This window comes from Bradysia coprophila, chromosome II (assembly GCF_014529535.1).
Source record: "Bradysia coprophila strain Holo2 chromosome II, BU_Bcop_v1, whole genome shotgun sequence".
Classification (NCBI taxonomy): domain Eukaryota; kingdom Metazoa; phylum Arthropoda; class Insecta; order Diptera; family Sciaridae; genus Bradysia; species Bradysia coprophila.
The window spans coordinates 2,490,332-2,548,275 of NC_050735.1; the positions used below are offsets into that span (position 1 = coordinate 2,490,332).

The 57,944-nt window shown below is 36.9% G+C and overlaps 6 protein-coding genes and 1 long non-coding RNA gene across 10 annotated transcripts; 4 read left to right on the forward strand and 3 right to left on the reverse strand.

Annotated features, from left to right (window-relative positions):
- The first annotated feature begins 2,659 nt into the window (after positions 1-2,659).
- Positions 2,660-6,930, forward strand: LOC119085010 (nardilysin-like). The gene is made up of 10 exons (XM_037195229.1): positions 2,660-2,996; positions 3,052-3,213; positions 3,278-3,791; positions 3,865-4,130; positions 4,190-4,310; positions 4,363-4,982; positions 5,051-5,335; positions 5,687-5,906; positions 5,963-6,553; positions 6,615-6,930. Exons 1-10 carry the CDS (start codon positions 2,740-2,742, stop codon positions 6,810-6,812), a joined length of 3,234 nt encoding a protein of 1,077 aa, XP_037051124.1. The 5' UTR covers positions 2,660-2,739; the 3' UTR covers positions 6,813-6,930.
- Positions 6,931-17,003: 10,073 nt separating this feature from the next.
- Positions 17,004-42,519, forward strand: LOC119086040. The gene is made up of 3 exons (XR_005089388.1): positions 17,004-17,170; positions 30,717-30,726; positions 42,509-42,519. It is a non-coding gene; the product is annotated as an uncharacterized LOC119086040 (long non-coding RNA).
- On the reverse strand, positions 25,844-29,970 carry LOC119084936 (nardilysin-like). The gene is made up of 11 exons (XM_037195114.1): positions 29,757-29,970; positions 29,642-29,697; positions 29,243-29,479; positions 28,662-29,175; positions 28,343-28,608; positions 28,163-28,283; positions 27,455-28,071; positions 27,333-27,397; positions 27,045-27,264; positions 26,767-26,986; positions 25,844-26,695 (listed from the first exon to the last, which is right to left on the reverse strand). Exons 1-11 carry the CDS (start codon positions 29,931-29,933, stop codon positions 25,898-25,900), a joined length of 3,291 nt encoding a protein of 1,096 aa, XP_037051009.1. The 5' UTR covers positions 29,934-29,970; the 3' UTR covers positions 25,844-25,897.
- LOC119085984 (transcription initiation factor TFIID subunit 12) lies at positions 31,292-32,406 on the forward strand. Of its 3 annotated transcripts, none has more exons than XM_037196569.1 (4): positions 31,292-31,438; positions 31,767-31,870; positions 31,935-32,127; positions 32,191-32,406. In XM_037196569.1, the coding sequence occupies exons 2-4, from the start codon at positions 31,775-31,777 to the stop codon at positions 32,316-32,318; spliced, it is 417 nt and encodes a 138-aa protein (XP_037052464.1). In that variant the 5' UTR covers positions 31,292-31,438; positions 31,767-31,774; the 3' UTR covers positions 32,319-32,406. The 3 variants fall into 3 exon arrangements, with proteins under 3 accessions (XP_037052464.1, XP_037052447.1, XP_037052457.1); XM_037196552.1 differs by having other exon boundaries at positions 31,314-31,438; positions 31,572-31,870; XM_037196562.1 differs by lacking the exon at positions 31,292-31,438 and having other exon boundaries at positions 31,445-31,870.
- LOC119086003 (peptidyl-prolyl cis-trans isomerase FKBP2) lies at positions 32,310-33,286 on the reverse strand. Its single transcript, XM_037196582.1, has 3 exons — positions 33,012-33,286; positions 32,866-32,946; positions 32,310-32,578 (listed from the first exon to the last, which is right to left on the reverse strand). The coding sequence occupies exons 1-3, from the start codon at positions 33,159-33,161 to the stop codon at positions 32,402-32,404; spliced, it is 408 nt and encodes a 135-aa protein (XP_037052477.1). The 5' UTR covers positions 33,162-33,286; the 3' UTR covers positions 32,310-32,401.
- On the forward strand, positions 34,483-40,552 carry LOC119085975 (ras-related protein Rab-35). Its single transcript, XM_037196542.1, has 5 exons — positions 34,483-34,710; positions 37,981-38,121; positions 38,188-38,221; positions 38,292-38,416; positions 40,076-40,552. The coding sequence occupies exons 1-5, from the start codon at positions 34,659-34,661 to the stop codon at positions 40,324-40,326; spliced, it is 603 nt and encodes a 200-aa protein (XP_037052437.1). The 5' UTR covers positions 34,483-34,658; the 3' UTR covers positions 40,327-40,552.
- Positions 42,520-46,606: 4,087 nt separating the features above from the next.
- LOC119085692 (neurogenic locus notch homolog protein 1-like) lies at positions 46,607-52,688 on the reverse strand. Of its 2 annotated transcripts, none has more exons than XM_037196148.1 (9): positions 52,475-52,688; positions 49,213-49,270; positions 48,290-48,516; positions 48,137-48,218; positions 47,547-47,803; positions 47,256-47,478; positions 47,162-47,190; positions 47,012-47,102; positions 46,607-46,956 (listed from the first exon to the last, which is right to left on the reverse strand). In XM_037196148.1, exons 1-9 carry the CDS (start codon positions 52,475-52,477, stop codon positions 46,727-46,729), a joined length of 1,200 nt encoding a protein of 399 aa, XP_037052043.1. In that variant the 5' UTR covers positions 52,478-52,688; the 3' UTR covers positions 46,607-46,726. The 2 variants fall into 2 exon arrangements, with proteins under 2 accessions (XP_037052043.1, XP_037052037.1); XM_037196142.1 differs by having other exon boundaries at positions 48,985-49,270; positions 52,475-52,685.
- Positions 52,689-57,944: the final 5,256 nt, after the last annotated feature.

Here is a 57,944-nt window from a genome sequence, read left to right on the forward strand (position 1 = left end):
TTCCTCATCAGGTAAATAATGGAAATAGCTTGGGAATACAATGTAAGCATACACCAACTTTTCGTCATCATGGAAGAATTCGGCATACCGAGAAAACATAGCTGCCTTATCAAAGCGACGCTCGCAAAGGCAAAGTCCTGATCCTTGGATTTTTCTCTGGTCCTTAACTGGTCAACGATTCTGTTCAATCTAGAACTATAGAACGTAGTAAGGACTATGTCAATAAACTGGAATGGAACAGTTTTCACGACATCAAAACAGATAGCCGCTCTTGCAGATAATGCAGATCTGATAGAACGTGGAATCTAGGCAGTGAAGGAAAGTTTCGTAGAGATTGGTTGTTGGTTTACTAGTAAACGAAATAAAAACCAAATGTAAGAAGCTGGATTTTAGCAATTCGAAGATGGTATAGCTGAAGATCGCTACCAATGGCGTATTACGTATTATGAAATGCCCAAGTTTTTACGTAATCCAGAACTGTACGCAATGTTGCAATGGGCATTTACGTAATTTGGTGATACAGTTGGATCCATACTTTCGGATTTGGGTATTAGGTCTATTGTGCTCAAGAAACATCCATACATAAGTATTTCAATATTTTCCTTCTTTACCGGCTACGAAATACGTAATACGCCAATTTTTTTCACTGTGCACGACGTGACGCTCATGTAGCTCTTTTAGAAAGTGCAAAGGCGAAAAATTACATTCAGCAAATGAATTCAGTTTGTAATTCGTTTTAATCTGCGTACCAAAATAACTGACGAATTAAGCCTGTCAAAGCGAATTATGTCGAATTCTCCAACATAAATGTTTTCGTTGTTTCTCTCCCTTTTTTTAAATTTAGTAATTCATTCTGCTCAGAAGCGTAACTCCAAAATAAACAAACAAACAAATGCACACACGCTTGTCTCTTCTCGAAAGTTTTTAACAACAGGAAACCCGTACTATCAAATTCAAACAAACAAGCACAAACAACATCATAAATGGCAAAGTTTTCGCTACGGATTCATTTAATTATTCAAAAACTCGATTTTTTTCCTGTAACTTTTTTTTCTGTATACTAATTTTCATCACAACCAACACTTTCCTTCTTTCATTATACTTCCGCACACAGTACGAACAGTACTTAGATGTACATTATTCATTTGAAAACGCAAAAATTGTACAACACAACAGTAAAGTATAATATACAACGACGGCAAAACAAACAAACCGTGAGAAGTTATGAAATTGTTATTTACCAGAAATTACATGACAAAGAAATACCCCAAAATCATCCAAGAGTGATGTTTGATAGACAAAATGTCAAAACTTTATTCAAATAAATTTGATGAAGGGATGGGGTATGAATGTGCGGCTGATATTTGTGAAAGATTAATGGATTTAAACTCCCTTCCATCAATTTTAAGTGCTGTAAATTACATGTATAATATCTATCTGAGGATTTTTCTTATAATACTGTTTAAAGAGACACTTTCTCATCACATTTGCATACACCAAAGACACATTACTAAATTCACACATTATAATAACGGCGGATCTCGACGGAAATGCGACGGAAATCTTAATTGATTTTTTTTAGTAATATTCTTAATTGCTGTGTCTTCAATTAAAAAGCGAAATATTATTTAAATTCTCATGCAGAAATATTTCATCCATCTCGCTGAATGAATTCGGTATATATTCTCAGCCATCATTTTTCTGAATTCAATTACTAAATTTGGTTTACGGTGTGTTGTATAATAATAAAAAAATTGCAAATATTCCGAAAAACCCATTTAAAGCACTTTTTTAATGAATTTACCTTACGGCTTTATATGGCGTTGTGATGTGGCTGTAAGACTGTTTGTATACGTATATAATACGAAATGGGAACGCTGGAGTTAAGTGCTATTAATGAAGTTATCGCTAAAGCTTTTAAAATCTTTATAAATTAATTTCCATCCCATTTTCCGAAGTTTTTTTTAATAATAATTCGAAATATACCTTTGAATGGTGTTGATTATATACCGCATGTGCAAAAAGGTATATTAAAGGTATAGACTATGTAGCAGGAATTATTTTTGCGAAAACATTTCCCAAACATTTTTCCACATTTTCCAACATTCTTCAAAAATTTCCCAAAATTTATTTTTGCTGAAACTGAGGAAAATCTAGGAAAATGTGGGTAAGTTCAAGAAAAAATGGGAAAATGTTTTCCCAATACTGCCGTAATTTGGATAAAAAACAATTTCCAGTGAAAATGACAAAAGAATTTCCAGTAATTCTTTTGTTATTTCATTGGAAATTGTTTTTCTTCCGAAATACGGCAGAATAGTAGTCCCTAGTTATAGTATATTTCAACATACCCAGCGCGTGCACACACATCTTGTGTGTATTGGGGTATTTTGAAAGATATTTTTCTGTAATAGTGAGAGTGTGTTGGTGCATTCCTTCCCAACCGTTACTTTCCTTCTCGACCGTTTACTTTCCCTACCGACCGATTCATATCATAGCTCACCAATACACTCTCACGTATACAGAAAATTGTATTAATATCGCAGCCCTAAAAAGAGAACTCTGAAAATTTAATGAAAATTTGCGGTGATTGCAAATGTAGCATAACAATTGGAATGTTAACAATCTTCACAAATTACACATCTATTACAAAGACCGCGAACACCAAAACAAAACAATCATTATGTAGCAACCCATGTCAATCAGTGGTCTAAGTGCAGTCATCGAAACAAAAATCAGAAAATGTTCTCAAGGTATGGAACGTTGGCGTCCATATTACTCAAACGAGGTCTTGCCGATTCCACATCACTGGTTCTCTCTCGGCATAGCAATGTCTACCCATTTCGGCTATCAAAAAACAAAATTCGTAGAAACTACTGTGCAAGCATAACATCATCAACGGATGTTCAGGCCAACACTAACGAGCAACCTCTATTGAATGAAATATTGGAAGTTCTAGACGAACCGGAAAAAATAGGAAGAGATCATAAGCATTATAGGTATGGGGACGATGGTTTCCTGATGGCATTCTTTTTAACGCAATTATAACTTCAGAGTTCTGAAACTGAAGAACGGATTAACGGCTCTGTTGGTTTCTGATCCGGTATTGTATCCACTTAACAAAGTTGTGGACGGCATGAAAGCAACCGGAGGTCCCAATGAAAGAGAAACGGATGTTGAAAAACTTGGAGCGTGTTCTGTTTGTGTAAACGTTGGGTGAGATATTTGAAAACAAAACTCAAAAATTCAGGGAATATTAAAACGCCACTCCTCCATACAGATCATTTAGTGATCCGCGCGATATACAGGGTATGGCTCATTTCCTGGAGCACATGGTTTTCATGGGCAGCAGCAAATATCCGCACGAGAATGAATTCGATCAGTACGTTAAACGTTGTGCTGGATTTAACAATGCCGAAACGGATTTTGAAGACACTTCGTATTACATTGAAGTGGCCGACAAATGTTTACCCGGTGCACTGGATCGCTTTTCACAGTTTTTCAAAGATCCTCTATTGCTAAAAGAAGCGATGCGGCGGGAAAGACAAGCGGTTGACTCGGAGTTTCTGTTAAAGATGCAGGGTGATGATGTTCGAAAGGAACAAATCCTGGCCTCCATGGGAAATCCGGACCATCCATGCAACACATTCAGTTGGGGAAATTTTCGAACGTTACGAGACAATATATCGGATGATGAATTGCACAAACGTGTCCATGCATTTCACAAGCGGCATTATTCAGCGAATCGTATGTTCGTTTGCATACAAGCTCAATACTCGTTGGATGTTATCCAGGTAGAATGAAAACCGGAAAATTTGCAATTAATTTTTCGATATGCTATTCGAACGTAATTTTATCCATGCATAGGATCTGTTGCTGAAACACTTTAGTGATATACCGAATAACGAATTGCCGGGATGTGACTATTCGGCTTTCTCTCACTTGAATGCTTTCCAAGAATGTTTCTCGAATCAAGTGTATGTTGTGAAGCCGACAGCTAATGTGTCTAAATTGGAAATAACATTTTGTATGGAGCCCCTTGCGCAAGAATACAGAACCAAGCGACATCACTTCGTTGCATACTTACTAGGCTACGAGGGACATGGTAGCCTTATAAGTCACCTACGTAAGAAGTTAGTACAGTGCGATTCGCTAGACGTAGTTTGTTCGACTAACGTTATTATCTAACAAGGAATTGGGCGTTGGAACTGGCCACTGGGCTGGATAGCTCTGGATTTGGATCGAATCAGTTTTTTTCTTTGTTCAAAATTTCGGTTTACCTGACAAGCGATGGAATGAATAACGTCAAAGGGGTAATGCAGAATGCCATTTTCGGTTAACTCCGCTAACTAATTGTCGCATTAGGTCCTTGCAGCTGTATTCGGATACATAAAATATTTAGAAATTGTCGATCCGAAGACTCATGGCGAGGTGCTGTACAGAGAAATACAGAGTATCGAAGCCACGAACTTCAATTTCCGAAAAGAGCCAAGCCCGCTTCAAAACGTTGAAAATTTGGTCTCCAATCTAAAAAACTATCCGCCCAAAGACTTACTGACCGGTCCAAGTTTATTTTTCGAATACGATTACAATGCCATCCAAACGTTCATCGAGAAAATGTACCGATCGAAAAAGAACATCATGATCACCACAAAGAAACCGTTTGAGGGTCGGGAATTTGATCGATTGGAGCGATGGTGCGGAACCCGATATTGTACGTTTGATATTCCTTCCGATTGGGCGGAGACGTGGAAAAATCCACAAATTTTGGACGATTTTAAACTACCCGAGCCCAATACTTACATACCGACGGATTTGTCAATCGTCTACAAACCGGGTGAGTTGACTGTCTCGACACATCCAACGAAAATATTAGAGAACGACGTGTGTGAATTGTGGTTCCGACAAGACGACAGATTTCTCTTACCGAGATCGTATTACTACTTTTATTTTATAAGTCCTATGGCACGAGGTAGCATTGAAAAGTAAGCCTATACCATTTACAGATTGTATCATCCATACCGTTAAATTTAAATGTTGATCGTAAATTTAGCATTGTAATGATGTCGGTGTACTCAATGCTCCTACGATATAAAGTTGTTGAGAGTTTGTATCCGGCTACGGTGGCTGGACTGAGTTATTCTACACTTCCGTCTGAGAAAGGAATTTTTCTAAAATTCAGTGGATACAGCCAGAATTTACATCATTTGGTTAATGCTTTTATTGCGAAAATGCTAACATTTGCTGATGAGATTACCGAAGAAGAATTTAATATGTTGGCGGAGCAGCAGTTGAAGAACTACTTCAACACAATGATCAATACGAAGGCGTACGCAAAGTGAGTGTAATTTATCTTTACATTTACAGCTATGGATAGTTTTAACATCCCCTGAACAAAAAGAAGAAACTGCAGCATTTGAATCATCGGTGCCACAGCAGATTCATATATTATAGAATCTGTTACTTCTTTTGTTTTAAATATTTCCTTGTGTTTGACGCAACATCTTTTCAATAACCCACGAAGGGGTTAGGGCTATGCTAGTTTCGCTATTTATGGTTCTAACTTGGTTCTTTCATTCCCTAAATTCATGGTTAAATCTAGTGCCATCTATGATGTACTAGGAGCGAAACTAGTAGGAATAACAGGCGGCTTACAGTTTCCAGTATGTTAAAAAGAATCTATTTCCAGAGCACTTCGCTTGTCCATCATCGACAACGAATTCTATCCAACTAACGAAAAATACGAAGCGTTGAAAAAACTGACAGTTGGTGACTTCAAACGATATGCAAATCGATTTCTGAAGGAACTGAAGATACAAGCTCTATTCCAAGGAAACCTGAACGAAGATACAGCTCTGACAGTTATGAATGATGTTCTTGATCAATTAAAGCCGCGGCCAGTCGTTAACGTAAGATAAATCAATAAGGAAATGGATTCAGTCAGTCTCAATTTTAAAATCCGTAGGCGTCAGCAATGGTCTTACAAGCACACAAACTGCCGGTGGGTGCACATTATTTTCGTTGTGCGTCATTCAATCCGAATGATGTGAACTCATTGACGTGCAATTTTTACCAAATTGGTCCAATGACCGTGAAAACCCTCAATTTTATCGAATTGCTGATGATGTTAGCTGAAGAACCACTCTTTAACACATTACGTTCGAAAGAGCAACTCGGCTACGATGTATCGTGTGGCTTGCGGGATAACTACGGCATCTTAGGCTATTCGATTATGGTCAATTCGCAGGAGAATAAATTCTCCTCTGAGTACATCGATGAGCGAATCGAAGCGTTCCGGTCTGAGCTGCTGAACATTATTTCGAGAACGACAGATAGTGACTTTCAACAGTATAAGGAGTCGTTGGCGAAAATCAAACTTAACGACGACAATGACATGAAAGATGAGGTGGCTCGACATTGGATTGAAATAATAACCGATGAATATGCGTTCGATCGTGCCATTAGAGATGTTGAGTGCTTGAACACGATCACAAAATCGGATTTTGTTGAATTCTTTCAGAAACATTTCCATCACACAAAGAAATTGTCGATTCAAGTGAGTTAATAAGTTGTATACAGTAGTCACTGTGAGCATTGAATGTGGTCATTAATTGCAGGTTATCGGTGTTAAAGATCCAACAACAAATACCATCACTCATTCTAAAGACCGGTCACCACATGACAAAGAGTTTACATTTAAAATGATTCCCTTGTCCAAACCGTTCAAAGGACACTGCATCCAAAGCATAGCTGAGTTTGTTAAAAATTTAGAACTTTATCCTGTAATACGTACAAATTTCAAGTGTGAAGAGTAATAAAACGTATTCAAATTTCTCAGCGTGTCTTAATGTTAATGCTAAATTGATAAGGGCTTTCAATGATGAAAGTTCTGTCTCAAAATTTATTTTCGAACAAAATCTAGAATTTGATTACGTCCAATTTGGTGAGGTTAACGTAAAGGTGGAGGATTCTATCAGTTTGCATAATTTCGTTGGTATATCTTTCACTAAAAAGCTTTCGATGATGTACATTCAATAATGACTATAAAAGTAGCTATGTCCAGCCTATAACTTTTTTTGCTGTGAAGATTTTCAACTACAAAATCAAAATTTCAGCATGTAAAATCCACTCGGCTTTCGGCTACGCCTCGGATCAACAAAGTTCACACGAAAACTATAGTTTTCATTATTTCATCCATAGTTGTGCAAGGAGAGTTATGTAATTCCAAGTGTCCAAATCCAGAGATCATCTTCAGATATTTATTAGTCATTTACAGGTCCTAATAAACCTGTCTAAACCTTTATCTGGTGTGAGGATTTTTAACAGGAACGATAAAATAGTTATTTGTTTATCGGGATAAAATATGAAATTCCATCAAGATCGCTAGAGATGGAATTTCATATTTCTCCCACGGCTGAACACAAAGTTTTTTATGCGGGCATGTTGTGTTTTGCCGTTTTTTTCGACGAAACGAAAGCAGCGATTCACCATGCTATTTTTGAAAACAAAGTAACAGTTCGAATGAGCAAAGCTCTATTTTCTCCCCACGGGAGAGAAAGTTCTGTGCTGAAGCAAAACACAACGCGCGCATGATAAATCTTTTTCCAAAGCACCTAGCAGGGTAATAGAGGTTTCTACACGTCAAATAGAGTAGTTTTTTGATACCAATAATACCATTAGCAGCCTTAATGGTAATTTCGCAATGACATTATGAAAAAAAAGGTATGGAAATATTCGCATACTTCGATTAAAGTACTACTTCATTTTTTTCTATTACCCTGCTGGGTGCTTTGCTTTTTCACAACGCAGTCTAGAAAATAGTCATTTCCTCCCATGCGCTGAAACTTCAGGAGCCTTTGTTGTGAAAAAATATGTGTTGACATCGGGAAGAAAAGTAGAAAATTTCATTTTCTCTGATGACAAACAACACTCTCGATATGAAATTTCCTACTTTTCTTCACTTGCGAAACAAATAACTATTTCACAATGCAGGCGAGAAAATAGTGATTTTCTCCTCTCCGCTAAGGCCTTTGTTGTGAAAACGTTGTGTGGCAACACTGCACACATTTGTCTCGCGCGCACTAAACGCGCTCATTGTAAACTGTCATTTAGTTTTGACGTTTTCCAGAACGTTCATGATTTGCACATTTGACATTTAGATTGGTATATAAGAACGATTTATGTATCGGAGAGAAGCAGATCCATCTCAGCTCTCATCGAGTTCAGATCTCAATAAATAAATAATTATGGAGGAAACATTTCTTGTTTCATTACTGCTTCCCAATAAATTGGTGACCCCGACGTTCAGCCTTATGCTGCGAACACGTCTTTTTATAACCAATTTCTATTTTAGCATAATCTTAACTGCTAAAATACACAAATGGGTTGTGATATAGTTTCGTTCAACGAGAGGGGAAATCAGGGGAAATCAGATGGCGTTGCGAGTAACTCTATGATAAATTTGAATATTTGTATGGAGGATGTAAGATTTTTCTGAATTTAAAAATTTTGGAGTACGGAAATGGAGGTTTTTGATTTTTCTCGTTATAAATAAAACGTTCTGCATCGTTTAAAAATAGTTCCAGTGAATAATTATTTTTTCTTGAAATTTCATGCGGAACTATTTTTATACGACAGAAAACATTTTAATTTTAACAAGAAAAATCAAAAACTTTGATTTCCGCACTCCAAAACTTTTAGATTCAGAAAAATCTCACATCCTCCATACAAATATTCAAATTTATCATAGAGTTACTCCTAGCGTCATCTGTTAGTCTTTCTACATACATGCAATTTTTGCCAAAAACAAGATGGCGAAAATCACAACCCATTGGTCAACGCGATGTTCACAAAGTTTTTACTCTGAACAAGTCAGGCTTCTGATAAGGTCATAGCATATCGGTGATCACGAGTAGCTTCAAGCAACTCTTCTGACTGCTACCTACTAGCACAGTCATAATAAATCAGAATAATTTCTGCTCTCAACGAGAAAGCACCTTTCTCTTCAGCAACATTCTCAACCAATTCATTTTAACTGGCTTGCAGCCATAAAATTCAGTTGGTCAGACTGACGCTCAGCAAAGTTTACACAGCACGTGAAGGTAGTCACACTGATAGCTCAACGCTGTGATAACAGTAGTGTACTGTTTGCTTTATGGCGTCATCGACTAGGTGAGCCCGTCGCTCAAAACACCTACTCAGGACTACAACCAATTCATTTTTGCTAGCAAATTGGTTAGTCAAATTTTTATAAGATCGTCGAAGTATGAAGACTGCTATAACCGTTAAGCGCAGTCAAATTATTTAATCTCGGAACACAGTTTAGCTCATACGTGAATTAATTGCTACTGTTCACCCGAATTAAATTTAAAGATACTTAATGACACAGACAAGAGAACTTTCGCTCCAACGTCCTAACTACGCATCAACACTTCGTTCGTTGAGCTCTTCAACTCGTTGAATAGTAATTGGACCAGGACTTTGTGTTTTCTATGCACAGTTACGGTTTAAGCCTGTCCTTCTGCATCGCACGAATCCATTGACTATCATCATCACTAGTTTTCTTGTCTCAGCTGGAACTTTTTCGACAAACGACTCGTTTCTCGGTTCCACCTGCGATTTATTTTCTAACTCAGCTCTTTCGTTCTCTTACTCAGACTCGGCTGCGCAGCCCACCTGATAGAACGAAAATTAAAGGTTGAAAGCTTCAATAATGTTTACCAACTAAGGGTTTCACTTTCCCTGCTCAGAACCCTCTGTGTCACGAAAGTAGCCTGGTAGCCGTTACTTTTGGAAGGCTAAGCAATACCTGGTTAAAAGTATATTTGCTTTTCGATGTCAGCTCTCATTATCTATCGAGCATGGGAATCCCTAGCTTCTGCTATATTCCGGTAATTGCAGTAGATATGATCATTTTTGCATCAAGCCAGGCGCTTAAATTCTTGAGCACATCCGTGCGCGGTAACACGACATTTTTTCATCATTGTGCGGATTATGAATGTTTATTCAACGCGTGTCTGTTGTTTATAAGTTCACCCGCTGGTGGTAATCGATGCTGATTCACTAACTTAGCGTAAGCTCAGTTCATCAGTTTTCAACCTCACTCATGGCATCTCGGTCGTCCGATGGTTTTGAAAAACTTAACCTAACGCGTTTTTCCGGAAATTTTTCCTCATCGGCCCTCCGGCTCTCGAGCGTTGCTGCGACAAAGACACGCTTCGCAATTTCTCCGAGTACCTTCAAGTTTCAAGAATTCAGAATTACACTTAGAATTATGACAGCACGGGATTTGACTTTTTCTGTCATCCTTTGACGCTTACAAGTAATTAATTCTCACTTTTCGTGGCGGTCACGTTGCCCTTAAAAGTAATTGACTGACCGTCAACTATCTCTATTAAACTCAATCTTCGTCGGCTATCGTCGATTGATTGTGAGATATGATGTATACAGCTTTGAATGTCCCGCGGCAATTTCGATCGTTCCCCTCACGGAACACGTTGCTAAGCTAGCAATATCTGCCTATTCGGTCTTCAAACCGCTCTTTGCACTCGTCAACGAACGCAAAACTGCCTCTTTCGGTTGATATTCGTATTCCATACGGAATAACTAAAGGTTTCCATTTACGTATTGACATTGTCAAAACCACTTCCCTATTCGGAAAGTTTCAAATGTCTAACACGTACTCGCTTCGTTCAGCGTACTCACACGTTGTACATGTAAGAGTTCTGGTTCCGATTACAAGAAACTAAAACTTGTTCATCGTCAGACCCCGTCAAGCTACCCTCGCTTAAACGGTCAACCAACGCAACCTGCCTCTTACGGTTGATTTATTTTCCAAGCGTTTACAGAGCTATGACTCTGAGCAAATCAATTTTCTAATATGAATTCCATATTACCAACGCAGCGATCGGTGGAGTTAATCAGTTCAAATACAACGACTGTTCACCTATCCACCTATAATCGTGAATCGTTATGCGTTTACGCTTTGATCAAGCGCTTCTAATTGGGTTGGAAGCCTGCAAGCAAGACTGATCACAAGCCATTCATTTTTTGTTTTTAAATCAAAAGCCCTCGATCAAACATTCAGCTTTCTTCACGAAAGAATGTTTCCGGGCAGTTCAAAATCTTTCGCTTTCGAATATGTTCCAGTCGAATATCCGAAGCATCAACGACAAGTTCCCACCGTAGTGAACCCATTGAAAATTATTGGAGCACAACAAGCGAATTGGACAAACATGTACCTACTCTCCGATCCACGTGGCTCACGAATCCAAATGTATCAGCACAGCACATTTCGCACAACGATTTTATATGAAACTTTATATTAATTTGTAAAAACTCTACATTGTGTTTAGCTTAAGATTTTGATTTGTGATTCATTTTTTTGCGAGTTCTTTCTATTTTGTCAAAATCCCTAGTCTTTTCTAAGAGGGGAGTTATGTGGCAACACTGCACACATTTGTCTCGCGCGCACTAAACGCGCTCATTGTAAACTGTCATTTAGTTTTGACGTTTTCCAGAACGTTCATGATTTGTACATTTGACATTTAGATTGGTATATAAGAACGATTTATGTATCGGAGAGAAGCAGATCCATCTCAGCTCTCATCGAGTTCAGATCTCAATAAATAAATAATTATGGAGGAAACATTTCTTGTTTCATTACTGCTTCCCCATAGTTGTTTAACTGGGGAGAAATTTGGAAATTGCATTTTCTCAGGTGAATGGTGTAGTAGAAACATAATTTTCAACTTTTTTCCCTTGTTGAACAAATAACTGTAACTTCATTAGTTTATTCATACGTTTTGCTGTTAAGACGTCATATTAGTCGGTTATTCTCGTTCTAAATCGCTGTCTATATCTAAAGACATAGCCGTTGGTTGAGCTCGTGTTGTTATTTTACATTTTTTGCTACAGTTACACCCAATCAAATTTTTCAAAACCTCTAACTGCCTTGTAATGGTAGTGACGTTGTATGAAAACAGCTGAAGAAAATTTTGTCACAAATTTGGTTGGGGTTAACTGCAGTTTTGCTGAAACTATTTTCACATAAATTACTTCCTGATTTCTATATTCAATTTCATGTAAAAACTACACACTTTCCACATCTTAACACAACTAATTAGACTGCCATTGTTCGTGTAGAAGAAACAAGAATTAATGAATATGTTTGCTTTACTGCAATTTAATGCTTGAAGTGTAATGAACACACAATAAAAGATAAAGTAAAGTACACAATTCAAACTCGAACTTAAACTTAAACAAGACAAACACCGAAAAATACAATTTTCAATTTTCTATTTGCCCGAATTTAAATCGCAGCACTTACATAAATGTTCGTTTTATATGTGACATTATGTCTCGTGTGAGCGATAAAAAGCTTCATGCAAGTTAACATGACAAAATACATTTTTAATGGTTCAATCATAGCACCACTCCTAGCATTCACGTAAAAAATATTTGGATGATATCAGAATGGATCTATTTAGTATAATGACAGAAATGTGTACATACTTAACCTGTTAGAGACGGATGTCATCTGTTATCGAGAACGACAGCAATAATAAACAACGAGCTCTGACTAATGAAGTATTATATAACAAAAATCATGTTCAAAACAAATGAAGTAAAAGATTTCTGAAATTAATTTCTGAAAATCTTCTATCAAATGAAGTGATAGTTTGAATAGTAAAACTGTTATTATGCTTGCCGCCTGTGACAGGTCAACACCACAAGGTCGTATTAAAACACGTTGAAGTTAATTGCGACTTGTCAACTTTCGGCACCCTGGATTTTACTTAAATCGTCGAGGAATGCCTCCAAATAAATTTCTAAAAATCTAGAATTCCGTTTTGGATTTTTAGAAATTTATTTGGAGGCATTCCTCGACGATTTAAGTAAAGTCCAGGGTGCCGAAAGTTGACAAGCCGCAATTAACTTCAACGTGTAAATAGACCTTTGTGGTTAGACCGAGAATACGAAAGACGGAGGTAATGCCATGCCATATACAACCGAATCAGATGTGCAGTGGCACGAAAGTTTGCTATAAACGTCATCTCTCCCTTTCTTTAAAAACACAAAATTGCTTAGAAACCTGGGCCATCTGTTTTATGATAGGCACAACATTTTGTGAAACACAAGTGAATCATATTCAACCATTCAACCAAAAAAAGGTGTCATTAGCATCGAACCATTGTGCTAAGCCGCGCGTCTGAATGGCATTACCTCCGCCCATATATTTACCTTGGTTATCTTGCCTGGTGTTGGGGTACTTGCCACTGAACATTTGCATGTAAATTTTTGACATATCTGATCCAATGATCCATATTATATTTCATTCTCTCCCATCATAACAATCTATAGATCATACTTTCAAACGTAACCTCACTATAGTTACGTTAAATGTTTCGTTCATTCATTCATTTGTATGAGATTTTTTTGTCGTGGATGGAATTTCAACGTATTTGAAGATGATCTATCTTGTATTTCTACTACTTAAAATGATTGAAAATTTACTAAGTGAGCGGAAGTCCAATGGCATTGAAGTTGGTTGTGTAAGGTTTGTACACTAAAGTGAATAGTCAATCAGAAATTTATATGTATAGGCTCTACGTATCATTTGTTAACACAGAAGTCATGCTTCCTTGATGCGAATTAAAACGAATTGACGTCTGACAAATGAGTGTTAATGCTACGAGCAGTGCTATGCTTTAATGCTAACAGCAGTGCTACGGTTTAATGCTAGAAGTAGTGCTATGGTTTAATGGTTCCCACATGCTGCATAAAGTGCAAGAAAAATTTAAAAATGCATATAACGACAGCATTCAATGTGCCAAATGTCTATAATAAAACATCCTTTCTATGTATCTCGTCATGTCTATTTATACGGGACACAATAATAAAAGGTATGCTATACGTTCCGTATGTGTTCCTCGTTGTTCGTTGAAAATTTTGTATCGAAATTGACTACAAGGAAAAATATGATATATGAACGAGCACCGACAATAGAAATTTTTCCGTATTTAAGGAATAGAGGAAAAAATAGAAAAAAAAACTTGTTTATCATAAACATTTTCAGTTTGACACGTAAAGTGCGCTGGATTTGAAATGCAATTAGTGTTATGCATGACGTTGACGTATACGTACGTGATAATAGAATGCAACATTTTATATTACCTTTTTTTGACGATAAGAATGCAATCAAAAACAAGCCCCACGGAATATTACGTTACTGCATTGCATGGGCAATAAATATTTGCAGTTTTGACGTGCGGAAAGTTCGTAGTTCGATCCGATGTCGAGGACCTAACATATCGACACAACAAATTTATAAGGTCAAAAGTAAGGTATTGGCAATGCGTTTTGGCCAGAAAATTTAATAAATTCTAATTTTCGTTAAACAACAGACTCAATTTCCCACTGCAATCATAAAAGTGAAATTTACTTAAAAAAATTGTAATTATTCAGATAATGAATCATTTACGTGTGTTATCGCAAGCAAAATCAATTTTCTTCAAATCAGTATTACAAGAAAATGGAAATTCGAAGTTTGTACCATCTCTTCGATAAGTGTCCTCTTAACTATTCACAGTTCAATCTTAATTCACATCGGAGTACGTAAATCGAACAATTCATACCATTTAGGTGAAATATTGCTAAACATAGCAGGTAATGAGGAATCTAGCAGCTACATAGCAACATCTAGCGGCTGCTTGTAAAAACTTGATTTGATCTATTCAAGAGATCAAGCGATTGCTTTCCAATCTTTTACTTCAATTTTTTGAGCCTGCTTTTTGCTATGGGCATAAGACCGCTTTAGTCAGAGCTTGTCGTTCATTCTTGAAGACGTTATAAATAAAAGATAATAGCAGCTGTGACAGCTGAGCTGTCAGAAACAGGTTAAATATATTTTCTAGATTTTAGGAAAAGGATCAAGAATAGATACCTCAATACCACATCAAAGGGATGAATGCTCCAACGCACTCCAAGTAGAACAGGCACAAGAACAGATTTTTTTAACGGCAAAAATCCTCTTATTTTGGCCACCGCAGTGGTATTATTCCAATATAAAAAACTAAATTTATAAGAAAAATTCTAAATACTGTCACAGTAGTACTGTGTCGAGTAGGCCCCTTATTTCAACGCACTCCAAGAACAGGCACGAGAACAGAATTAAATACTAGGCCTCCACAACGCAGGAGTCCAAAATTCTCATATAAATTCATTTTTTTGTTGGTATAGGCTGTAATACACTGTAAAACAAAATAAGAGGCCAATTGACCGTTAAAAACATAGCTAACGCCGACCCGTACGAAACACCTATTCGTATCAAAAGCCTTTAATGTGAAACTCTTCATTTCTCTTACTTCATTTTCTTCTCTGCTGAAAAACTATTCTTCCTTTTAAATCACTTACATTATCCACTCTTTGCCTTGTTATCATATACAATTAAATTGCCGGAGGCAATATAGACAGCCCCGTACGAAGTCAAATTTCATAAATTCCTATTTAAACAGCTATATACCGCTATATTTACCTATATTTCACTGTAAATAAACATTTCACAGAGGAAATGCTATTCATGCTATTATATAGCTCTATATGCCTGTATATAGCTCAATATAGCTGTATATAGGTATATATAGATGTCCATATATGGAATCCCTGAAACCCCTCACACTTAACACATTATTTCCATGTTAACAGAAACTCTCTAAGCATCATTTTTCCCACTTTATATCACTTTTAATAAAATCCAATATGGCCGCCGGCAGCCATTTTGTTGGGAGACCGGAAATAGTACCGACGCTTTACATTTGTTAATACCTTTCAAACAAAAAAAAATTCATGAAATTCGGTCAAAATTTACTCGAGATATTGACAAAATACTCCACGTTCACTGTACTGCCGAGTAGCCAGATAAGAGCTCACTCCAAGAGACCTAGCTCACGCTCCGGAGAACATAATTTCATAAAAAATTCAAATGTGGCCGACCTACAAGCAAAAACTGCTTGCCGCCCTGTGCCTGTTCCACACCAAGGGGTCTAACTCACGAATCGGTCATCCGATTTCCATAAACTTTTTTTTTGTCGATCGGTATTGTAAATATCTTTCATTCGATGTATCATTTACGAGTATAGCGTTTAAATGTCCGGAGATATCTTCGAAAAACCGTAAAGCACTTATTGGGCCCCAGCTCTGGAGGGGTCGATCCAAAATCACTCATCTTCGAACTAAGTCTGTCTTTTGACATTACCAAACAGGGAAAAAAAGAATTTTCAAAATCGGATGCGTTTTACTCAAGTTATCGTGCAGACAGACAGACGGACGGACGGACGGACGGACAGACGGGCATTTTTTTCTTGCTGATTTGGCATCTCTGGACAACCACAATAGGTTTCCCCTTACTCAGGGAGTCCAATTCGACGTGTTACAAACGTATGCGTAAACCTATAAGACCCCAGTACTTCGTACGGGTCTAAAAATCTGTTCTTGTGTCCTGCTATTGAAGTGCGTTGATGTCGATGCTATGCTGAATTCAATTTACTTGTCAAAAATTACATCACTTTGGCTCTATCTCTATCTCTCAGTCCAATATTCTGTTACAAAATAGTTGTCAACCTTTGTACTATGTTCGTATGAACCACTTATAACCTTTTAATTGTAAAAATGCTTAATTACAGTCAACAACAATTTCGCTTCGTTTAAAGTCTAATGTTCCGGTAATAAAATAGTTGAACCATTTTAAAAACCATCGAACTTTTCTGCAATATTTCCCGTGGAAAAATAGTTGATGCATGAACAAATTTCGACCTTGTATCCAACAATGTAATAAAAGTAATAAATTTAACAATTTCCGAGTTTTCGTTCGGCATCCGACGTTTGATTAAAATAAAAATTTATTGTAAACTGCGATGTTATACGTACGGCACCCATATAAATCTAAAATAACTTTTGAATAATAATTTCATGACAAATTGAATTTTGATTTGGGGACCGTTCGTAACTCACGCTGCAAATTCAAAATGAAACGCACAACGACCAAATCAAAGGCAGCGTTGTGTTTGGTCAACTCGCTTTATTTTCATATAAGAATGCGTTGAAATTTATTTTTTAATTCATTGGTTCATTCATCGATTCATCGAAAATTCAAATTCTGAAGCGTATTTATGGTGTTTTTCCTGAATTTAAGACTTGATTTCGATCACAATTTTCTTATACATTTAACATGGCTTGTCACACTCGACGAGATTCCCTTCACACTTCTAAGTGGACGTCATTCATGGACGCCCCCTTTATGCCATGGCTTTAGGAGACACTTAAACATTTAGTAATTTTATTGTTTTGCTTCATCCCACATTTCTTAAAGTTTTTCCATTATTTTAGGTTATTGTTTTAGTTTAGCTGGTTACGGATTACGAACTATTAAGTGAAGTAAAAATAATGAGAATTTTGACTTCATGAAGGGGATGCAATGTACCTTGAGATCAGACATTACTTTTGAAGATGTAGTATGGAAAAAATGTATATACTTACAGCATTGCTCCTAGGCTAGGAGTCCTAGCATGAACACTGAATTGACAGGTGTCAAATTTGGAGGTTTTAGTGATAAGAGCTACCGCTTAGGATTGTTTGTATTGAATGTTATAACTCGTACAACGAAAACAAGTCGTCTCCGAATATTTTCTATTTTAATGCTAGAAGGAGTGCTGTGATACACTTCTTAAACGATAGAAAATCTCAAATTGCGTCAGAGTTTTTCTCATTTTCTTAAGTTTTCATATACGAGACACTCTACTGTTGTCTAACAAGTAATTCCCTTTTCTCATTGACGATAGTACCCTAGGTTCAACAATAACAGGTTAAGACACAACACACACGAGCGCAACTGGCACCCAAATTTGAAAGGTTCAGTTGATATTTTCTAATAGAAAATTCTCTTCTAAGTACGTGATCGTCGTGGCCATTGATAATTTGGCCACTGCTATCATGATCAACTCAGAGGTGTCTTAGCCTGTTCTATCAAAACCAGGATACAACCAGCATCAAATGAACTCATATTTTCGGCAAACTGCTTCTCTCAGTCCACTCACATATTTCCAGTACAACGTCAATTCAACAACAACAAAATGATCCAAACTATAAGCGTCACAATTGTGTATTAAGTTCCATTGTAATGGGATATAAAAATACTATTGCTGTCATTTTAAGTTATTCACGGTGAAATGGAAACGAAATGAAATGTCATGAACAATAAGAAAGATGTTCTGAAAATTTAGTTTCAAAATTATTGTGTTTTGTTCGGAACGAACAATTACATTGTTGTAAGATACATTTTCATTCTGGAACAAAAACAGAAAAATATTTAGACGGGAGACGGGAGAAAACAACACCCAGGGATGCGTCTTTTTTTCTCTTTTAACAGAGAACGGATATATTTTCTTTTTATCTTCGAAATTCAGCTGTGCTCGCTGTTCTTGTTTATGGACACAATCGATATTAATGACTCAGCAACATAAGTTTTCTTTCTCATCTCATTAGAAATAAATACAATCATCTGCAGCATAAAAACGAAAAAGGAAAATTTATATTTACATTAATCACAGAAACTAAAGTTGAAGTTTATTCAAAGAGAAAAGAATTAAAACCAAAAAAAAAATTCTCTTCATGAACAAAATGCTAAGTACGACAAGAGAGAAAGAAAGAACTTTGTTAACTGGCAATATGAAAATTTAAATTACAATTCGTAATAAATAAAAAAAAGTTTATATCTCTCATAATTAATCTTCTTGCAATGTAATATTTTCTCTCGACTCTTATCTATTGAAAACTTTTTTTTATGGCCGTGTTAGAGGTCTGTGGAGACTCATTCAAAGACAGCATGTAAGTTTATCATTGATCTTTCCGAAATGAATTTCTGGATTAGAATTACTGTAAGTTTAATACGCATTCTCACCCTGCGCATTCAGAATATTATGAAATTACTTGTGGAGTATCCCCGGCTTGCTCGAATTTCGAAGCTTGAGTGGCTAGTGTGAGGTGATCGAAAGCCGAAAACATGCACTTTTCTTACAAAAATTTCTCCAGTTACACGAGCCGTTTAGGGTCGTGTGGGGTGTCATTAGAAAGGTAATTGCATGTACTTTCGGAGCAAATAGGGTCTTGTTGGGTTCAAAATTCATCCAAAGATATGCTCGAAATTGCTCGAGTTACACAAAACATGTATGTGGGGTGTCATTTGAAAGGTAATTGCATGTACTTTCAGAAGAAGTAGAGTTTATGGAAGTTTGGTAGCATTTAAGATTAATTATGGAAATGTTTAAGTGCTTATATTGCATCGTAGATGCTACCAAACATTCGTAAGCTCTACTTCTCCTGAAAGTACATGCAATTACCTTTCAAATAACACCACACACGACCATGTACGTGTACCTCGAGAATTTTTTTAAAAGAAAAGTGCATGTTTTCATAGTAGTTTTTCTGTTGAAAACTTCAACTGCACATATCTCAGTTTGGATGAATTTGCTCCGAAAGTACATGCAATTACATTTCTAATGACACCCCACACGACCTTGTACGGCTCGTGTAACTGGAGACATTTTTTAAGAAAAGTGCATGTTTTTGGTTTTTGATCACCTCACACTAGCCACACAAGCTTCGAAGAATTTTTTTGAAAGCGGTTTTGGCTTCTGGGGTCGAATACCTTATTGGGCACATATAAAAAATTCCAATAGAAAATGCGTCCGATTTCGGTCTTCTGTTTGTCAGAAGAATCCCTCTCAATTTTTGCTCACAAATATCCGTCAACAATAAATTTCCCCAAAAAGTATTTTCACCTGTCAAAAACAAATTTTCCCTAAAAACTATTTTCATACGTGAAATAGTATTTTACATTCTGAGAGCGTCGAAAGTAGTGCTTGAAACATGAAAAGAACGGTTTTCGGCGCATGTAACATGTAAAAGAAATGTTCACGCATTGACGACGCAAACGGACAATAAAAAAACACGTAAAACTACGCATGAAAAAAATTGCACGTGCTCCACAGCTCTTCCTCAGTAGTCAATATGCAGAGAATGCAGAGTTTCAAATCAACAAACATTCAACTCTGAGGGATTCTTTTGAAAAACAGCCTACCGAAATCGGGCGTGTTTTCTAGTGGAACTTTTTATAGGTACCTAGAAAGGACTTCGACCCTAGAAGCCAAAACCACTCTCAAAAAAATTCTTCGAAGCTTTTATGGCTGGTGAAAGGTGATCGAAAGCCGAAAATTTGCGAAAATTCTTACCAAAATTTCTCCAGGTACACGAGCCGTACAGGGTCGTGTTGGGTGTCATTAGAAAGGTAATCACATGTACTATTGAGCCGAATAGAGACTCATTGGTTTTAAAATTAATCCACACTGAAACATGTGCAGTTGAAGTTTTCAACAGAAAACTTGCACTTTTCTTACCAATATTTCTCTAGTTACACGAGCCGTACATGGTGGTGTGGGGTATCATTTAAAAGGTAATTTTATAAGCTTTTAGGCCAAATAGGGTCTTATGGGGTTTGGATGCATATGCGATGAAATATGGGCACTTAAACATTTCAACTTCTCATATTTAATCGTAGATGCTTTCAAACCCCCATAAGACCCTATTTGGCCCAAAAGCACATAAAATTACCTTCCAAATGATACCCCACACCACCATGTACGGCTCGTGTAACTGGAGAAATGTTGGTAAGGAAAGTGCAAGTTTTTGCTTGAAAACTTCAACTGCACATATTTCAGTGTGGATTAATTTTAAAACCAATGAGTCTCTATTCGGCTCAATAGTACATGTGATTACCTTTCTAATGACACCCCACACGACCCTGTACGGCTCGTGTACCCGGAGAAATTTTGGTAAGAAAAGTGCAAGTTTTCGGTTTTGATCACCTTTCACCAGTCACAAAAGCTTCGAAGAATTTTTTTGAAAGTGGTTTTGGGTTCTAGGGTCGAAGTCCTTTCTAGGCACATATAAAAAAGTCCACTGGAAAATGCGTCCGATTTCGGTAGGCTGTTTTTCAAAAGAATCCCTCTCTATATTATAGATTTCTTTGAAACTGGCAAAATATCACAAATTTTAACAGGCTTTCTTGGCTTTCCCAAGTTTTCAAATTGAATATGTTTTTGAGGTAAATGAGAATTTACACGCAGTAATTTACTATTAGTCATGGTCCGTCCGTAGAACAGGGTGGGTATGTTATATTCTAAGAAAATTTGTAACCTGAATTGAGTTACAAACAATTTTTTTTATTTTTTATCGATGAAGAACCTAATTATAAGACACTTTGTCTCGTATCATATGCCAAAAAAAGTTAAAACTTTTTTTTATAAATCATTTTGAAAGTCACTAAAAACACGAAAATTCGAATAGAAATACAGTATGTCATCAAAAATTTTTGTATTTCGATTCGAATTTTCGTGTTTTTAGTGACTTTCAAAATGATTTATAAAAAAAAGTTTTAACTTTTTTTGGCATATGATACGAGACAAAGTGTCTTATAATTAGGTTCTCCATCGATAAAAAAATAAAAAAAAAATTGTTTGTAACTCAATTGACCTGACTTGACGGTCAGTTTTTCATGTATTCAATTTCTGGATGTTGTATTGCTTGAGTTGACAACCAATGAAACCACTTCGTTTACGAGAAATTATTTATCTCGTAAACGAAGTGGTTTCATTGGTTGTCAACTCAAGCAATACAACATCCAGAAATTCACGCCGTAAGTGTGCCTAAAATTTGAATTTTAAATGAACGATTCGATGAAAAAGTGAACCGAAAAATACATTTCAACGCTTCCTTGTATGAAAATAACGCTACGTTAGAAAGACCTCCGCACTTTCCATTTTGAACTTGTACCGCACTTACGGCGTGAATTGATTGTTCCAGAACCAGCAATACAAAATTCCAGTAAATTTCATGTATTGACTAACACTCTAAACAAATAAATTTGTCAAATGTGTAGGCATTACGGTAAATTATGCAAGAAGCTGGATTTGTAGACAAACGTTCCATCATGGCTTTCACTGTGAAAATACGATTTTAAGAATGTCTTGGCAAAAAATAACATTTGAGTTCTAGGAACATTTTCCCTTTTTTATGCGAAAATTAGGAAAAATATTTAACAATCTAGGGAAATGTGGAAAAATTCAAGTAAATAATGGGAAAATGTGATCGCAAAAATAGTCCTTTCGAGCTGCTAAATCTGCGGAAAACTCGAAAGTCGAAAAAAGACTCTCACATTTCTCATTTCTCTGTTTGGTAAAGTTTGGTAAAGTTTGGTAAAGAACTTCTTAGTCTATCATTTCTCACCAATGTGATCAATCAACTTTTTCCTTTTAAACTTAATTTGAGTTCATATAACCTGTCGGGTAACGTATTTCGTTAAAGCCACACACCTAATGCCTACTCGATAATGGACCGTCCACAAATGCTGTCCTCTCTTTGCAAATTTTTAGACTATTGTATGCAGTTTCCCTCCCCCTTCAAAGAGGACAGGACTCTAGTATAACGCATAATAAACTTAGTGTAAAAGCGATGCAAGATTTTGAGAGAGCAAAAGTATGAGATTCTCTAACAAAATCATGCATCCCTTTTGTATTACGTTTTTTTATGCATTGTAGGACAGATTGTAGGAAGAGGATTTATGTACTGTTCCCAACACGGAGATGCTGTTATATGACTATTCGAAATAAACCTATGTAATTTATCGTATAAGTTATGCAGTTCCTATGGTATGGATCGCGGTAGGTCCTTTACATACCACATCTCTAATTAAATCACTGCCTGGTACAATCATTTTTAAATAGCACATCGCCTTTTCAAAACTTTTAATTGAAGGCAACACAAACGTCTATATCAGAAAAGACAATATGTCGCTCGGTAGTGCTGTGTATAATATACACTGTATATAATAAGGAATGTCACATTTTTATTCAAATTGTTAAGTGGATTTGGATTTTTTTCAACCAATTGTTAGTTGGTTTTTTGTTGTTGTACAAAAGTCGGAGTCTATCTCTGCAGACACAATATGTATATTACCCCCTGGAAATATATTTCATCTTATGTTTCACTTCCTTGATTGTTCAAAGAGCTCATACTGTGCTCGTTGAATGCAAATTTATCTTTATTTTGCTGCCAGAAGCCAAAAGTTTTTTTTTTACTCTTTTAATTTTATTTTTTATTTTTGGTTTTTGTTACTTGAAATTTAATGTATGAAAAAAAAATTATGCTGTAAGTTTAACGCAACACAAAATAAACCCTATCAACCTTGTGGAGGCATCACATCCAGAAATAGGAAATAAAAAAAAGCTTTCCGTTTCCGCTTCGACAGAAAGGGATAATAAATTTATTTCTCGAAGATAAATTTATTGTAGTCTCGGTGGCTATAGTTTTAGAAATCAAAGAGTTAAATTTAACATTTTGACATGAATACACCTCCACCGATTAAAGTGATATTGTGTGTGATATAGTGGTGGACTTTAATTGATATGAAGCAGAATAGGCCCAAATGCAGCGTGGATGCACTGTACGTGCATTAGTCCTAGTAGAATCTGCTCACATATCTCAATCTTATCACATGTGAAACTATTCGGGTAAAGATTTCTTCGTTGTTATAGTTCAATATTAGTTAGCGCGTTGGAAATTTTTATTTCATTTTTTCTCCAAAAGTGAATCTCGTTCATATTAGAATATGTAATTTAAAATTAAAATAAAGTAAATGAAGGACTAGATTTATATTTTATGTCTTTTTTGTTGTGCACGCATTGGTGCTGTAAACTCAGTACAAAATTCCAATTTAAAAGTCTAGAATTTCATTTCTTGAAGAAATCATGTGGATTACTTACATACGTCACAACAAGTCCCGAATCAAAAAAAAGTGACGAAATTACTTTTCTGCCATGTACTAATAGAGCGTTGTGTAGAGGATCTAAAGATAAACATTCGCTAGGTCCGAGATATCACCTTTTGAAGGCCTTTGACTGAGGTATTATTTTTGTTATTTTGGAATAATGGTACAGAACATGTAAGATATCTTTACTTGCTGCGTATCTCCTGGGCAACACCTATCCAATGAAATCACCTATCTATGCCCATAACCTGTAGGGGCAGTAAATCACGGACAGAACACCCTTTTTCGACTTTTGGTGGAAGTTCACTAGCCGATAATAAAATATTTAAAGTAAACGACTGTGGTTTTAGACTATTGGGGTCAAGGCTGGGCCTATTTTAAGGAAATTCAATTGCCAAAATTTCTCAAATTTTTCCATCACTTTTCGTCATTTCAAAGAAATAAGAACATTTTTATCAAACAGAAAGTAACGGAAATGCTGATCCAAAATTTATGGTATAGATCGAGACTTAAATTTGTCGACAATGTCAAATAAAATATTAGCTCAACAGTATGCAATGTGTACGGATTTATGTTATATGTACAATTGACGTTGAATTATGAAATAAAAGTTTTCTCGATTGTATAATATTATACTCTTTCTACTTGTTCAGTTCCTCCTCGGTTGTTTGAGTTTATCGTTTTATTTTGTTTAATTCCATTATGTTAAAACCACTGCAAGGATGTGATGAGCAACAATAATAACAAGTGAAACTAAACAAACGTTTAATGTAAACAGAAGCATCAGAAGCATAATGATAATGCTGGTGGTTCAGAGTGCGACAGATCCGTAATTGTGTGAAATTAGTACTGTATTGCAGAAATCAGATCTGAGTGCGACTGCATCTGCCCGTATCAAACAGAAAATAATTTTACGCACAAAAAAGATAAAGTTTGTAGCGGTTCAGTAAGCAACATTGGATTCTATGCACTAGAAGAGACCTTACCAGGGTAAGCCTAGTTTAAGGTTCTGAATCAGATCAGGTTGAGTTAAACCTGAGGTCAGGACAGGTAAGGTTATCAGGTTGCCAGTTCATGTTATCCGAGGTCATCAGAGAAAATCTCGAAATTTTCTACGCGGTTGAGATACAGACTTTGTTAACGTATAAATTGTACGTAAACCGTTATAATTAGACCAAAGACCTATAGAGCCAACGCGTTCTGTCGTACCTTATCGATGGAGATTGGTGTAATTTTGTTAGGTTTGCCTCCTTCATAGGGCTACAATACCTTTATTTTGGACGATGTGTGACGCCTGATATAAACGGCAGCCGTCGTTAGAACTTCTAGAGCTGGCTTCAAAAACAAACGTCGTAGTACAAATGTGTGTTTTGTATCGAGTATAGTGTAAATTAAATTAGTTTTTGGAATTGAAAAGCAGGAACCCTGATCAAAGATCCTTTGTTCCCTACTCCCTGACTTTACTACTTCTATCAGGGAAGTTTCCCCGTTTCCCTGTCATCTAATGATGGTAGAAGTTCATGATACCCGAAGGTCCGAAACTTGAGATTTCTATAGAGTGGACAAGACTTAAGCATATGTATATCGGTTTTAGGTGCCAGACCACAAGAACAGATAGGGTCGATAGGACCGATCTTTTCTGTGGATATGATCGCTAACCTTGCAGTGGTTTTTGATTGCACTAACTTATTTCCGATCTCGTAAGTTTAAGGATATCATTACTCTAGGATTTTGACATAACTGGTCGGAATACCTCGGTATGAATTCCTCCTTGTTAGGTTGTTGATGTTCTTGCTGCAGCCATTGCGCACCCAAAGCTTTCCTAGCTTCCTTAGACAGCCCTAATTTTGGATGTAGTGTAATAAATCGGGCATAGGCTCCCAATATGGTGGTGTTTCGTGTAAGTTTATGATCAATCATTCCAAAATTTAATTTCACTGTCACAAGATAGTCAAATGAAAACGACTCTCCGAATTACAAATTTGCATTTGCAGTTTATTGCATTCTGTCACCGATTTCTACCTAACAATCGAAATTCGTTTTCGTCACCGGATACAATTCCAATTTCTCTACAAACTCGCGAATATTTTGTATCTGCGTTCCCTTGTCGGATTTCGTCAGCGGCACGAAGGTCAAGTGATCGAATCGTTTATCTAACAGAGACATAGGCACATCGTCATCGGTTTGATGAGGTGCATCGTTCAGAGCATCGGATCTACCGACAACCTGAACCGAAAACTTTTTCGTATTTTCCAGCAAATGTTTCTCGTAGAAATCCACAAATTCCGATTTCGTAACACTTTTCAAACACTCCACTTCTTTAATGACCCGATTGAAAGCGTATTCCTCGGTCGTTATTTCCGTCCAATTGCGAGTCACTTCATCGCTCAAATTATTGTCTTCCGTTAATTTGATCTTAACCACGGACTCCTTGTACTGTTCGAATTCACTGTCGCTTGTGTCGCGAATTATATCCAGCAGTGCCAATCTGAATACCTCGATCCGTTCGTCGATAAATTCGGCGGAAAATTTTGTCTCCTGTGAATTAACCACAATTGAGTAGCCCAATATGCCGTGATTGTCGTGCAATGAACAAGATACATCGTAGCCAAGTTGCTCTTTGGAACGTAACGAATCGAATAGCGGCTCCTCCGCTATCATCATCAGCAAATCAATTAAACTGTTGGTTCTAATCGTAATTGGTCCGATTTGATAGAAATTGCTAGTTAAGGTGTTCACGTCACTGGGATTCATAGACGCACAGCGTAGATAATTAGCACCGATTGGCAATTTGTTTGTTCTCAGATCCAAGGATGAGGGCTGCAGGAGTACACACATTGTTAACAAAAAGGGATAATCGCAAATCCAACAAATGAAAGGCGAAACGTTACCTTTTCGATAGGCTCGGGCTGTAAACGACTCAGCACATTATCCATAATATTCCTAGCCGTGTCCAGCGACAAATTCCCTTGGCACAGTCCTTGAAGTTTAATATTTCTAAGAAATTTGGCGGCAAATATTCGAAAATCTTGGAGCGTCAGTGTCTTCAGCGCCTCGTACTTTTCATAAGTGGGATGGAAATCGTTTTCAACCACCGACAAACGAAGATACCTAAAGGGCAACACCCATATTAACGATCATGTCATTCGGTACCGAATCTAGCTCTTACTTGGCAAAACTTTTCGGATTGGTTAGCGTGTTGTAGTAAGTCTTCAACTGCTGTTCCACGAACATAGCGAATTGTTCTTCCGTCACTCCATTGGCGAATGTTGTCAAATTTTTAGTGTACGTCTCAACCAACTGACCGACTGATTGGCTGAATCCACTCACTTTCAGTACTAATCCTTTTTCGGACGCATACGAGGAATAAGAAAGTCCAGCCTCGGTCGCTGGTGGAAAAAAGAGAGAGAAACGATTAGATGTCGTTCGAGAATCTGTTAGATCGGTGATGACCAACCTGGATATAAAATCTCCACAATTTTATGTTTTAACAGCAGCGAATAAAGTGACAGTAAGACGACACTGAAAGAACACATTTTGAGTGAAAACGACCCAATGACCGGTTAACCTATCACTCACTTCTCGATGCTTCCCCTGGCCAGCGGACTTGTGAAATAGAAATAGTAACAAGCGGTGGGTAGAAGAAATTTGTCGTCTTGACGATACCACAATTCGCACAATTCATTTTCCATGATTTTCTCCGGATATTTGGGGACGTTTGACGTTTGTGGATCGTACAAAATTGTCAGATCTTTCGGAATATAGACATTAGACTCGGGCAGTTGAAACTCATCGAAAACTCTCGGATTTCTCCACTTTTCCGACCAATCAATCGGAATGTCGAACGAGCAGTACTGAGTTCCGAACCACGGTTCCGTTTGATCGAAGTCACGTCCCTCGAACGGTGCCTTCGTGGTGATCATAACATTCACTTTGGTTTGATTCAATTTGTCGAGAAAGCAGCGAATAACATTGTAGTCGTACTCGAACAACAGATTGGGCCCGGTGAGCACGTCTTTGGGTGGATAATATTTCAGATTTGCGACCAATGCTTCGACGTTATCGAGGGCTGTCTGTTCGTTTTGAAAGCGGAAATTGTTCGCTTCGATGGTTTGAAGTTCGGTGTACAGCGTTTCCGTTGTTATTGGATCGAGTACGGAGATGAATTTGAGGAATCCAAATACGGCTTCAAGAACCTACAAAATGGAACGATTCTTCAGTCCATGGTGCGTGGAATCCGAATCAATGCCAAGTTTGACTGGCTGAGGTAGTTAGGGAATAACTTACGTCTTTCACATGATCCATTCCACTTTGTGTCAGGTACATTGAGACCGTAAACAGCGAATACAATCCATTTGCTCCGAACCCGCTATCATCCACCCCAGAGATCAGTTGCAATATCCAATTTCTGAAAAAGAAATTCCCCATGAGAACTCACTGCCAAGGAAACCGGTTCACCAGACACACTTTCTTCGCAAATAACTCGAAAGACTGCCCTTCCCTTCATGTCCCAGCAAAAAGGCAATGTAGTCGTGTGCCTTTGTTTTGTACTCCCAAACCAAGGACTCCAAACAGAATGTGATATCCACTTTCGTCACATTGCCAACAGCTTTCACGACAAAAACTTTCTCGGTGAACTTATCTTGGAAGGCATTCAAATGATTCCATTCGCTGAGATCATCTCCTGGCATTTCGTTGTTAGGAATATCGGAAAAATGTTCCACCACCAGGCGCTACAAGAAAATTGTAAATTTTGCGACCGAAAGTTGGATGTGACCGCAATTACCTGGATTTCATCCAATGGCAGACGAGCCTGAATGCACACAAACATTCGATGTGCCGAGTAGTGACGTTTCCGAAATTCATGCACCCTCCGATGCAGATCGTCGTCGGACACATTTTCCTGCAGAGTTTTCTGATTACCCCAAGTGAATATGCTGCATGGGTGATTGGGATTACCAAATGATGACAGCAATTGTTCCCTTCTCACATCGTTTTTATGCATTTTCGACTGAAATTCCGATTCGACGGCTTCCCGTTCGCGTGTCATGCATTCCTTCAACATCAACGGCTCCTTGAGCAAGTTTGCAAAGCGATCCAGTGCGCCATCCAGATAGTTTTCAGCCACTTCGAAATAGAAAAATGTTTCTTCGCAGTCAGTTTCGGCATTATCGAACCCTGCGGACCTTTTTACATACTGATCGAATTCATTTTCGTTGGGATATTTTTTCGATCCCATAAAGATCATGTGTTCTAAGAAATGGGCCAGACCCTGTATATCGCGTGGATCGCTGAAGGAGCTACAAAAGACAAACAATTTCCTTGTGTTGTACTTCTACGGAACTGTGAGTTATACATGTAACGTACCCAACATCTACACAAACACTGCAGGCGGCAAGTTTTTCTTTCGGGCCGCCATTGCCTGTCTCCTCTTCGTCCGAACCAGAATCATCTTCCTCATCGTCCTCCTCCTCATCATCGTCAATTTCATTTTCATCGTCCGCTGCACAAGCTACACTGGTGTCGTTATTACACTTGTTTTCGTTTATTGGCGAAGGATCCGAGATGATAAGTGCTGTGATACCATTGTTCAGCTTCACGATTCTGGAAATGGTTTTCCGAATTCAATTTTCCGGTGGGCAAAAGGATAGGATAAGTACAGCGAAATTTCATTTCGTCCTCAAAACCTTGTTGTCAGTCAAAAGAATTTTTAAACCTTTTTTTCACTAACTGTGCGACAGAGACTGAACGACATTGCCTACTGACCTGTAATCTTTGCGATCTTTCTCTGGCTTGTCCGGTGTTTGCAGAACCTTTAACATCTAAGAATTTGGGTTATTGAGTACAACTTCTTTTAAGGGTAAGTGATTGACGACTTAACCTCGAATTTATCGTTGACACACGATCGATGATGTTTGTTAGCTGGTTGATTTTCTGGTTCATCAGCAATGATTCGCTTCGATGATTTCAATAGATTATTCGACATAACCGTTCTGACAACACATTTAAAAAATGAACTACTGAACACTCTGTGTAGGAACAACGGAGGAAGTGTCATTAGTGGACTGTCATATTATGACATTTCAGTAAACCATGAAAGCCATGAAACAGAACATAGATGACTCTGGCCGAGTTCTAAAAAAAATACTGGAGCCTAGCCAGCCTAGCTTGTAAACACTGGACATTGAAATTCGAATTTTTGTGAAAAATTGAATGATTTTCTTCATCGATTGTGGTCATAGCTATAATTTTTAAACATTTTAGGATGTCCATGTGTTTTTTGGGCGTCAATTAGCATCTATGATTTGATTATAGCAGTACCTGTAAATCTGTTCCAAGGATCTGCCGAAGTGTCTAATGCCATCCGCTAATGTAATAGGAATAAATGGATGTTAGAGTTTGACGTTTATTAAGGATTTTTAGGAATTCATTGTTGTTGAGTGTTATTAATAATAAGAACTTACAGAAATCTATTACTAAAACACCATATACAGCGGACTCGGTATCCAAGTTGTCAAAGCTGTCAAGATACAAAAAACGCAATTTTGTTGCGTTTCCATTGTTTCCATAGAGTTACACTCGAGAGATGGCAAAAATTACATGAACCACCATCTCTCGAGTAGACGGCAATTTTGCGCACAGATTCGATAGCCTCGCTGGATCATAGCAAGGCTGTAAACTTGAGGTCACGCAGATTGCCAATTTATTAGATACACTGCTTATCTACTTACAAGGCTGTAAACTTTGGGAAGGTCACGCAGACCGCCATTTTATAAAATACGCGGGAACATACAAAAAAAAATTCACCACATCATCACGCCGGTGACAATCATCAGAGGAGGTGAATTTTTGTATGAAATCCGCCATGTTATCATCAAGTGTGGTGTGTCACCCACGTATCTGTATCTGCGTGACCTTCCCAAAGTTTACAGTCTTGATCTACTTATACAAACAAATCCACCATAATCGAATTTGTGTGCCGTGGTGAATTTTTTCGTGTGGAAAGTGTGTCACCTTATTTTCATAATCTGTGCGACCTCCTAAAATTTTACAACTTTGATGAGAATCGACACCCAAAAATTACATGGGCACTTGCACTTAGATGAGGTGTGTTTCCTTTGCTCACAATACATATATTTACAATGTTTGTATGCATTTGTATCGATATACAGTAAATTCACCTCAAAGTATGGATACGTACGTAACTGCGAATTTGCATTATCTTCAGTGGTTTATATACTTTGAGTTAGATATGCTTGAAGATATGACATCTCTCGAGTGGAACTTGGTGACGTTACCTCTCCAACAGAGCCTTGCTAAATAAAAATTTAATGAAAAAATATGATCTCAAGCGGGAAATTTCCGTGAAAAAAAAGTGGACGTCGCAAAAGACTAGGTCCAGAACCAAAAGGCAAAATAACAGATAAATAGAAATCAAACCACAGTTCAAAATGTTAAATTATGAGCTTGGCTCTTACCCTGCTTTTAGAACAAACCATCTGTCAAACTGCAATGGCGTCGTTTAGCAAATATTGTTGTCATTGAATTATCGGTTTTCAGTAGGTGAGCAAACAATTTTTCGTAATTATTGCAATTTTCTTCGATTAATTTCAATTCTTTAACATTAACTCTTATGGGATTCATGGTCTTCTTGTATAATTTCTGTTATTTTTTTCTCTGCAAATCTACTTTTTAGGTTTTGTTATAATTTGTTGACATTTTCTTATTATAAAAACCCCCCATTCTTATCCACAATATCCACAAAATATCCCACTTACCGTCCGAATATCTGAAACATTTAAATTTGCACACCACCCATCCACGCACATAATGTCGAATTTCAATCAAACCGATGATCAATATTACAATTCGTCGACAACACCAAATGTAGACCAAGACATGGCATCACCATCACAAAACAGTCCAATGGGTGGCAGTTCGGCCACCGCATCGAGTCAACCGAAAAGCGGATCATCGACAGAAACAAGTGGACAGGTGATTGCGAAGCATTTTGTGCATGTGTGTACCAAAGACTTCACACTGTGCGTTTTTGTTTCAGGTCTTGACTAAGCCTCGCTTACAAGAACTTGTACGTGAAATCGATCCCACCGAGCAATTGGATGAAGAAGTCGAAGAGTTACTGTTGCAAATTGCTGATGATTTTATTGAAAATACTGTGAACGCTGCTTGTCTACTCGCCAAACATAGAAAAGTAACGAAAGTGGAAGTCAAAGATGTGCAATTACATTTGGGTAAGTTCTGTTCGTTCGACCGTTTGTCGGAATGCTCTCTACATTCTATTCTTCTCTGATCAGAACGTAACTGGAACATGTGGATACCAGGCTTTGGTACGGACGAATTACGGCCGTACAAACGAGCTACAGTTACGGAGGCACACAAACAACGACTGGCACTGATACGGAAAGCAATTAAAAAGTATTGAAAATGTAAACTTTTATTGGAAATCGCCACGAAAGGAAAATGTTTCTATCAAAATGAAGTTGAAAATGAAGTTCTCTCCAAAATTTAAAGTTCGTTTTTTCGTTCGATTTTGATCAGTTCCGTTTCGAAAATCAATGTTGCATCGGGTGGAATTTTCGCTCCGGCACCCGATTTTCCATAGCCCAGTTCCGGTGGGATGACTAAACGACGTTTTTCGCCCTCGCACATTCCCAATAGGCCTTGGTCCCATCCTTTGATCACCTGAAGAAATAGAAAAGAAAAATTGTTACCGATGCCTGGATGGGTCGTATTTCGAAAATGAAATGACAACTGATTCGTAACGTTCGAACAATTTCGCTTGCGATCAACCTTTCCGCTTCGCTCTTACGCTTCTCGCAAAGAAATGAATTTAACAGAAAATTGATTTTCCACTGATACATCGCCTCGTACAACGTTTCCACAAGCATCGCGTAAGTCGTCAAAATCAACTGGATATGCAGGATACTCCACCCCTTAAACACTTGACTTATCTATATCATTGCGCTTACCTGCCCGGCACCAACTGTAAATGTTAATGGTTGGCCGCGTGGCAAACTGCTATCAAATTCAGTACCATCCTCGAGAGTACCCTGGAAAATTAAACAAATTCTGATTAGCAGCCACATAAAATGGGTTGAATGTTCACTCAATTAACCGTATAATGTATGTGAACCAGATCGCCTTTTTTCGTTTTATTTGTGCACTCAACCCGTTTTTTAATGCCAATTTTCAATTTTGCTTCGGCATTCACACCGATAAGACAAAGCAGGGCAACGTAGGCACAATAAATTATCGGGATTCGCATTTTAATTAGCTCAGTGTAAGTCTCTCAGAAGTGGAAATAAGTCGACGACAACGATTTTTCGATAAAGTCTTGTGGCTGGATATTATTTGTTTATGGATGGAGGAGAAACGTCAGTCTATGCGTCACACACACACACACTCACACTAGAAAAATATTTTCAGTTTCCATCGTTTCCATAGGAAAATGTTTGCAGAGTTGCCGTTATTACATATCGCGGTATATATGGTATATAGCCACAGACATTATGTCTGCTGCTTCTTGAGAATCTTGTGTGTTTTATATCATACATTTTGCTAGATTTACATCATTTACTTTATTAATTTGACGTCATGTCCGATAACAGATGATGACTAGCCGATTCTCAAAGATCAGCACTTGGTACACAAGTTTCCCAGAGCGAAAAAAAAATAACAGAAAAAGTATTACTCCAGTCGCCTTCGGCTCGTTCCGCAAAACTCACACTTGCCTAAACAAATATTTACTCACTGTTTGTAACATACTATTACATGGTCTCATGATCTGTGTACCAGCTTTAAGAGTCTCAGAAATGATTGCTGACGCTCAAAGAATTCTTTGCTCAAACGATATCATTCATAAATTCATTACCAGCATAGCCCAACTGAACAAACCGTTTACAAAACTCTATACAAAAGAAATTCTCTACAGCAAAGTGACATTCCAGAAATCTGTAGTGTGTACTAGGCGTGCTAGGGTGCGACACGTTGAACGAAGTGCAATAAAACAGATTTTCCTTTTGATTTTGTCACAGCAGAGTAAAATGAGCCAGCAGGATCTCTTGATTTGACTCTGCGGTGGCTTTGGTCCAAAAATCTGTTGCATTAACAATGTTCGTCGATTTATTTGACTAGCTTTACTGTATAGTAGGTAATCAAAATTACAGCTTGCAGACAATATACTCCTCGATTAATAGTATATTACTTCCGAGGTTCCAAGTTGTGTATTTGATAAGTGGGGTGTTACAGCCCGAACCGAAGGGAACGTTTACGTGTTACGGCATGTTTCATTTTCATTGCCTAATCACGCAAAGCATTGTACTTACGAGGTTCCAAGTTGTGTATTTGACAAGTGGGGAATACACAACTTGGAACCTCGGAAGTAATATAAAAATGTCTTTAAACATGATTATTGCAAAATGCTGCTGATTTATTTGGAAACGTAGTACTGAACATTCGACATCAATTATGACATGGCAATCCGCCACCGGTTCAAAACATTGGTAAATGATCAAAAATGTTTTATACCGGTATTGCCCAGTTTGTATATGGAAATCCAACCTAACAAAACCAAACAAAAAGTCGTTCGAAGTGTCACAGATCTGTGTGTGTTAAAATATGTCTACCATCATCACCGTCACATTCGAACGCAAAATGTTTTACCACAATTAAGTGTAACACCATCATGCGATATTCGTGAATTCAATCACATTAATTTTGAGTGAACAATATTGTGTAGCCTAACGTTTGATGCTGTGCGAAAATGAGTCGTGATTACGATCATTTGTTTAAACTGTTAATAATCGGTGATAGTGGTAAGTGAGTGGGCGAGGTTGTAAATTTAAAATTCTGTTTTTTTTTATCTGTCTGTCTTGTCCAATCGGGATTTTGAAAGTGATGATAATGCATCATATAGTTCCAGCTAATTTTTACATTAATTACCATTTCCGACAATCACTAGGAATGTGAATGTTCCAGTGCAATTTTATCAGCATAAACCTGAACGAATGTTACGTGCATTTTGTTCAAGTGATTAAGATTATAAAGTATAAAGCGAACGGTGCACCTAAATTGTATGGATGCAATGTTTCACTTTAAAATTTTACTTTCAAATTAACTTAACAATTCGCCTTAAAACAGTGGATTATGCAAGTTTATTGACACAAGATAAGAGTCAGGTTATTTTTTTCAACGAACAAATATTTGACCTCATGATAATAGGTATATGCTGAACGTGAGTCTGATTATAAGACAAAAATTGTGGTGTTCGCATGTTGCTAATTATCCATAATATATGACTATCCATGCAGTGTCACCTATTGTTGAATCAAAAACATAATTGCAAACAAAACAAAATTGCGTTCACCCGTAAAACATCATGTGTTTCTAGGTCAGCAGTTAATAAAGTGCGATCAAGTGAAATTGAATTCGTTAAAAAGAGTGTGTTTATACGCCTTCCAAAAATTGTTTTTAATGGGACAAATATGCAACTGCGAATTTCCGTGACACAAATGGCTCGTATGAGTGTGACACAAGAGAAGTTATTCCACACTTATGAGTTTTGAATTTGCAATAAATTTGTATTATCAGCACAATCGTACGATATGCCTCTCTTGGTGAACAGTAACTAGAGCAAAAATATAGCCGTGCAAACAAACACCCCCATTTCCTTTGAACCACTTTGGTAGTTAGATCAGCAAAGAGAAGGCAACGTCAGAAGAAAGACTTTCCCCACATCATCAATTGCGTGTCTTTGTTCGGCCCATTTTTTTAAACGATTAAGACAACGTGTAAGCCATGTAAAAGAGATCAACCACAAAATGGTTCTACGATCATTGTTTTCCACAAAACGTCCGCAAGCCGACCGGACGTTGCATATTATCACATTATTCAAACTAATTATTGAAGGTCTCATTTCCCGTTCTGAAAAACATTTTAAAAAAATGTTGAAGGCGCCAACTAAACGGTTTGCAGGCTACAAAGTCAACACTACATAGTGTTGATAATTACTATTAAATTATTTTTTTTTTGCTGTGTGGCACATTCATTTCTCGAGACATGTTCGTTTAACAATTCCAATTTATGTGCCACAGATCAAACAACGTGTGACAGCGATAAACAGACTCTGTTTTGCATTTTTACGATTACAAATTCTGATCATTTCTGTTATGAATCACATCAGATTACCATTTTACGCCGATCGATGCTTGGTCAACCCCTATATTTATGCACTTTACCAACATATCGTTCACTTCCATTCATATATGATAAACATATCTACGATGACTCATGCACAGTAATATCACAGCTAATTGAATTTATTTCATTCACAACTTCATCATTCTCACATTTGGAAGCATTATATGAAAACGATTGTTCTCGTTCGGAAAGAAATTCTTTCAATAGCAAGCCGTTTACATTCATGGATTCATGCTACGATTGTTGAGTGCGAAGAATGTTTTGTTGAAAGCATTAGCACACTGATGTTGTGTGTGAGTGTATGTTGTGTATAATGCATTGACATACACACAGCTTAAAATAGTTTGATTGCCCTATTAAAATCCATAGCTCGATTGAAACTCATGTTGGTTCGTTCGACATTGTGATTCACAATCAGATAAATGAATTAGGTTTTTGCTTTGCTTTCGAATGGTTGTTCCATTTCACCTAGATATGTTTTTGGATAAGGATGTTATCAGCTGCGAATGTCAGACTTGCAGCTCTTATTAAAGAAATAATATTTACTGTCTTGAATTTGAAAAAAATTGATAAATTTGGAATCGTCACCGCCTAATAATGTTTGGGCAAATTTTGCAGGGTTGGACTGGCGGAAGACCGCTTGGGCAATATACTAAAGTAGATAGATAGATAGATAAAAGAGGTGGGTGGAATATAACATGCACCTAAGCCTCAGACGGGCCTGTTGTGCTTCCCCACAGTTACTTAAATTCTCTTAGACTTGTTTATGAATTTAAGGATTTCTGTTGGAGCAATGCTCCAAATTGATTTGTAATTGATTGTATAAGAGCCTAGATGTGATGCTCTTTGTTTGATATACGCTGGGCATGGGCAATGACAGAGATATTAGATCTGTTGAGCGATAAGAGCAACTTAGCGTTTTTGTTGTTTATTTTGATTGAGTTTCTGGCTTGTCGCGCAGTGTTCAAAGAATTCCAAAAACTTTTGAATTTTTGAGCTTTCCAGTTCGACGTTATTCGTTGGAGAGTAGAAAGTGATACTGCGGTCTTTTCGGGACCGGTGAAATGAGTGGCAGAAGCTAGTCTTGCTAGTTCATCTGTTGTTTCGTTACCGGTAATTCTTGAGTGACCAGGGACCCAAGTAAGTGAGACTTGAATGGATTCCGACAGCCTTTGAATGGTGTCGCGACATTCAAGTACTATTGCAGACGAGAATTTATTACCTTTTATAGCTTTAATTGCTCCTTGACTATCTGTGCCTATGATGATAGGTGGAGAGTTTGCGTCAGAATGTTTTAAAATGTATCTACAACACTCAAGTATTACGAAGACCGTAGCATAAATACCCAGTGGAATGGACAGTTCTATTCCCATAGTTGGGCAGAAAATTCCAGAGCCAGTCATGTTATTGCAACGTGAACTGTCCGTAAACCATGATACCTTATCACTTAAACTTAAGTCAGATTTTGACCAGTATTCACGCTCTAGGATTATGCTAAAGTAACTCGTGGCAGCCGAAATTTTTTTTTTTTTTATTAAATCCGGGCCTGCAAATTTGAATACATTGATGTGAACTAATTTTGTGTCTCTGGTCGTTGTTCAATCCTTTCTTTCATTTAAAATTTGAATTCAGTTACAGTCGGAGGCAGTGAAATTTCAGCATGAATTTGCTTCAGATTTTTTCAGCTGATCCACACAAACAACCAAAATAATTGTTTACACGTCTTAATACGGTTTTACCACTGTCACGCCACGCACGTGCGTTTAGTAGCTTCAACCGTATAAACGATTTTGACATTACTTTGACAGTCATGCTGAAATTTCACTGCCTCTGACTGTAAATGATACCTTAGATACGAACTGATTTCCCGTTCATTCCCTTTGTAGGTGTAGGAAAATCCTCACTGCTGATACGATTCTCGGACAACACATTTTCGGGAAATTACATAACGACAATAGGCGTTGACTTCAAAATCCGAACAGTACTCATAAATGGTCAACGAGTTAAATTACAAATTTGGGATACAGGTAACGGTTTTGAGCTTACTCTCTTCCGATGAATTTCCGACTTAATCAAAACCATTCAAATTACAGCTGGTCAGGAGCGATTTAGAACAATTACAAGCACGTAAGTATACTCTGTGCTTAGACATTCAACAAAAATGTACAAAAAATAATCTCTACTACCATCGACACAGGTACTACAGAGGAACACATGGCGTTATAATTGTTTATGATGTTACAAATGGTGAATCATTTGCGAATGTGAAACGCTGGTTGCAAGAAATTGAACATAACTGTGATGTCGTTAATAAAATTTTAGGTAAATTAAATATATGAAGTGGTTTGTGTAGTATATATAAGGCAAAACCATTAGAAAATGTTGAGATTTGATTTGGAAGTGATTTGGGTATAGCACTCGAAATCGTCGATTTGTGTGATGAAGTGGAACGGTGTGTAATTTACGTTTAATGAGTTTTGTAAATATTTTTTCGCTTAAAAATTGATCGTTGGGTGCACGTAGGCAGGGATTTAAGCAACGGCTTTTCAATTGTTCTTACCGCCTCCAGTCACATTTGGCTTAAGTCGAAACTCGTGATCTTCCAAAAATTACCAAATTTGAAAACAGATTTCTTTCGCTAAGAAAGTTCCGTTCGTTTGCACATTGCATATACTCCCGGCCCATTTCTACCGTATTGTTACGAATAACGAATGGCGTGAGCTTTCAAGAGTTGAACGATAATCCAACTCCGGGGAATCATGTTAGGTAACCACGAGAAACGATAGCACTTGGCGCACCAATATCAACTATGATTACTGAGGGCTGGAACGCTGTATCAGACCAGTAAAGGAACAAAATATCTGGGGAAGTGGTACCTTCTTCAAAATACTGAAGAACGACTGAATTTAGATAAGTTATGGATGCTTTCCGTTGGTCAGATAATTCATGTTTCGGGATTTCTAGGACTACCAGTTATGAAACAAAAACGAAATCTAGCCGGAAAAAACTCTCTTTACAACTATTTTTAACCTACTGAAAGGTTAATGTTTAAGAAGGAAAGTTACAGATGAAGCCATCCACAACCTGTCCCATGTTTCGTGATGAATAGCAGCATTTAAAAAATGAAGAATATCGTGAATAGTGTCAGGCCCGTGAGAGCACTTTGAATTCTTCGGAATTCGGTTCACTAGTCACTAGTCACGCAAAATCAACTCAAACGCATTATATTCAAACGTAGGCAACGTATGCAATGGATCGACGTTACTATGATTCGTAGTCTAAAATTGACCTGAGTTAAACCTGTTCCGAGCCCTAGTTATTTCAAAACGGAATTTCGTTCATCAAGTGACAGGTCATGGAATTCGCCAGATGACGATGCGCTGGCTTAAGAATTTACTGTTTGAAAGTGCCTGAAATCTCACTCCCTACTACCTCCTTAGAAATTTTGGACTGGAGTGCCTGGATCTGCTGTCTGTTCAAGTTCCAGGTAACCTGCAAGTTTCATACAAATTTTTAAGGTAACCTGTCACGATCAGATTGAAACAGGCTCAGGTTATGATTCGGAACAGGTCAGGTATCCTGAATGTCAGATCGACATGAGACATGAGAATATTTAAATCTGCACTAGTGAACTGAGCTGACCTGTATTTACTGGATCCTCTGACAATCAATAAAAGATCGGGCAAATCAGGTCAGATTTCCGGTATATCTAGGATTTTTTCCGGTATACCTGATAAATCTGACCTGATTTATCAGAACTTTTACTGATTTTCAGATTTTAGGTAAATTCAGGTAAAAATTGTCAGTTCAAGTTCAGTTCTAATCAGATCCAGAAAATCTGAGCATCAGGTTTCAGATTAGACAATGTCAGGAAAAATGCAGGTTTAAAAGCGAACATTTCGCCAAAGCACTTTCTATGCATTTCCTCTTCTAATTATCGTGATCGAGCAAACATTTAACGAAAACAAATTTTGCTTTCAGTTGGAAATAAAAACGATGACCCAAATCGAAAAGTTGTCATTACGGAGGACGCTCAACGGTTTGCTAAACAAATGGATATTCAATTGTTCGAGACATCAGCCAAAGACAATATTAATGTAGAAGAAATGTTTTTAACAATCACCGAAAAAGTGCTACGACATAAGTTACAACAAAATGCACAGAATTCTGAGCCAAACGATAAAGTTACGTTGAAAAAATCGCACGGGAAGAAGAAATCCAAATGCTGTTGAAATAATGTGTGTCGAGTGGATGCGGATGGATATTATAATAACAATTGGGGTATTATGTGAATGAAATATACATCTCTAATAGGCAGTGCTTATATTTAGTGGCTAAAATAAATTATGTACAGACGAACGGTAATACTTATTATAATACAATACACACACACAGTATGATAATAATCCAACAATGAACAAAGCAAAGAAAATAAAAGAAAAAAATTCTTTTCGTTAATTTTCGTCCTCATTTAATGATTCGTTTGAAGCGCAACTATTTCTTTTTCGGTTTCAATTTTGCTGTGCGGCCACTTCATATCTGATGCTCAAAATTCTTTTTATTTAACTTTTTAGTTCAAAGAAACCGATTTGTAATTCCTCTTGCAGCATTTTTTGTACAGATATAATTCGTTATAGGTGTCGTGATCAATTTCGTTTTGTGTTATCCTTCCGTTTTATTTAAATTTAATTTAATTGATAGGGTGGGCGCACAAGTCTCCGGACATGTACCAATAGTCGGACGCCTATTGTTCTTTCATTGATGAACGTTTTTATTGAACACATACATCCGAATACTGATACATGTCCGGAGACTGGCGGCCCTACAAGCAACTTCTCGATGTACACCACAGTAAAATATCATACGAAATGGTAATTTATGTAACGACAACACACAGGTCTACTTTAACATTTCTGATAAAGTCCGAAACCAAGGTTTGATATGAGGAGGTTACGCCTATAGGTGGGATCGTTATTGGAAAAATCCACTGAATTTTGCTGTAATTTTCATACAAAATTGTAGCTCAATTTCAGTTCGGTTGAAATTTCGTACTGAAATACAGTTTTTTTTTATTTCTTTCTTTTGAAGGTTTTTTCATAGAAGTTTGTCCCATAACTCTATAGAGTTATCAGCTGCTTTAAATAGTTTCTACTACAGTAAAGACTGGCAACACACAAATGGTTTTGCGAATGTAGAGCAAGGCAATGGGCAGTGAACTAACTAACTAACAAGCAAGTCATTCACATTCAATTACGCCCCTTTTAAAGAACATTGCATTTGTTTTCGAATACTTGAAACCGACTCGAAACAATTTTTCGAATATTTCGCAGTTAGTAGAATTTTATTGATGGCAATTTGTGCGGGATTAATGTCCCGAAGAGGTGTTGTTTGACTTGACCTGTAACGAAGGCTCGGAACAGGTCAGGCCAGGCCTGAAACATGAAGCGATCAGATTATCTTAATCTGATTAGAACTGAACTAAAATTGAAAATTTTTACCTGACCTGAAGTACACGTAAATCAGGTCAGATTTCAGGTACATCCGGGATTTTTTCAGGTATACCTGAAATCTGACCTGATTTACGTGAACTTTTACCGATTTTTCCGATTTCATCTAAATAAAGGTCGGGTCAGTTCAGATGCAAATATTCTCAGGACTATCTAAAATTCAGGTTCAAAGCAAGGGATACCTGACTTGTTCCGAGTTCCGAAAACAGGTTCAGATTTTTGTTTAGCGAACCTCATCATGACCTGAAACCTGGAAAATCAAGTTCAGAAAAGCTGGGTACTCGAAACTAAATCAGATTCAGGTGAACCTGAACTTAGACAGAACGATCATATTTGAGTATTAGGTTATGTCTCGACTATCAAACCAAATTGTTAAAAAGTAAACGTTTTGTATTTTAATTGAGCTTCCATTTTTGATTTATTGAAAGACAATTTTTGTAAATTTTATTTGCATTGACTCTTCCAATATTTCTTAATCCATGATAAATCAAAAATTAAAGAATTTTTTTTTATTTTAATTAGCTAGAAAACTAAATTTTTAATTTAGTTTCGTATAATTTCATGGATTCACAATTATTTTTCTCTTGCCATTTGAATAATTTTTACCGCATAAAGGATATAAAGGATATTTTACGACTTTATTTCATAAAAAAAGTGCAAAACCAGAATTTTAGTTTTCAAAGGAAAAGCGAGAAAATAAATGGAACAAATTTTGTTTGTTAACAAATTATATTTTTAAAAATGAAATCAATTGGAAATGTGACTCAGACAATTCCGAGTAATAAATAATATGACAGAACAATACTGCATAAAAGAAAACAACAACAACAAAAACATAATCAAATTTAAAGTAATGAAAATATTTTCTAAGCATTTGTAATAAATAATCAACAAAAAATTACCAAAGAATATTTTTTTTTTACATTATTATCCATCCCGACCTAATCTCGAAACTAACGACTAAGATGTCTAACAAAAACTTGAAGAACAAGGCATCTACTTTCAATTTACTACGACGAGAATCAGTAAATATGATTTTATTGACTATCCCGCAAGGGGGTAATCACTAGTAAATCAGTAAATCAAATAAATCACGGTAAATCACAAAAAATTTTGAAAAATTTTTGAAAATTTTTTAATTGTCACTGGATTACATTTCGAAGTATCGTGGCCGTAAACATATAGGATAAATTTCATGAACTAATACAAATTGAAGTAAATAGATTCAAATTTAGTAGAAACTTCATTTTTGATTTACTTGATTTACTGTGATTTACTGTGATTTACCGTGATTTACCGTGATTTACCGTGATTTACTGAGCTAGTAAATCAGTGATTACCCCTCGCTATCCCGTGAGAAAGTCGACTATTACACTGCTGTTAAGAGCGCTCACCCCTTGGCAATTTTCTAAAAAAACAAGGCATCAGAACAGTCGGAGCGTTTGCTGCGACTTAGCCCCGTACCACCCGTAATCCTATTTCGTCCGCAACCATAATACGTCCGTAGCCGTAATACGCCCGGAACCCTAATACGTCTACAACCCTCTTATGCGTCTGTTACCAAAATGCAAGACAAGTTGGGCATGGTCAAATTTACTGAAAATGTTCATTTTTAAAATTGCGCATAGCGCAATTACGAAAGCCCGTACGAAGTACCTCTCAAATAAAACCAACAATTTACGACATTATTTTAGAAACCCAAAATTTTTTGCCAACTTTCCATTGGGTATTCAATTACCTCTCAAATAAAACAAAAATTAGCAAAATCATATGATATACACTCGATTTATGTGCAAAAAACACTTAGGGCCGAGTAGCGGCCTTAGTCCAAGGGCCCAAATTTAAAACTTTTTTTGCCATAATTCTATTCGGCATTCAATTATCTCTCAAATGAAACAAAAACTAGCAAAATCGGATGAAATTTGCTCGATTTATATGCAAAAAAACACTTAGGGCCGAGTAGCGGCCTTAGTCCAAGGGCCCAAATTTAAAACTTTTTTTGCCACCATTCTATTCGGCATTCAATTATCTCTCAAATGAAACAAAAACTACCAAAATCGTATGAGATTTGCTCGATTTATGTGCAAAAAACACTTAGGGCCGAGTAGCGGCCTAAGTCCAAGGGCCCAAATTTGAAACTTTTTTCGACACGTTCTTTTCGGTAGTCAATTACCTTCCATAAAAAACTAAATCTAGCAAAATCGGATGAGATTTACTCGATTTATGTGCAAAAAACACTTAGGGCCAAATAGCGGCCTTAGTCCAAGGGCCCAAATTTAAAACGTTTTTTGCCACCATTCTATTCGGCATTCAATTATCTCTCAAATGAAACAAAAACTAGCAAAATCGGATGAGATTTGTTCGATCTATGTGCAAAAAACACTTAGGGCCGAGTAGCGGCCTAAGTCCAAGGGCCCAAATTTGAAACTTTTTTCGACAAGTTCTTTTCGGTATTCATTTACCTTCCATAAAAAACTAAATCTAGCAATATCGGATGAGATTTACTCGATTTATGTGCAAAAAACACTTAGGGCCGAGTAACGACCTTTGAGCCCTCCCAACGAGCCCGCGTTACATCTTACCCAAAAACAATGTTCAGAAACTTTGTTCTACTCGTCAATACATTTCATTTGATATATCACAAGCAGCTATTGCGTGCATATATCGGTAGATATCGTCGAAAGACTGAAAAACACCTATAGGGCCCTAGCTCTGGAAGGGCTGACCCTACCATGCCCATTTTCGAACTTGACCTTACTTTTGTCGATACCAATCGGGAAAAAAAAGAATTTTGAAAAAAGGTTGTAATTTACTCAAGCTTAGCTGCTTGTGATATATCAAATGAAAGGTATTGACGAGTAGAACAAAGTTGCTGAACATTGTTTTTGTGTAGGATGCAACGCGAGCTTGTTGGGAGGGCTCAAAGGTCGTTACTCGGCCCTAAGTGTTTTTTGCACATAAATCGAGTAAATCTCATCCGATTTTGCTAGATTTTGTTTTATTTGAGAGATAATTGAATACCGAATAGAATGATGGCAAAAAATGTTTCAAATTTGGGCCCTTGGACTAAGGCCGCTACTCGGCCCTAAGTGTTTTTTGTACATAAATCGAGTAAATCTCATCCGATTTTGCTAGATTTTGTTTTATTTGAGAGATAATTGAATGCCGAATAGAATGATGGCAAAAAAAGTTTCAAGTTTGGGCCCTTGGACTAAGGCCGCTACTCGGCCCTAAGTGTTTTTTGCACATAAATCGAGTAAATCTCATCCGATTTTGCTAGATTTAGTTTTTTATGGAAGGTAATTGAATACCGAAAAGAACGTGGCGAAAAAAGTTTAAAATTTGGGCCCTTGGACTAAGGCCGCTACTCGGCCCTAAGTGTTTTTTGCACATAAATCGAGTAAATCTCATCCGATTTTGCTAGATTTAGTTTTTTATGGAAGGTAATTGAATACCGAAAAGAACGTGGCGAAAAAAGTTTTTAATTTGGGCCCTTGGACTAAGGCCGCTACTCGGCCCTAAGTGTTTTTTGCACATAAATCGAGTAAATCTCATCCGATTTTGCTAGTTTTTGTTTCATTTGAGAGATAATTGAATGCCGAATAGAATGACGGCAAAAAAAGTTTCAAATTTGCGCCCTTGGACTAAGGCCGCTACTCGGCCCTAAGTGCTTTTTGCACATAAATCGAGTAAATCTCAACCGATTTTGCTAGTTTTTGTTTTATTTGAGAGGTAATTGAATACCCAATGGAAAGTTGGCAAAAAATTTTGGGTTTCTAAAATAATGTCGTAAATTGTTGGTTTTATTTGAGAGGTACTTCGTACGGGCTTTCGTAATTGCGCTATGCGCAATTTTAAAAATGAACACTTTCAGTAAATTTGACCATGCCCAACTTGACTTGCATTTTGGTAACAGACGCATTAGAGGGTTGTAGACGTATTAGGGTTCCGGGCGTATTACGGCTACGGACGTATTATGGTTACGGACGAAATAGGATTACGGATCGTACGGGGCTAAGACGCAGCAAACGCTCCGACTGTTCTGATGCCTTGTTTTTATTGCGGATTCGTTATCTATGAACATAGACAAATGCTTTGCCCTTACCGTCTGCTTCCAATTCAACATGTTACAAACGGCATATTAATCTTATAAGCCCCCAGTACTTCGTACGGGGCTAAAGACCATTAAAGCATGCAAAAATGTGTTACTTTTAAGAGAAAAATTGGTTTGTGGCCGACGAAACCGGAGGTTTCTTTGAAGGAAGGATTGAATGAATGACGACGAGAATGAAATAACGGATTTGGTTTTGCAAGCGAATTGTTGAGTTGAATTGGTTTTGTAAGTGAGTTGTTAGATTGGTTGTCTACGTTTTGCTGAGTTGCTTACGTTTTTGCATAGACTTTCTCTACGAGTAACTCTCGCACGTTGCGTCTGGGATTTTTCAAAGCAACACCTCATGTGTCTTTTCTTTTCCATTAAATAATGGAGATTTCTCAGTAAACTTCAAACCACTCGTTCAAACTTGAAGTCTTACAGCTGTATTGTGAACGAATGTGATGGAAACAACTGACGATGGGCACTACACTGTCCTGTGACCACCATCACATTCGGAGGTCGAAACGGCGATTCTCTCTTCACTTAACGTGACTTATGTGGGAAAGGGAAGAGTAACGATACTCTGTTAGAGTCTACTGGATTCTCATTCCGTTTTAATTTTAGCTTTAACTTTGCTAGGCGTTTCAGTTATGTGTTCCCAGAAGCAATTGAAGCGAATGAATGGATTGTCAGGCTGCACATGTCGCCAGCTGCTGGTACCCAGGATGACAGTGGCAACTGAAACGATCCTTAGACCTTTGAGACCATCTAGACCCCCTAAACTCCTGTGCGTCTTTCTGAAGACGACAGGTAAAAAATCCTAATGTTGCTAATGTTGGTAAAGATGTTATTCACGCTCTTGAAAAGCAGATACTTCTTCGAGATATAGAAATAAGTCATAAAAACCATTAAATTTTTTAAAAACTGTTTTATTTGGCTTTCTGTTGTGCGATTAGAAAAATTGCCAATGAAATAAAGAACACTGCAACAAAGGGGTCCATTCGAACCGGTACGCTGGCTTGTAACATATCACTTTCTGTGATATCGAGCTACTGGATACTTTCTCGATTGTCTACATGACACCAACGCATCTCCATCGGTACCATGAGGACATTTACACACGGCCAAATGTCGTCTTGCTTCGCATGTTGCACCGGCGCCACATTGGCCAACACAAGGATTCACGCATTGATAGTTGAGACACGATCGATTGTCACTGCACTCACTATCGGTTTGGCATTCCCCGCGGGCGCAATAACCTAACAAAGCGTTCATTAGGCTCGTGATTGGTATAAGGTTCAAAATGATTATTACTTAATGGATTTCCTGTGTATCCAGCGAAGCATGTGCAAACAGGTCTTTCACGACCAGTGTTGTCATGGCCTGGTACACATTGTGCATTTGTCTAAAAAATGGGGAAAAAGTTAACTTTTATGTCGATAATGTACTCACTGCCGTAGTTACCCCACAAGGATTTGGTTCGCACAGATCGGCTGCCAAAAAAAAATGGAAATGAAATTTAACAGATTGTTCAGCTATGAAATGAACTAGAGGTTACCTTTCGTAAATGGTCTACAACTGATGAATGGATCGCCTGTCATGTCTCGTGGACAGCTACACACTGGTGTTAAACCTCGTAAATTACAATCAGCCCCAACACCACATGCTCCATCGCAAGTATTTTTACAAACTCCGTAGAAACAAGCCGGTCGATTTGAGGGACAATCAACATCTCCGTAACATTCCGGTCGACACTCCGTATACGCGCTGCCAATATATCCCTAAAAAAAAAGTTTATTGAAATAGTAACTCTCGTTGAATCGATTCCAATCTTCTTCTTCGAACATACTTTTGGACATTCGCATACAGCACGATGATTAGTAGTTCGAACACATGTAGCTCCATCTCCACACTGTGAACAAGACGATTGGCATCTAAAGTCTTTACAGAATTCTTGCGATCCACATTCACCGTCGCTTTCACATTCGTGACGACATCCACTTAATGGACTTCCCGTGTATCCGGGTAAACAGGAGCAGGTCGGTACACCATTTTGAGCTGAACATTTTGTATTTTGGCCGCAAGGTGAAGGATGGCACAATTCCTCTGGAAGATCAATAACATAAACAATAGAATTGTTAATTTATAGCGCGACGTCGCGTTTCGCGAGATTAACATTTTCGTTGTTCTCATTGTTTTCAATTCTAAATTTACAATAATTTACTGTTGTTCAAGGCAACACCATTTCGGGTGGGCGAATCGATCAAGATCAATGTTAAATGTAATTACATATGGACATTAGCTATTCAAATCGGATGCATAACAATTGATTCAAATTCTTGCGATGTGGGCCGGTGTTCTCATTAGAATTATAGTTTTAGAATACCAACTAAGGTATTCAATTATAACACAATCTATAATTAATGTCGTTTTGTTTACCTGGGTCTGCGCGACGGCAATACGAAAATGGATCGCCTTTATAACCACCGGGGCAACTACAAACTGCGACATGATTTCTCACCTAAAATCAAAAGTTTTTTTTTTAAATTTAAACCCTCCATGACAATACTGTTTTGAACACGGTATAAATACCTCACAATTAGCATTAGTGCCACATGTACCAGCACAGGGATTTACACAACTGCCCGATCGACAAGCCATGTCTCCTCTACATTCCGAATGATCTAAACATTCGGCCCGACGACAATAAGTCGTCGGATTTCCTGAATGGCCTGATGGACAAGAGCACACTGGACGCCCGCCAACGGTTTCTTGACATATTGCATTTGTACCGCAGGGATTTCGAGAGCATCCTTGACCTAACAACAATTTTTATTTAATTTTTCGGTTGGAACGAATTAGTAGAAATGAAGATGAGTTTTCGGGATTCATGCAAAATGAATGACTACCCAGGATCGTTTATAAATTGCGTAACGTCTGAGTGACTGTATGAGCTTAGGAGTTAGTATAACGCATTAACTTGGAATAGGCGGATTCACGCAATTTCCTAGACCCCAAATGTCAGCTCTTCCAAGGGAATGCGTTGCTTCAGTTAATATATTGAAATTTTCAGAAATGTTAGCCTGTTAGAATTGAAGTAAAATTCGAATTTTTTAAAAGAAGCTGATGATGTTACCTCTGTGCGAACAGAAGCATTTCAAATTCTACGATGTTCTACAAATGTCACTTGATGGTTGTACTTTTATCGATTGCAAGTTATTCGAGTAGTATAGGTGAAAGTGATGAGCGATGATTTCATTAATTAATTAATCAAATTAATAAATTACTATCTACTGTGCCGCCGTTTTCGTCATTTGTGCTATAATACGTTTGCTGTGTTATTGTATTATCAGTCGAACCACTATTGACCACTCTCCCCTGAACGGTATAGTATGGCAGTGAATATGTCTGAGCTGGACGTGTTATTACTCTACGTTCCGTGTAGGTTCTCGTTCCCGACGGACATTGGTCACAATACACCGTTCCGTCATTCGTATAATACACATTACTCATACCTTCTACGGACCATGTGCATGCTAACACTGCGAATGCAACGTAGAGGAGCGTTGTGGCCTGCAATCAAAACGGGAATGTTAAATTTATCATTACTGGTGGCAGGAAGCCACACGTAATACTATTACGACTGTGCGAGTAGCTGCGTAACTGACGTGGTATGTTCATTACACTTGAAAATCTGATGTTTACTCAATGAATTTAAAAAAATACGAGGGATGGCGCAACGCAAATGTGTGTAGCTAACCAGTTCAAGAATTACTTTTGCAGAAAAATGAAGACTGAGCACCAAGTTGTAATGTTGAAAAAGCTTCTTTGGTTTTTCTACTTTGTCATTAATTTATTCGGTCTGTGGCCATTCAAATTTGTTCAGGATAATCGTCAGATAAAATATAGCCGTCCTAAGGCACTATATTGTGTTTTTGCTCTATTTTTCATCACTTTTACTTACATCACAGTCGCTGACTCTATTCTTCGTACAATGAGAAATATATATTTGAAAACGTTTACAACAAATTTTGTTTCGCAAATCTATGGCTACACAATATTACTAGTCTTCTGGTTCGTGTACATTATACCACATATTTACTGCAGACAAATTGAAGTTACATACAGTAAATGTAAGCGAATTTTCGATGCTACGAATCGATTCCTTCCCAACAAAAATCTGAAAATTGGGACATACCTGCTTGACATAGTAGTAAAAACTGTAGTTTTTGACGTTATTGTCGTCGTGCTAACCGGTGAAAGCTATACCCGATCCTCTAGAACAGTGTCGATCAAATTAATCGCATTATTTCCTCCAGCCATTGCTATCAGACTACATTTGAACGTATTTTATGGCGCACTAATGGTCCTAACTGTTCATTTCGAAAAACTAAACCTGAGGCTAAACGACATAATGTCCGTAGCGAAAATCGATCGTCCGCAAAGCCATTTAATGGAAGAAAGTGACAACCTTAGTGACCTGTTAGATGAGATTACAATAATTTATTGCCGTTTGTCGGAAGCGACGAAATCGATAAATGCGATTTTTTCGCTTTCAAGCACACTGGGTCACACGTTGATTGTTGTGGCTTTAATCACTCAATCGTTGGTGTTGTTTGTGGGAGTTGTGGAAATTCACCAAGGCACAAACGTTTTATCCCATGGACTGCGACATTTTTATGTTTTTGTAATATTGTGTGATATATTCACCACTGCGTATTGTGCTGAGCGGCTGGTAAAAGAGGTAAGCTCCTTATTACACTTCTTTTCAAATTTTACATAAGAAAGCTTGCATGATGATTGTGTTGAGTGACCTAACAATATTCACATAGTGTATATGTAAGTCAGAAATTATTTCTGCTTCTGATACACGTCTTGACCCACAGCGCAGCATTTCTCCTAGCATAAACACTGAATTGATAATTGTCAAATTTGGAGGCTTTAGCCATAGGTATATCCTAATAATTTTGTCATCTCTGGATACTGTTATCTCAATGCAATGGACAAACAAAACTTTGTTAGAAGGTCTAGCCTGCCTGACAAATCGATAAATTGAACTAATCTTCCACGAAATATTTTTTTAAAATTGGATTCTTCATTGAACTCCAATACCTTCATTTTGACATCAATTTGGAATTTCCACGATGTGTGAAGTGAAAGCTGAGATAGTGTATGTATGGACTGGACTACCCTTGTAGTATGTACCATTTTCTTATTAAAGTCGTAAAAGAAATATTATTCACGCTGAAACATCCGTTTTACAATGAGGATTGACAGAAACCATGGGCTCTGGGTCAAGAACTATTTTAGAGAAAATTACGAAAATTCCTGAAAATAACCTAAGACTTCTGAAATCCTGCAATTCCTTTCTCTTAAATACCAGCCGAATGTACCTCAAAAACATAAAAAAAACAATCGAAAATTGAATTTTGTGAACTCTAGGCAAGGAAACCTGCAACCATCATACACAAAATAAACCAAGAACTTGAAATGGATGTTCGATTTCGAAAGAGTGTAAGACAGTCTTTCACGTTACGCTAATTGTTAATACTATCTAATTTCGTTCAATATTCCAGATAGATCTTTTCTCCACACGACTTCTAACACACAAATTGCAAATAACCGAAAGTGGATTGCTGAATTTAAATTTAAGTGCGATGCATATGGTACAGTTCTTTTTTTAATGATCGTGGTTAAGGTGATCAATTGACCGTTTCTTTCAGTTGCTTTCGACAACGGTCTCATATACTTTAATTTTGATCCAATTTGAGCTAGCAGATCGTGTGCAGGAGGCTAACGAATTGGCGTAGAAACTACGTTATTTTAAAGGACTCGGAGAGGTTTTAAATTAAACTTTCAAAAAGACTGCACATTCTCCTCACATAATTTTTTAAAATTTTCACAATTTCTAAAGATTTTTTTTAGAAATCCAGTTCATCCCTTGACGCAGACTGCTTTCAGTGTAGATCATTTTAACAACTGGAGACCAAAAAAAACTTGTAAATCCAGTTGTTTTGTGTTAAATATAAAAAAGTCGATCACATTCCACTGATTATAACCCGGCATCGGTATCATGATAACACGATTATAACAGCCGATACGTCTTCGTTTACACAGAAATTCTTTTTGTTTATTTCCTAACTGGTTTTTCAGGTATTATTTTTATAGGTTTGGCGATTGGATAAGTTTATCTGTGCGAACTATTCTTTTCTTTTTGTTCATTTTATTTAAAGAGCCTAATGTCTTTTCAGATGCGCTTGTGGGTATATCGTAAATTTGATTAAAATTACATTGAGAATGACCTTGCTATCATATTTGGAAACTTTCAGTCATTCGAAAAATCCTTATTTGGAACTTGGTCGTAATATATTCGCGATTTAACCTTTCACAGACACGGCAAACTAACCAGCAGCGAAATTGCTTGTTTTGAGCTGACATCGGATCAATACACAAAATCTTTTACTTCATCAGTTTTAACACACAACTTCCAATAACAGTTAGGCAGAACTCGTTGCTTACTTTTCCCGTAAAAGGTTAACGAATTCAGTAATATCGATGTCTTTGAAATTATTGATATTCCTGTATCAACAGCTTTCAATCCTCATCACAATGTACACTAATCCAAAATATTTGTTCTATTACCAAAGCCAATATTTGATCAAAATTAGATTTGGCAAGGTGTACAGATACGCTGTGTACACATACCCACCACCATTGACCGTATTGTTTGTGTTTTGATAACCTTATTCTAGTTTGGCTTAAAATTACTAGACTCACCATTTTTAATTGAAAACTTATCGTGACTAAAAACTAAACCAATCGATCAATTTTTTCAAATTTAGCGACACAGCCAATTTTTGTTGATTGAATTTTCGGATTAAAATATGTCCGCGACAAAATTAAAATTGGCGGACTTTATGTACTAACTATAATCGCAAAATAAAAAAAAAATTATTCGCCACACTATTCCATGCCAACGACAAACACTAACTGATCAGATTGCGATTGATCTAACGCAATATATACATTATTCAATGATGATCGGCTAAATGTTTTTTCATTGATGATAAATGCGAAAACGTGGTCGTAAGATCAAGGTAAAGTTTACGCGCTTTGTTTTGCGATTTGTGGTAAAGAGGTATTATAGTTATGAAGCGAGCCGTTTGTTGTTTGTCTTGTCTTTGTCGTTTTTTTGCAGGTGTGAAGAATGTTATCAATTCGCAATTCGATAAGTAATTTAGTTCTTGTTCTACAAAAAAATCCATTATCCAAATAGATATCAATCGAATGTGTACTAATTTAACTGTATTGATACAGTTTGCAACGAAACATATGACTATACGACAGTAACTTGTGTGCCACCAATTGATCGATCGAAGTGTTGCTTTTTTGGATAAATCCGTAAATAATGTTATCCGAAATAAAATTCGAATTCTTTGAGTGATTGAAATGAGACGGATCAGTTGTTTAGTCGTTGATGGAATTAAGAATGGTCAACGAAAAATATCATCGACCGATGATTAAATTTACAAATAATCGATACAATATTTACTGGTGTTTAGTTGTCATTTTATCAGTCGATATTGACCGATTATCAGTCGATATTTACCGATTATCAGTCGATATTTACCGATTATCAGTCGATATTTACCGATTATCAGTCGATATTTACCAATGTATGATTGAAGTTTCGACCAATTCGTCACAGAACGTTATTCTAAGCAGAAAATTGTTCTACAGTATGCCTCTAAAATACGCAGATTTTTTTATAAAATTAATTTTGTTTACAAAGTACGACCCAAAATCGACCCAATTTTGTCAGCCGCCTGAAAGGTGCCGGAGGCCGTTTCCAGTCTCGATGAAAATAAGTATTGGAAAGGTGTTCTGCAGCAAGAACTACCTGAGTATCGACAATTCTGATCAAAAAAATTTCTAAAAACAGTATAAAATCTAAAATATATGGCCGCCATTTTGTTTTCTTACGGCTGTACGTTTTGAAGTTTAGACGAACTTATAAAAAGATCGGTGCATTTTAGAGACATACCGTAAAACAATTTTTAGTTTAGAATCGAGTTTAGAATAATGTTTTACGTCGATTAAAAATAACTTGTCAAAACTTCAGTCACCCATTATCAATTACCAATTACTAATTACTACCAATTAAAAGTAGTTTCAATTTTTTTCCCACAAATGTCAATTATCAGTCGATATTTACATGTTATCAGGCAACATTTACTGGTTATCAGTCAACATTTACCGGTTATCAGTCAACAATTACCTGTTATCAGTCAACAATTATCGGTTATCAGTCAACATTTACCGGTTATCAGTCAACATTTACCGGTTATCAGTCGATATTTAGCAATTATCAGTCGATATTTACCAATTATCAGTCGATATTTACCAAGATACTCAGTCGATATTTACCGCGATACTTAGTCGATATCTACCAATTATCAGTCGATATTTACCAATTATCAATTGATATTTACCGCGATACTCACTCGATATTTACCGCGATACTTAGTCGATATTTATCGCTATACTCAGTTGATATTTATCAACTATCGTTGATAATGATTTTTTTTAAATGTCGATATCGATTTTAAGGAATGAATTATCGATCATGACTAGATCGAATCTACAAACACATTCCGGTCAACATTGTAGACTGATTAGCATCATACTTAAATTTTGCTTATACAGCTGATGAACAATTCAGTAAAACTAATATTTTTAGCGTCGATTTTTTTTCCTCAGCGATGCTTATCCATGATTGAAATCAAAATTATTCCTACTTAATAAGGCTCGGAACAGGTCGACCGAACCTGACCTGTGACCTGAAGTCGGGTGATTGATCAGGTCAGGTCGGGTTCAGGTCGTTCAAAAAAAAATGACCCGACCTGACCTGACCTGATTTTTGAAATACTTGAAATGACCTGGTCAACCTGAATGACCTGATAGTAAAATTTGTAATCTTGACCATGAAACCGAAATTTATCGACATTTCCGACCTATTCACTGACCTACAAAAAAGATTCGTACAAATTACTGTGAGTTCTATATCTTAACAATTTTTGGGATGACTAAAATTGTTGAATAAAACGTTGCAAAATTTCCAAACGTCGTTCCATTGTTTCGCATCATCATCTTCAGGTTCACCATTACTTGGATGTTCAGTATTATCCTCATCATTTTTAGAGTCTTGTACAATGCTTTGTGGATCTTCAGCCTTATTACTAACGGTGCGGTGTGGTTGCAAAGTAGTTTTCTTTCCTAATTATTATTGGTAATGATCTCCTGATCATTTTAGACATAAAGACCACGCATCACATGCTACTGACACCATAGACATATTTTTCATCAACTTTACTTTAAACATCACTAGGCCACAACAAAAAATTTTCGACTCTTCCGGAAAGGTGGTATAGTATGTTGAATTTAGACTCGGTCCCTGATTCTGAAATTCTATACCATTGGTCTGAAAGACGGCTACTGCGTCCAGAAGAAGGACTAAAATTTAGATTTAGGGAAAAACTAAAGTTGTTAAAGTGGCGGATGTTGAGTATGCCGCGTCCAGATATGAATGTAGGGCGACAGAACAAGGATGTAGCTACCTTAAAATCCTTGTTCTGCCGCCCAACAATCATATCTGGACGTGATTCACATCCGGCACTCCATAAAATTCAATTTTATTTTAATTTATTCTACAATTCAATTTATCTCAAAAACCGCCCGCCGACTTTTTTCTTTCTTTATGCCTAAAACGATCAGGATAATAACCAATAATAAATTAGGAAAATAAACGACTTTGCATTACACTTTTAATTAGACTTTGTTCAACCACACCGTGTACTACTATCAAAACATTGAAAGTCTACAGAATCATCAGAAAACTCATCCATTTTTAAAGTGTTTACGAAGTGTTTCGCTTGAATATCAAAAATGCAACCACAATAACTTTATACTTACACGAATTATTGAATAGGCCAACTCAAAAGTACCTTCGGAATATTTTAGACAATCGCACTAAAATGAATATGTTCTAATCTGATCTCAAATAGCAAATCACAAATTTGTAGGAGTCAACAACTTTCACATTAGCAATGTGTGTATACATTAATGCTTGTTTAAGCTACAAACGTAAATAAGACGTCTCATAATCCCTATAATATGTTACATCGTAAAAGAAAGAATTGTTCAACGGGCTATAAGTTATCACAATTAGATTTAATGAAAAGAGACAACATCTACAAGTGCACTAGATTCTGTTACTTGGAATATAGCATTTAGGAGATCGTTTTTCGCGTCAAAAATTGAAACCAGATGTCTAATATACAGCTTTTAAATAGTGAAACAGCTGAATTGCACGTTCTGCTATATTTATTCTTCAGGTCAATTAAGGTTGTTCAGGTCATTCAGGTTTTTCCAAGATCAGGTTTTCAGGTCAATCAGGTCAGGTCAAAATTTAACAAATCAGGTTTCAGGTCAAATCAGGTTCAGGTGACCTGACTCAGGTTTCAGGTCGACCTGACCTGATTCCGAGCCTTACTACTTAATTAAACGCAAATTTTTTTTGCCGATCAATATTGTTTAAATAATACATTTTGCAATAATTTATTGTATTGAAAATGATGTCGATGTACAAGTACCTCGGTTTAAGAGTGCCTACACTTTGTTTTATATAACATGTAAATGAGCCGTTGAATAATTGTTATTAAAAAATGCTATTTTTGGAAGTAGTCGCACTTTTTACTTCTACAGGAAAAAAATAATGTTTTCAATTTGTCTAATAGTTATTAGGTATGACTATTGATGACGTCAAAATATAAACTTGTTCTCAAAAGCGATTAAGTTTGTAAGACACACAAACTCAAACTATAATACAAAACAATTTTTTTTTCGGTATCAAATTCAATATATATGCGAGGAGATGAAAATAAAAGTGAATCAACTTGTACGGAATTTATGGCTGTTTATTAGTCATCAATATTTTGTGAAGCCACTCAAAGTGAAACACATACACGTTTTTTGAGTTTACACCTTCGTTGATGTTTTCGATAAAATTGCATTTGAAAGAAGAAATTTATCTATATTCTGAGAAAATGGTGACACAAACGTATTTTGAAAGACGATCTAGAGAATAATTATTTGAAAAACATTATTGACGGCTGATCCGGTGACCTCATAAGCGTCAGCCAAAGGTGCATTTTATTTATTTATTTTCATTTAATTTAATTACATAATTAACACTGGAGCTGAGTTACATAACAATTTAAAGGAGCTACTTGAAGGAGCACGTAAAAACGCAAATGTCCCTTCGTACTCTGCCCGATTGCCCACTATAACCAGTTCGGGCCTGAGTGTCTTTTATATTATATGTTAACATGATCAGAACAGAGTTAGATATGAAATATCTCCTCCAGCGATTTCTTTAAGAAAGTCTCAGTCAACCCCTGAATCACCAGGCTATTCGAATAGGATTTCCTCTCTAAATGATTTTTCTGAAAAACCAATCTTGCCATTAACTCTAACTGGAGATGTCTACGCACGGTATGGCAATAAAGAGTCAAAACAAAGTGCGTTTCATGATAAAATTTGATATCACAAGATAGTCACTGAAACTTGTACTTCCATTGTCTAGCATTTAATTCAGAAGGCGATTGCCGATTTCCCTTTACTCAGGGTAATTTTGCTCTTAGTTTAATACCTCCTACGTAATCTAGTTTGACCAAACTTGGGTCTACTTTATCGATGTATATCCACCCATTTTACCCAAGATTTTATATAAGGAGTTTACGCAGATCACAATTTGATGATACAGAGAAATAATGATAATGTGCGTCATTTCCAAGGTTTTGAAAAACAGGTTAAGACACTTTCGAGTTGATCACGAAGGCAGTGGGATGAAAATTTTCCTGAGGCGCCAGCTAGGCTTGAGAAACTTTATGTGACGATTTCAACTTAACAAAATTTGTTTTCAAGTTGACTTTTCACACAATATGTAATAAGTGCGTTCAACAAATTTGATTTCATCCGCCTTCACAAGTGTCCAAGCCTCAGAACCTTGGTCGTCTCTTCATATACACCCTGGATTTTACCGACGAGTTGATCTAATTTACCGACGATTTGATCAAATAATTCGAATTTATATTCTATATTCGATCAAATTAAAGTGAAACGAAACAAAGTATATCACTCACGAGGACACAAGTTTTTATCATCGTTGTCGACAATAGATATTACG

Excerpts from the sequence above, each read along its gene's own strand:
- LOC119085010 (XM_037195229.1), top strand. The coding sequence starts at position 2,740 with ATGTTCTCAAGGTATGGAACGTTGGCGTCCATATTACTCAAACGAGGT. Across the intron at positions 2,997-3,051 it reads AGAGATCATAAGCATTATAG|AGTTCTGAAACTGAAGAACG; the intron begins GTATGGGGACGA and ends TTATAACTTCAG. Across the intron at positions 4,311-4,362 it reads GAATGAATAACGTCAAAGGG|GTCCTTGCAGCTGTATTCGG; the intron begins GTAATGCAGAAT and ends TTGTCGCATTAG.
- LOC119084936 (XM_037195114.1), bottom strand. The coding sequence starts at position 29,933 with ATGACACTTCCTCCGTTGTTCCTACACAGAGTGTTCAGTAGTTCATTT. Across the intron at positions 29,176-29,242 it reads AGTGTTTGTGTAGATGTTGG|CTCCTTCAGCGATCCACGCG; the intron begins GTACGTTACATG and ends TGTCTTTTGTAG. Across the intron at positions 28,609-28,661 it reads TGCCATTGGATGAAATCCAG|CGCCTGGTGGTGGAACATTT; the intron begins GTAATTGCGGTC and ends ATTTTCTTGTAG.
- LOC119085984 (XM_037196552.1), top strand. The coding sequence starts at position 31,706 with ATGTCGAATTTCAATCAAACCGATGATCAATATTACAATTCGTCGACA. Across the intron at positions 31,871-31,934 it reads CGACAGAAACAAGTGGACAG|GTCTTGACTAAGCCTCGCTT; the intron begins GTGATTGCGAAG and ends TTTTTGTTTCAG. Across the intron at positions 32,128-32,190 it reads AGATGTGCAATTACATTTGG|AACGTAACTGGAACATGTGG; the intron begins GTAAGTTCTGTT and ends TTCTCTGATCAG.
- LOC119086003 (XM_037196582.1), bottom strand. The coding sequence starts at position 33,161 with ATGCGAATCCCGATAATTTATTGTGCCTACGTTGCCCTGCTTTGTCTT. Across the intron at positions 32,947-33,011 it reads TGGTTCACATACATTATACG|GGTACTCTCGAGGATGGTAC; the intron begins GTTAATTGAGTG and ends TTAATTTTCCAG. Across the intron at positions 32,579-32,865 it reads TTACAGTTGGTGCCGGGCAG|GTGATCAAAGGATGGGACCA; the intron begins GTAAGCGCAATG and ends CTATTTCTTCAG.
- LOC119085975 (XM_037196542.1), top strand. The coding sequence starts at position 34,659 with ATGAGTCGTGATTACGATCATTTGTTTAAACTGTTAATAATCGGTGAT. Across the intron at positions 34,711-37,980 it reads GTTAATAATCGGTGATAGTG|GTGTAGGAAAATCCTCACTG; the intron begins GTAAGTGAGTGG and ends TTCCCTTTGTAG. Across the intron at positions 38,222-38,291 it reads TTTAGAACAATTACAAGCAC|GTACTACAGAGGAACACATG; the intron begins GTAAGTATACTC and ends CCATCGACACAG.
- LOC119085692 (XM_037196142.1), bottom strand. Across the intron at positions 47,191-47,255 it reads TTGTAGACCATTTACGAAAG|CCGATCTGTGCGAACCAAAT; the intron begins GTAACCTCTAGT and ends TTTTTTTGGCAG. Across the intron at positions 47,103-47,161 it reads GCGAACCAAATCCTTGTGGG|ACAAATGCACAATGTGTACC; the intron begins GTAACTACGGCA and ends CCCATTTTTTAG.